Source organism: Alexandromys fortis, unplaced genomic scaffold (assembly GCF_014885135.2).
Source record: "Alexandromys fortis isolate MF-2015 unplaced genomic scaffold, M_Fortis_MF-2015_v1.1 scaffold_3, whole genome shotgun sequence".
Taxonomy (NCBI): domain Eukaryota; kingdom Metazoa; phylum Chordata; class Mammalia; order Rodentia; family Cricetidae; genus Alexandromys; species Alexandromys fortis.
In genome coordinates, this window is record NW_026067909.1 from 14,292,213 (window position 1) to 14,356,833 (window position 64,621).

The 64,621-nt window shown below is 53.7% G+C and overlaps 8 protein-coding genes across 14 annotated transcripts; 4 read left to right on the plus strand and 4 right to left on the minus strand.

Annotated features, from left to right (window-relative positions):
* Positions 1 to 2,054: 2,054 nt before the first annotated feature.
* Positions 2,055 to 3,614, plus strand: Gpr152 (G protein-coupled receptor 152). Its single transcript, XM_050137225.1, has 3 exons — positions 2,055 to 3,230; positions 3,303 to 3,326; positions 3,399 to 3,614. Exons 1-3 carry the CDS (start codon positions 2,055 to 2,057, stop codon positions 3,612 to 3,614), a joined length of 1,416 nt encoding a protein of 471 aa, XP_049993182.1.
* A 5,128-nt stretch (positions 3,615 to 8,742) lies between these two features.
* On the plus strand, positions 8,743 to 14,376 carry Coro1b (coronin 1B). 2 transcript variants are annotated; one of them, XM_050137229.1, is made up of 11 exons: positions 8,743 to 8,892; positions 9,533 to 9,735; positions 10,067 to 10,189; positions 10,293 to 10,422; positions 10,626 to 10,807; positions 10,892 to 11,011; positions 11,555 to 11,659; positions 11,742 to 11,887; positions 12,676 to 12,733; positions 13,569 to 13,832; positions 13,937 to 14,376. In XM_050137229.1, exons 2-11 carry the CDS (start codon positions 9,535 to 9,537, stop codon positions 14,060 to 14,062), a joined length of 1,455 nt encoding a protein of 484 aa, XP_049993186.1. In that variant the 5' UTR covers positions 8,743 to 8,892; positions 9,533 to 9,534; the 3' UTR covers positions 14,063 to 14,376. The 2 variants fall into 2 exon arrangements, with proteins under 2 accessions (XP_049993186.1, XP_049993187.1); XM_050137230.1 differs by having other exon boundaries at positions 8,781 to 8,885.
* A 150-nt stretch (positions 14,377 to 14,526) lies between these two features.
* Ptprcap (protein tyrosine phosphatase receptor type C associated protein) lies at positions 14,527 to 16,991 on the plus strand. Its single transcript, XM_050137241.1, has 2 exons — positions 14,527 to 15,138; positions 16,215 to 16,991. The coding sequence occupies exons 1-2, from the start codon at positions 15,136 to 15,138 to the stop codon at positions 16,818 to 16,820; spliced, it is 609 nt and encodes a 202-aa protein (XP_049993198.1). The 5' UTR covers positions 14,527 to 15,135; the 3' UTR covers positions 16,821 to 16,991.
* A 113-nt stretch (positions 16,992 to 17,104) lies between these two features.
* Positions 17,105 to 23,973, minus strand: Rps6kb2 (ribosomal protein S6 kinase B2). 2 transcript variants are annotated; one of them, XM_050137228.1, is made up of 15 exons: positions 23,796 to 23,973; positions 23,487 to 23,527; positions 23,271 to 23,391; positions 22,921 to 22,989; positions 20,991 to 21,138; positions 19,659 to 19,716; positions 19,481 to 19,581; positions 19,265 to 19,355; positions 19,092 to 19,182; positions 18,872 to 18,979; positions 18,332 to 18,394; positions 18,144 to 18,221; positions 17,946 to 18,050; positions 17,741 to 17,853; positions 17,105 to 17,515 (listed from the first exon to the last, which is right to left on the minus strand). In XM_050137228.1, exons 1-15 carry the CDS (start codon positions 23,871 to 23,873, stop codon positions 17,326 to 17,328), a joined length of 1,455 nt encoding a protein of 484 aa, XP_049993185.1. In that variant the 5' UTR covers positions 23,874 to 23,973; the 3' UTR covers positions 17,105 to 17,325. The 2 variants fall into 2 exon arrangements, with proteins under 2 accessions (XP_049993185.1, XP_049993184.1); XM_050137227.1 differs by having other exon boundaries at positions 17,946 to 18,053.
* Positions 23,974 to 25,220: 1,247 nt separating this feature from the next.
* Positions 25,221 to 36,001, minus strand: Carns1 (carnosine synthase 1). 2 transcript variants are annotated; one of them, XM_050137218.1, is made up of 10 exons: positions 35,910 to 36,001; positions 35,528 to 35,554; positions 33,548 to 33,821; positions 32,792 to 32,881; positions 32,061 to 32,548; positions 31,651 to 31,825; positions 31,479 to 31,564; positions 30,620 to 30,851; positions 30,246 to 30,526; positions 25,221 to 28,026 (listed from the first exon to the last, which is right to left on the minus strand). In XM_050137218.1, exons 2-10 carry the CDS (start codon positions 35,528 to 35,530, stop codon positions 26,800 to 26,802), a joined length of 2,856 nt encoding a protein of 951 aa, XP_049993175.1. In that variant the 5' UTR covers positions 35,531 to 35,554; positions 35,910 to 36,001; the 3' UTR covers positions 25,221 to 26,799. The 2 variants fall into 2 exon arrangements, with proteins under 2 accessions (XP_049993175.1, XP_049993176.1); XM_050137219.1 differs by lacking the exons at positions 35,528 to 35,554; positions 35,910 to 36,001 and having other exon boundaries at positions 33,219 to 33,690.
* A 6,680-nt stretch (positions 36,002 to 42,681) lies between these two features.
* On the minus strand, positions 42,682 to 50,309 carry Tbc1d10c (TBC1 domain family member 10C). 4 transcript variants are annotated; one of them, XM_050137233.1, is made up of 10 exons: positions 49,921 to 50,309; positions 48,997 to 49,174; positions 48,254 to 48,353; positions 48,022 to 48,129; positions 47,819 to 47,925; positions 47,536 to 47,650; positions 46,839 to 46,904; positions 46,520 to 46,709; positions 43,620 to 43,774; positions 42,682 to 43,342 (listed from the first exon to the last, which is right to left on the minus strand). In XM_050137233.1, the coding sequence occupies exons 2-10, from the start codon at positions 49,146 to 49,148 to the stop codon at positions 42,995 to 42,997; spliced, it is 1,341 nt and encodes a 446-aa protein (XP_049993190.1). In that variant the 5' UTR covers positions 49,149 to 49,174; positions 49,921 to 50,309; the 3' UTR covers positions 42,682 to 42,994. The 4 variants fall into 4 exon arrangements, with proteins under 4 accessions (XP_049993190.1, XP_049993189.1, XP_049993191.1 ...); XM_050137232.1 differs by having other exon boundaries at positions 49,672 to 50,309; XM_050137234.1 differs by lacking the exon at positions 49,921 to 50,309 and adding an exon at positions 49,332 to 49,364.
* A 140-nt stretch (positions 50,310 to 50,449) lies between these two features.
* Ppp1ca (protein phosphatase 1 catalytic subunit alpha) lies at positions 50,450 to 53,665 on the plus strand. The gene is made up of 7 exons (XM_050137237.1): positions 50,450 to 50,608; positions 51,069 to 51,200; positions 51,348 to 51,578; positions 52,203 to 52,307; positions 52,712 to 52,935; positions 53,015 to 53,149; positions 53,223 to 53,665. Exons 1-7 carry the CDS (start codon positions 50,554 to 50,556, stop codon positions 53,331 to 53,333), a joined length of 993 nt encoding a protein of 330 aa, XP_049993194.1. The 5' UTR covers positions 50,450 to 50,553; the 3' UTR covers positions 53,334 to 53,665.
* Rad9a (RAD9 checkpoint clamp component A) lies at positions 53,449 to 60,104 on the minus strand. Its single transcript, XM_050137235.1, has 11 exons — positions 59,941 to 60,104; positions 59,787 to 59,857; positions 59,243 to 59,371; positions 58,762 to 58,876; positions 58,576 to 58,675; positions 55,884 to 55,993; positions 55,687 to 55,796; positions 55,549 to 55,613; positions 55,317 to 55,454; positions 54,396 to 54,603; positions 53,449 to 54,307 (listed from the first exon to the last, which is right to left on the minus strand). Exons 1-11 carry the CDS (start codon positions 59,972 to 59,974, stop codon positions 54,212 to 54,214), a joined length of 1,176 nt encoding a protein of 391 aa, XP_049993192.1. The 5' UTR covers positions 59,975 to 60,104; the 3' UTR covers positions 53,449 to 54,211.
* Between the last annotated feature and the right edge of the window lie 4,517 nt (positions 60,105 to 64,621).

The window sequence follows — 64,621 nt, forward strand, 5'->3', positions numbered from 1 at the left end:
CTGAGCCCACTGCCTCCTCTCCATAGTAGCTCCAGGGACAAACACGGGAGCAGCACAGGTGGCAATGCAAGACACTGAAGAATCCTAAGCTGCTCTCAGGACACTCCGGGCCAGCCTGCCAGGGTCTGGAGGCACAGACCTCACCTGGCGTCCTGAGGAGGGCACTAACGGCACTGTCCCTCCAGGAATTCTAAGCATTTGAAACCCCATATCAGGATCATGTGAAAGGATAATCCAATAGTTTTCTTTCTTCCTGTTTTGAGATAATTTCTCACGTATCCCAGGCTGCCTTCAAAACCCCAACTATCAAAGGCTAGCCTTGAACTCCTGATCCTCTTGCTCCACTCTCCAATGCTTCGGGTGTGCACCAGTTGCTGCTTTTGTTTGAGAGGTTTTAAAACCCTGTTGTCTAGGCTGACCTTGAACTCATCGCAATTCTCCTGCCTCCGCCTCCCGTGTACTGAGGTTACCAGCATTGCTACCTTTAAACGGTTTTCAAACCCTGTCTTCGCGCACACTAGGGGGTTGCTCCTGCCCCTTTAATCGGAGCACCCCTTCTCCATCCATGGAGATGGTCCACTCCAGCGCTTTACCTTAGAACAAGACTTGGAGCTGCAGGAAAAGAGCTAGGCTGGGCCTGATGGTACACTCCTTAGAATTCCAACACTCAACAAGCAGAGGCAGGAGGATCATTTAAACTTTGAGAGGAGCCTGCTCTACATAGTGACAACTTGTCTCAAAGAAACAAGAGGCAGGGTCAGGGGATGTGAGTCAGTTGGCAGAAGGCGTGCCAGGCACACACGAGGCCTTCGGTCCAATCCTCTCAAGCCTGCATAAGGTGGACACAGTGGTGCATGGCTGTAATCCGAGCACCGGGTAGCCAATACAGGAGGACCAGGAGTTCAAGGCTACCCTCAGCTCTGTAATGAATCTGAGGCCATTTTGGACTATGTGGGATCTTGTCTCATGCCACTGTCCCCCGGCTTGTCTCAAAAATTGAAAAACTGAAGCCGGGCGATGGTGGCACACGCCTTTAATCCCAGCACTCGGGAGGCAGAGGCAGACGGATCTCTGTGAGTTCGAGACCAGCCTGGTCTACAGAGCTAGTTCCAAGACAGGCTCCAAAGCCACAGAGAAACCCTGTCTCGAAAAAAAAAAAATTGAAAAACTGGGCTGAAGAGATGAGATGGCTCGGCTGTTAAGGCATTTGCTGCTCTTGCAGGGGAACCAGGTTCAGTTCCCAGCATTTGCATGATAGCTCCCAACTGTCACGTAACTCCAGTTCTAGGGGACCCGATGCCCCTTTTTGGGCTCCACAGGCACCATCACACACAAAGTGCATATATATATACATTCAGGTAAACACTTCATACCCATAAAATAATAAATAATTCTTTTCCTTTTTGAGACAGAGTCTCACTATGTAGCCCATAGCTGGCCTGGAACTTGCTATGCAGACCAGGCTAGCCTTGAATTCAGTCCCCTATGTCTGTGCTTCCCAAGTGCCAGAATTAAAGGCATTTGTCACCATGCCTGGCCCCAAAAAATAAATTAAAAAAAAAAAGTCAAAGCTGGCATGGTAGTACATGTTAGTAACCCCAGCATTTAAAAGGCTAAGACAAAGATGGTCTCAAGTTTGAGGCAGTCCTGATCTACACAGAAAGTGCCAGGCCAGCCAGGGTTCCACAGCAAGACCTTATTTCCAGACAGTATTTATCAGCCTCCTTAATAAACTTGAAAACCTCTGGTTTAGTCCACTTCGGCATGTGGATTCTATATGGCAAGATGGTTAAGTCTAGTCTGAGTTGCTGACCATATCTGGAACCTTCACCAAGTCACAGAGTTAGTGGACAATCCTCTCCTCACTGGTAACATTGATTATAGGGGGACCACATGAGATTATGTATGTGAGTGCCAGGCACGGGCTAACCGCTGGCCCAGAGAGGAGCAGTGCCTGGTCGGGTGGCCAGCACCACCTCTCTCACACCCAGCCATCACATTTGTTGATTCAGCAGACTGGCAATCCATGTCCAGCGCTACCCTGAGGACCCGGAATGGACAGTGCTATGGAAGCCAACCTGGGAGCTGCTGGCCACGGTCCCCGCACAGAGCTCAATGACGAGGACTACTACCCCCAGGGCAGCTGGGACACTGTCTTTCTGGTAGCCTTACTGCTCCTGGGACTACCAGCCAATGGGCTGATGGCATGGCTGGCTGGCTCGCAGGCCCGACACGGGGCTGGCACGAGACTAGCCCTGCTCCTGCTCAGCCTGGCCCTCTCTGACTTCTTATTCCTGGCAGCAGCGACTTTCCAAATCCTGGAGATCCAGCACGGAGGGCACTGGCCACTGGGCACTGCTGCCTGCCGTCTCTACTACTTCCTATGGGGTGTGTCCTACTCCTCCGGCCTCTTCCTATTGACAGCCCTCAGCCTGGACCGCTGCTTGCTGGCGCTATGCCCACGCTGGTACCCAGGGCACCGCCCAGCCCGCCTGCCCCTCTGGGTGTGCGCTGGGGTCTGGGTGCTGGCCACACTCTTCAGTGTGCCCTGGTTGGTTTTCCCTGAGGCTGCTGTCTGGTGGTATGACTTGGTCATCTGCCTGGACTTCTGGGATAGCGAGGAGCTGCCTCTGCGGATGCTTGAGATCTTGGGGGGCTTCCTGCCCTTCCTCTTGTTGCTGGTCTGCCACGTGCTTACCCAAGCCACCACTTGCAGGACCTGTTGTGGGCACCAGCCTAGGCCTATGGTCTGCCATGGCTTTGCCCGTGTGGCCAAGACTATTCTGTCCGCCTATGTGATTCTGAGGCTACCCTACCAGCTGGCACAGCTGCTCTATCTGGCTTTCTTATGGGATGTCTACCCTGGATACCTGCTCTGGGAAGCCCTGGTCTATTCTGACTACCTGATCCTGCTCAACAGCTGCCTGAGCCCCTTCCTGTGCCTAGCAGCCAGTGCTGACCTCCGCGCCCTGCTGCGCGCTGTACTTTCCTCCTTCGCAGCTGCTGCCTGTGAGGAACAGCCTGGCAGCTTCACACCTACTGAGCCACAGACCCAGGTGGTCTCTGTGAGCCTGACTCCGCCAGGACAGACAGCTGAAGGCCAGCCACGGTTGGATCCTGTGGGCCAGCCTCAGGAGAATCCCTCTGTTCAGCCACAGTCCGATTCTGTGGTCCAGCCTGAGGTGAGCCCCTCAGTACAGCCACAGTCAGACTCTGTGGTCCAGCCTGAGGTGGACTCCCTAATCCAGCCACCATTGGATCCTGTAGTTCAACCTGAGGTGAACCCTTTAACCCAGTCACAGTTGGAACCCATGGATCAACCTCAAGTGACTCCTTCAGCCCAACCACAGTCAAATTCTGTGGTCCAGACTCAAGTGGACTCCCTGACCCAGGCACAGTTGGATCCTGTGGCCCAGCCACAAACAAACATGGAGGCCCAGACCCCTGCCTATGGGGCTGAGTCAGCCTCTAACCCTGGTGAGGAAAGCTCCCCCAGTCCATCCCCAGATCCCAAGCTTGGGGCCCCTGAGAACCTAGATGAGCCGGCTGTTCTTGAGGGAGAAGGCCCGAGTAGTGTCCCACCACAAGTGGCCCCCAGCGCCGGTCCTACTTGAGTGACCTGGAAGCCCAGGCTTGCCAAGGCGGAGAGAGTCAGAGAGAGCCAGCTGGGCGAGAGGGGGAACATGAAGAAACAGTGAAAAACCCCATTGATTCCCTTGAGCCTGCCAGGGGGGCTGAGGAGAAGTGAAACCTGTTAGTCAAAGGTCCAATATAGGGTGTTGTATCCACACCCTGGCCTCACCAGGCTTTCCCGTTACGACCCCCCCACACTCACAGCCACCCCACATCCTTGTCCTGCTGGGTTCCAGTGCCCCCGGATCCATGCTTCCCCTTCTTGCCTCCAATCTGGTGGAGGAAGACTTCCTCTGATGGCCCTCTAACCTTTCCCTCACTTTCCCCATCCCTGTCCGGTTCTCTAGCTTGGGCATCAAACAGAAAAGTCCCTGTAGAGAGGGGAGGCTTCTAGGAGCCCACAGCCCAAAGTAGGAACCAGTTGGCCAAGCCCAGCCAAGCATACTGAGACATTCTCCTGCCCCTAATACACAGAGCCTGGGACATGATTTCCCTAGCAAGGTGCAGCCAAGAATGGGGAGCAACCAGACAAAAGTGAGGAGCGGCCAAGCCTGGATTCAAATCCAGCTCTGCCACACCCTGGCCTGGTAACTGGGCAAGCTTTGGGGCTGTTTGAGGGTTAACTGAGAGAGTGAATGGGGCATCTGCAGGAGCCTGGCACACAGCGAAGCTCTGGGCCAGATGACCTTTTCCTTCACTGACATACAAACATGGCTCTTCAGGGGCTGGGACTGGATAGCAGAAGGACAATGCCACTCTCTGCCCGGAGCACCCAGGATCCTCTGATTGCTTAGGTTGACAAATTTAGAGGGAGACTCACAAATCTTCAAAGTCTGACTCCATCCAAGAGCCTAACTAATGTCACCTGCCTCCAGCCTTCAGGGATGGCCGGACAGGATCGGGGTGGGGGTGGGGGGAGCTGCAGGGAGCAGAGTGTGCTGGAATTTGAACCCAGGACACACACAGGCAGAGATCCCTGGGCAGTATGGTCCCAGGAAGGGCAGAAGCTCCCAGAGTCATAAGGCTGAGCCAGTTCTTCCTCTCTAGCTGCAGATGCTGCAAGGGAAAACTGAAACAGGAAGTGCAGCAAATTGTTTGCCACCCACCCCCCTCCCATCAGCCCCTCTTCGCCCAGATGAGTGGTTCTCCTCCCCAACTCTCCCAGACCAGGTCTCCCTCTCCGCCCCCTTTGCATTTGTGAGTGGATGAGAGAATGACCTCAGCAGCAGGTGTCCCTGATGATGGGGTTGATGGGAATTTTTTTTCTGGGAAACTTGCATCTTAAAAAGGCAAGGTGGCAGGCTGTGCAGGCAGCGGGGAGGGGTGCAGTCAGATCTGCATGTCTGTCGATTTTCTGATCTGTAAGATGGGGGTAATGTGCCGGGCATGGCTCACTCCTGCAATCCTAGCACTCAGGATGCCAAAGCAGGAGTCTCATAAGTTTAAGGTCAGCCTGGGCTACATAGTGAGATTCTGGGTCAAAGAAAACAAGGGTTAGTGAGACTGGAGAGATGGCTTAGCAGCTAAGAGCATATAATATTCTTGTAAAGGACCAAAGTTGGTTCTCAAACCCCACATGTGGCAACTTACGCACATGAAACTCCAGCTCCAGGAACTCTAGTGCCCCCTTCTGATCTCCATGGGACCTGCACACACGTGTGTACATATACACATGCAGACAGATACACATATAAATTGGATTAAATAAATCTAAAGAAAAGAAAAAAAGGAGAGACTGGGGATATAACTCAATAGTAGGAGGCTTGCCTAAAACATTCAAGGCCTGGGCTCAGTCAGTTGCATTGCAAAATGACGGTATGTTCTCTTGCTGGTGATCACAAATATGGGGTACACACATGAGAAGGCACAGAGTGGCTGTGACAGTTTCAAAACGTAATGGTAGCCTGATGGGATGACAGGCACTGTCTTAGTCACTGTTCTGTTGCTGCAAAGAGACACCATGGCCAAGGCAATTCTCATTAAAAGAAAGTAATTGGGAGGCTTGCTTGCAGTTTCAGAGGCTTAGTCCATGATCATCATGGCAGGAAGTAGTGTGGCAGACATGGTCCTGGAGAAGTAGTCAAGAGCTACATCCTGGTCTTCAGGCAGAAAGAATGAAATGGGCCTAGCATGGGCTATTTACTTATTTATTATGTATATAGTGTTCTGGGAACCAGATCTCATTATACATGGGTGTGTATCATCATGTGGTTGCTGGGAATTGAACTCAGGACCTCTGGAACAGCAGTCAGTTCTTTTAACCTCTGAGCCATCTCTCCAGCCCCATGGGCTTTTTAAACTTCAAAGTCCACCTCTGTGACACACTTTTTCCAACAAGGCCGCACCTCCGGATCCTTCTATCAATGAATCCTACTCCCTGGTGACTAAGCATTCAAATATATGAGCCTATAGGGGTCACTCTTATTCAAACCACCACAGGCAACAAAGTCAGTGGGAGAGAAAGATTTCTGAAGTATTTGTTGAATTAACTCCTCTAATGAATATATATATTTGTTTTTTTAAGACAGGGTTTCTCTGTGTGTAGTTCTGGCTATCCTGGAACTCACTTTGTAGACCAGGCTAGCTTCAAACTCAGATCCTGAATGCTGGGATTGAAGGCATGCGCCACCACTGCCTGACTCTAACAAATATTTAATGACCATTTACCTACCAGATAGTTTTCTGACCAGCCTTGCACTTTAGAGATTCATGTTAAAAAAAAAAAAAAAAAAAAAGAGAGAGAGAGATTCATGTTTACAGTTCAGGGTGTTGCTAAAGGTTGCTGGGCCCTGGCTTCACCATTCATTCATTGTGTGGCCTTCAGCAAAGCTCTTAGGCTTTTTGGAACTTGTTTTGCCCATTTGTAAAATGGGTATTATAATGATTGACCTATCTGTCACGTGTGGCTCTTTGATAGAGAGTAAGCCTTCAATCACGGCCAGTCATTAAATTTGATTTGATAATGGGCACCCTGAAACCAAATGAGGCCTAGGCCAGCGCCCTCCTGGCAGGTAGCTTGGGCACCAATTACACATCTCCTTACACTACCATGGTGCCTCCTCCTCAGGAAAGGTTCACCTTCCCCCTGTCCCTGTCCATTTGCTGGAGTTCACAGTCTCTGAGGGCAGAGCCTAGATTTTGGTCTCCTTTGGGGCACTCTTCAGGGATCCTATGCCTTCTCCTGACAGGGGTCCCAATGCCTCCTCAACATCAGATCAGAAAATAAAATTTCCCTGCCTTCAGCTGTGGCCCACCCCACAAGTTCTACCCCTTAAGGAGTGAGCCAGCCCTACCTCCAAGGTCCCCAGGGGGAGTCTCACCGGTATGGGAGAATTGCTACCCAGAAGAAAGAGCTGCACCCTGGGAAGTTTACAGGATAAAGAGGAGTTTTCCAAGTGGTCCACAGAACAGGTTTGTGTTGAAGAAGATGGAGCCAGAAAAGGAGAGCACAGCCCCCAGCTCAGGGAACACACCACACCCCAGGGGACTTGCTGCCTCCTGGGGGACTCCTTCCTCCAGGTAAGATCCCTGTGTCCCCCGAAAGGAACCAGATGTTGGTTCTGAGGACTGTGAATATTAATATTTTGCAATTCTATCTTCAGGCCTGCTGCTCATTTATTCTCCAGCATGAAGTGGTTTGACACTGGGTGCTGGGCGGGGTCTTCTTCTTCTGGGTACCAGAAGGACAAGGCGGGGGCGGGGGGGGGGGGACACATGACAAAGTCCCTGTCTTTTGTTTGCTGGCAGGAATCTTAGCAGGGTGCCAAACAATTACACAGTGTGGTATTTGGGACTACGAATAGCAAATGGGGATGAGGAAAAGCCAGGCAGTGACTGGGTGAGGGGAGCCCAAAAGGGCCCTCAGTGGAGGCCTGGCGTCATTGAAGTTCCTCCAGGCCAGGAAGAGCTTCCAGAAGGAGGAAGGGAACAGGATGTGCTGGCCTGAGGAGGCAGTGAGGGTTTGGATCACCAGATGCACGCTGAGAGGACTGTGGTAGGTGTCCCGGATGGTCGGCAGGAGTCAGGCAGGAATTCTGGGAGAGGAACATGGGGACTATGGATTCTATTTGCAGTGGGGTGATGTGGGGGAGGGGGATATTTGGAACTGTGGCACCTGACCTGATGTGGGCTTCCCACAGAACCCCTCAATGCCTGTCCTGCCACATCCTGCCTGCATGGCTCCAGGGTTTGTGAACAGTGAGAAAACCAAAGTCTTTGGGAATAACAGAACAAGATGGAATCCCAGCTGGGAGGCCTCAATCAAGCATCTGTCCCTCCCGGCCTGTTTCTTCACAGAGTGTGGTGACCACTGAAAAGGGTCACAAGTCCACCCCCCCACACACACACAGGGGCGGGCTGGGGGGCTTCATGCAGGCTAAACAAAGCACTTCTTACCTCCCTGCTCTTGCTCCTCCCATGTACCTGTTTACTTTCTGGGAAAGACACCCATTATCACCACCGGTCACCCAGGGAGGTGGCCGCAGAGGAAGGAATGTTATCTTGTGGGTCCTAAGGGGGCCCCTAAGTTCTCCAGGACGAGACAAGATAGGCGAATCTGAGGAGGCAAACAGGCAAATTTAGGCTCCTATGAAATGGAGGAAAGGAAGGTGCACAGGAGCCACAATCAAATCACCTTCTTCGATTTTTACTAAGCCCAAGGAGGAACCACACGTGTCCATCAGGATGTATGATGGACTTCCACTTCTTCAGGTTACATAGTTAACCGACATCATGAACTCCCAACCTTGAAACTGGCACCTATGGCTGGGTGTGGTGGCACATGCGTTTATTTGCAGCACTTGGGAGGCAAACGCAGGCAGGCAGATCTCTGTGCGTTCTGTGCCAGTTCCAAGCCAGCCAAGTGTGCATATTAATAGGGTCCTGTCTCAAACACAAAAAACACGTGAAAAGGGTGAAGGCGGAGCGAGAGGATCCTGGCCGGTAGCACCGGGTAGGGAAATCGGAGGGCAAGTTTCACCCTTCTCCAGGAGACTCCAGGAGACTCGCACAGTACCTGTGCGGTAGTATCAACCAGGCCCAGCCCGGTGCAAATCTACTGGTCGAGTGAGGGCCTAGCGACCAGGCCTCGCCCCGTGGGCGGGTCATTACAAAGCCCCGCCTTCTGCGCGTGACCTGCCCCGCCCCCGCTCCACTCCTCTGTCACTTCCTGATTCCCGCTTCCTGCTTCCCAGAGGCCGGGATCCGGAGCCGCCCGAGGTTGCAGCCGCAGTCCCGGGCGCCCCTGGCGAGCGGTGAGCGGTGAGAGCGGCAGGGCCGGAGTAGAGGCGCAGGCGTGGGCTGGGGCGGGGGGGGGGGCATGAGTCAGAAGAGCGCATCCCCTCCGCGGCGCCCCACCCTCAATCCCAATCCCCCTCCCCCAGCGGCCCATCTTTCCTTTCCTGGGCAGGGATCTTTGGAAGTTGGGTCTCTGGTGTTCTTTGGACGATGCTCTGAGGCCACTTTGAGGACCTGGCAGCATCCTCGAGACCCCTGTTCTGCCAGGGTCTCTATGCCGGACTTCCTGCACCTCTTTGCACATTCCCTGGGACTCAGCTGCGGCCTAGTTGGAAAACCCTTTTGCTGCCTTGTCTCCTCATCACCCAGCCTCCAAACTCTGGCCGTGTAAAGCTGCTTGGAATCATTTGGGAGCTATAGATCGAAGCTCTGTGTTCCTTGCAGCAGCATCCGTACACACATGCGTGTGCGCGTGCACACACACACACAGATAACAGAGCTACGGAAGGCCTTGGGGGGAAGAGTCTGTTGGTCTTCACCTATGAACCCATTCTCTAAGTGGGGAAACTGGAATTCCCAATGTCATCATGACCACTTCCCTGGTAACATGGCTCTGTGTGTCTCTTTGGAGGCCAGTGCTGATCCAGGTGTCTCTGCCCTGTAGATATGTCCTTCCGAAAAGTGGTGCGACAGAGCAAATTCCGGCATGTGTTCGGACAGCCGGTCAAGAATGACCAGTGCTATGAGGATATTCGAGTGTCCCGGGTCACCTGGGACAGTACCTTCTGCGCCGTCAACCCCAAGTTCCTGGCAGTGATTGTGGAAGCCAGTGGCGGGGGAGCCTTTATGGTGCTCCCTCTAAGCAAGGTGGGCCCCAGGGGTCAGGGTGGAGAGGAGGAATGAGAGCATGCTGGCCACACCTGTGGACAGGTAGTTTGTGTCATTTCTTGGCCCATGGCTCCTGCTGGACAAGTTATAGTCCAGATTTATTGCCCAGGAGGTGTTGTGCAAATAAAAAGTGTTTATTGCCACCAGGTTTGGATGGTAGGCTGCAGGCATTTCCTGCACAGAGTCATATCTGGGCCACCAGGAACGAGGGTAGTCACCTCATTCTTTCATCATGAAAGGGCCACAGATGCTGGGAGGAATGGGGACTAGGGCTGTTGGTTCCCCTCTGACTGCACCTTAATGCCTACAGACAGGCCGCATTGACAAGGCCTACCCAACAGTGTGTGGGCACACAGGACCTGTTCTGGACATTGACTGGTGTCCCCACAATGATGAAGTCATTGCCAGTGGCTCAGAGGACTGCACAGTCATGGTGAGCATAGGACTGTTCAGATGAGGGTCTCGGGGTGTAGCCGGAGGTTGCTGTCAGTGGGGCCAACACAGGCCTGCACCCATCCTCCCTCTCCCTACCACAGGTATGGCAGATTCCAGAGAATGGGCTGACCTCACCTCTGACTGAGCCAGTAGTGGTGCTTGAGGGGCACACCAAGCGTGTGGGCATCATCACCTGGCACCCCACAGCCCGGAATGTGCTTCTCAGTGCAGGTCTGCCCACTCCCTGCCCCTTCATACCCTTCTCCAGGGTGGCCGTGGAATGTTCAGCAGCCTCTCACAGGCCAATCCGGAAACTGATGCCTACAGAGAGGGAAACCTAATTTAGTACCAGTGGGCAGAGTGGGTCTAGCGGGCTGACGGCCCCACAGCTGCAGCCCCAAGCCTGATAGAGCTGCTGATCGTTTGCCTCCCAGGTTGTGACAATGTGGTGCTTATCTGGAATGTGGGCACTGCAGAAGAGCTGTACCGCCTCGACAGCTTGCACCCTGACCTCATCTACAACGTGAGCTGGAACCACAATGGCAGCCTCTTCTGCTCAGCTTGCAAGGACAAGAGTGTCCGCATCATCGATCCCAGGCGGGGCACCCTGGTGGCAGTAGGTATCCCAGAGGGCAAGAATGGCAATATAGAGACTCAGGGCCCTGACCTGCACTGCACTGACCACCTGTCCATCCCACAGGAGCGGGAGAAGGCTCACGAGGGGGCCCGGCCCATGCGGGCCATCTTTCTGGCCGATGGCAAGGTGTTCACCACCGGTTTCAGCCGCATGAGTGAACGTCAGCTGGCACTCTGGGACCCAGTGAGTGATTTGCCAGCCTAAGGCGGGCAGGCTTGAGACCTGGGCCTCACCCTAGGATACTCCTCCCTGGGCCAGGCAGACAGAGATCAGCATGGAGGAGAATCCTGCACTGCTTAGATCCTCAGCCTGGCCCTTGAGACTTCCCTCCCTTCCCTGACTCCAGCTCTCTGGCTCTCCCTGGCTCTCCTCCAGTGCCTCCTACACTCTTCTTTCTGCTTGCACAAACCATAAAGGTACCCTCCTCCTGGGAGCCCCCAGGCCCTGCCCTGCTACACTCTGTCTCTCAGCAAAGTGAACTTGAGGGCCCCTTTGAGGCCTGGGCTGGTACCATCTGGCTCTTCAGCCTTCCTGTAACCAGACTTTCTCAGCCCTTGCCTGTCGGTTTGGGAATAGGATTATGGCCCAGAGAAGGCTGGGAATGGAGAAAACCATTAGCATGTTGGGGAGTGTTGCTATCTGTTGTGTGAGACTGGCTGACGCCAGTCCTGAAGGGTTCAGAATGAGAAGATTCTGACTTGGCCCCATTTTCCCCCATGTACTTAGGACAACTTTGAGGAGCCTAAGGCCATGCAGGAGTTGGATTCAAGCAATGGGGCCCTGCTGCCCTTCTATGACCCAGATACCAGTGTGGTCTATGTCTGTGGCAAGGTGAGGCTCGGTGGGGCAACAGACTGGGGCTGAGAGGCCGGGAAAGGGTCTGGTCAAGTGCTCAACTTCTTTACCCCCACAGGGCGACTCCAGCATCCGGTACTTTGAGATCACAGACGAGCCTCCCTATATCCACTTCCTGAACACATTCACGAGCAAAGAACCCCAGAGGGGTATGGGTAGCATGCCTAAGAGGGGCTTGGAGGTCAGCAAGTGTGAAATTGCCCGGTAAGAAGGTTCTCTGAGGCAGCTCTCTATAGGCAGAGTTTATTTGAGGACCCAGTCAGGATTGGGAGGGGCGGGGTGGCTCAGACTGAGCATGACCAGGTCATCAGCATCCACAGTAAGAGTTCAGATGATGGAGGCTAAGTTAGGCATGGTGCCATACACCTGTCATCCCAGCATTTGGGAGTTCAGAGGACTGCAAGTACAGAGAGGCTAGCCTGAGCTACATAGTAAGTTCAAGGTCAGTCTGAACTGTGTAGCAAGACCTTATTTCAAGCAGAAAGCAAAGGAAAGGGCTGGCAGTGTAACTCAGTTGGTGGCGTGCCTGCCTCGCACAAAGCCCAGGGTCCCGCCGCCACAGCACTGTAATGCGAAAGAAGCGGTTCAGGAGGCAGAGCTGGGAGAATCAAAAGTTCAAAGTCACCCTTGCCTCTACAGGATATCCAAGGCCAGCCAGGGATATAGGAAACCATGCTTCAAAAAATAAAAGGAATAGCATAGGCCTTTAATCCCAGTTTCCTGCAGAGGTAGGCTGATCTCCATGAGTTTGAAGAAAGGATGGTCTACATAGTGAGTTTCAGACTTCAACAGCTGTACAATGAGACCCTGTCTCAAAAAAGAAAGAAAGAAAGAAAGAAAGAAAGAAAGAAAGAAAGAAAGAAAGATCACAACCACAAAGTTGCCTAGGATCACTCTAGAGGCACCCTTAAGAGAGGGAGGCCATAAGCAGAAGTCACCAGGCAGCCTGTAGAAATGTCCAGGTTCCACCGTGGCTCCCCTCTCTTTTCCAGGTTCTACAAACTGCATGAGCGCAAGTGCGAGCCTATAGTCATGACTGTGCCAAGAAAGGTGAGGCTGCTGACCCCGCCCCCCACGCCCTTCCCAGCAGAGGGGCCACGCCAGGGCAATGGGCAAGGTTGGGAGATGAGCTGGAGGGATGACACAGGGTGCGCTGAGGCCCTGCAGTGACAGAGGCCAGGCACTAAAGAGCAGGGTAGCAGGGATAGAGGGCCTTCATAGGAGGAAGGACCAACAGTAGGATTGGGTGGTGCTCTGTTGGGAGGGGGCTAGAAGGACAGGGGCTCTGGCCTTGAATCCCATTGGGGAGGGGCCTGGCTACAGTGACTTGTCCTCAGATGCGGAGCCTGGAGCCTATAACACATTCCCGCTATTCTCCATTTGGTATTCACAGGCTCAGTGTGCCAGGCACGTCCTGGAGCAAAGCCCACAATCCTTCTATGGGGCTTGCAGGACTCACAGAGCCATACAGCTGGCCCTTGTGGTCTGCCGGAGAGGGTGCCAGCAAGGGCTGTGCCCAGGAGGAACTGACAAGACTTGAATGGGAACATTGGAAAAGAAAGTGAAAGGGGAGATTGGCGCTCTCAAGGTCCCTGGGGATCAGATCTTTGGAGGATGGGTTGATAAGAGTCCACTGAGTCAGAATGGGCGGTGGTGGCACACACCTTTAATCCCAGCGCTCAGGGAGGCAGAGGCAAGTGGATCTCTGAGTTTGAGGCCAGTCTGGTGACTTCCAGGTCAGCCAGGGCTACACAGAAACCGTCTTGAAAAAGAAAAAAAGAAAAAAAAGTCAGGAGGGTGTTGAGGATGCAGCTACTCAGAGACCAGATGTGAGAGCCCTGGTAGGGCCCCCAACTGATTCTGACCTCTCCTGCCTGGTGCGCAGTCTGACCTCTTCCAGGATGATCTGTACCCTGACACAGCCGGACCTGAGGCTGCTCTTGAGGCAGAGGATTGGGTGAGCGGGCAGGATGCAGACCCGATCCTGATCTCACTACGGGAAGCCTATGTGCCCAGTAAACAACGGGACCTGAAGGTCAGCCGGCGAAATGTGCTATCGGACAGCCGGCCTGCCAGTTCCAGCCGTCCCGGAGCCGCCACCGCCACCACAATTACGGATGTTCCCATTGGCGCCCTTGCTGGGGCTGGTGTATGTGTCCTACATTTGGGGATCCTTTCCAATTGGCTGGGCCTTGGGCCTTTACTGTAGGGGTAGGTTATGGCTGGTGCCCTCTGACTTCCATGTTTTTGCAGGAATCTGGGAAACTGGAAGAGGTGATGCAAGAGCTTCGGGCACTCCGGGTGCTGGTCAAGGAACAGGGGGAGCGCATCAGCCGCCTGGAGGAACAGCTGGGCCGCATGGAGAATGGGGATACATAGGACCACCAGGGACCTGCTCCCGACACTGCCTCCTCCGCACCCCCTCTCACCTAGCTTCTGTGGCCAGGTCACAGCAGGCACTTTGCTGCTTAGTGCCTCTGGGGCAGGTCAGGGCCAGTTTGCACCTCTCCACAGCCTGGGGCCCAGGTTGGAAGCACCATCTGGCTTTTGGAAGATTTTTGTACCAAGGCAAACTCCCAAGTACTTCAAGGGACCATCTTCTCAACCTGCCCAGCCCACTGCCCCCTCCCCAGAGAAAGCAGCAGAGATGGTTCTATATTTTCATTTTAAATAAAATGCTCTTTCTAAAGCCAGGTTTGACCTGCTGCTGTGGAGGGTTGGGGCGCACTAGGAAGGGAAACTGCAAACTTTATGTGGAAAGTAGCTCCTGCGTACTTGAATTCCACCATGCAGAGAAACTGAGGCAAAAAGGGTGTGAGAGATGGGTTAGTGGATAAAATCACTTGCTAAGCAAGCCTGATGACCTGAACTTGATCCCTGCAACCCATGATAGAGAGAGATCTAACTTCCGTATATACCCACATGTGCAGGCATGTGCAGAGTTGATTTGTTTTCCTGAGACAGGGTTTCTCTGTAGTCCTGGCCATCGTGGTACTCTGTAGATCAAGGTGGCCTGGAACTCAAGAGGTCTGCCTGCCTTTGCCTCTTGTTTTGATTTCTAAAGGCTAGTCCGGTACACACCTTTAGTCCAAGAACACTCCAGGGGTAGAAGCAGGAGGATCACCTTGAGTTCCTGGCCAGCCAGAGCCACACAGTGGATGTCCTGTTTCAGTTAGATGCACACTTCCTCCCTTTGGAGTTCTGGTCTTAGATCCTGTAGCCACAACCTCACCTAGAGAGGCCTGGGAAGATTTGGTATGTGTCTGGGGATCCCGAGAGGCTGAGACCCCATGAGGGTCCTATGATAGGCTAGAGTGGGTGGGGTGTTTCAGGCAGGAAACGGAAGTGTCAGTAACTCCTACTAGCTACTATACTTGAGCGCGCTCTGGAGCTCACTTCTCACTAAACACAGCCAGTCAGAGGTGGGTGCCCGTGCAAAGGCCATCGGATCAATGGTGAGCTATGGAGCCCTCTGGGTTCTTGGGGCACAGGGGGCTAGGGATGGGTTTTCGGGATTTCAGAGCTAAAGGGTCCCCTCACAAGAGACCTGGGGTAGAAAAGCCCAGGACTAACATGGGGTGGAACCTGGCCTTCACCTCAGAGCTAGGCTCCCTGGAATTCAGGGTAGGTCCTGTAGTACCCATTCTAGTTGTGGCCTTATTCCAAAACCCTTGGAATAGTCCCTCATCTGATCCCCTCACGAGCTGAGTTTGGGTGTGACTCCTACCCTGGAGCCTGGTGTGCTAAGGGAGGCTTGCACCCAGCACCCCTCCCCCACCACTACCACACCCCCCACCTGCTTTGTTCCAACCGCAGGCTTCCTTTAGCTATACATACTGCCCCAAACTGAGTCTTGGCCCTGCACAGCCTGAGGCCCTCCAGGGCAGAACGGGGAGCTGAACGGAAACCCTGCAGCTGGGGCAGCCCCATGGTTGAGAGGAGGGGCTTCAAAGATCCCCCCCATCCTAGGACCAGTCGACCTCTGAGTTGTTCTAGATACCTCCATCAAGGCCTCCAGAGAGCCACCTGCTCCCTCCACTGCCCAGGCAGGCCATTTTAACACATCCAGCTAATGGCCACTAAACATCTAGGTGCCACCATGGCTTTAAGTGGTGTCCCCTCCCAATTCTATCATCTAGGAGCTTATTCTGATGGGAAAGGGAATAATCCATTTCTCTCTGGTGTGGGATCTGATGGGAGAAGAGTAATTAAGGGGCCAGTTAGCTGTAGAGGTCTGGTGGGTCTCATCGGCCATGGCAAGCAGGCAGGCTTGAGGCTGCGGAAGTCCAGCGTCTGAGCAGAGGGCCAGCCAGTGCACAGGCCTCAGGCAATGGCAGACCAGGGGCAGTGAGAAGCGACTGCAGGGTTAAGTTGAAGGCAGTCACACTAGGGCAAGGCCTTAACCAAATAAGGGCTGGGGATTTTCTGCTTGACTGTCCCTGTTTTGCCTGAGGCAACTAAGAACTGTGTCAGAAGAGATCAGAGATGGATGGTTTCATCAGTAACAACTTCTTCCTGCTGTCTCCCACAGGCTCTGCCTGGTACCCTCAGATTTAGGGTGCTGTTAGCCCTGCCCGGGGCCCTGGCCTCCGGGGTAGGCACGGAGGATGGTGCAGGCTCCAGTGCTGTCACCATCATCCTGCTGTTCCTGCTCCTGCTGCTACTTGTCACCGCCCTGGCCTTCGCCTGGCATCGCCTCAGCCGTGCCTCGGGGGGCTACTACCACCCAGCTCGCCTGGGTGCTGCGTTGTGGGGCCACACCCGCCGCCTGCTCTGGGCCAGCCCTGCAGGCCGCTGGCTTCGGGCCCGCACTGACCTGGGATCCCCAGAGGAACCAGGGCAGCAAGAGGATGAGCAGGATGCAGAAGAGGATTGCATGATGGATGGTGGCCCTGAGGAAGCTGGTCCCCAGGAAGAGGAGCAGCGGTGTGAAGCCGGAGATCAAGCAAAGCAGGCCCCAGCAGCATATGACACAGACAGTGAAGGGGGCCTGGGCCTCAGCTCACAAGGTCCCGTGGGCTCAGGCAGCAGTGCTGAGGCCCTTCTGAGTGACCTGCACGCCTTTTCAGGTAGTGCGGCCTGGGATGACAGTGCTGGAAAAGCGGGGGGCCAGCGCCTTCATGTCACCGCACTGTAGGATCCAGCCTGCTGTCCTGTCCCTGCCCCAGCCTCTGACTGTCTCTTTCCATGCTGTCCTGATGAAACAAAAACCAGCCTGGACCATCATCATCCCACGCAGCTTCTCAGACTGCCACCCCGACCAGTTTCCCAGTGTCCCCCTCCCCTCCCCAGGCACTGGGCAGATACTGAAAATAAAACTCCTTAAGTCCTGAGGTCTGGAGTCCTTCAGCAACCCTCCTCTCCCTCCTCTCCCTCAATGGGCCATTCTGGGGTCCTGGGGTCCAGAGAAAGCTACTCTGCCATGATTCAGTCCTTTAATTCTCTAAGGGCACAGGTGAGCTCCCTTCTGGCGGGATGGGCGTTAGACCCGTGGTGAGTCGCTGCCAGGGCTGCACGCTGCAGCCCTCCATGTGCATGATTACAGGGCTCAGCCACCCAAGAGAAAAACACCCAGGTGGGAGGCGGCCGGGTCCTCACAGCCGACAGGGAACAGGCCTCAGGGCTGCCCTCTTCCTCTGTTCTCAGCGTCCTGGGCGCCCACGGCCCTTCTTGGATTTCTTGGTCCCTGAGGGGGGACGGATGGGAAGAGGGGCAGTGCTTGTGGGTGGTGGTGGTGATGGTGGTGGCAGGAGTGGAGGTAGAGATGGCTCCATGGGCTCTGGTGGGCCAGGGCTGGGCCGGAACCCCTCAAAGGGAGAGAACTTGAGGGGGCTGCAGGAAAAACCAAGGCAGAGTCAGAGCCTCCTAAGCTTAGGCAGGAATACTGGCAGTAGGCCCACAAACTGCCATTTTAGCAGCCCGTTGCAGATGTACAGGGACTGAGGTCCTGTGGTGGGCAGGAGACTAAGGCTAGCCCTAAAGAAGAGCTTGGCCAGCAAAGGTAGTCTATGCTAGAGAGACCCACCCCAGTCACACGCTTGCCCTGTCCCTGGGTACCTGATGGGGGTGCGGGGGCTGCTATTAAGGCGCCTGGGGGAACGCAGCTTGGGCTGGAAAGAGAAGCCCTCCTTGATGCTGTCCAGGACAGAAGGTGCCACGTACGTGAAGCCCTGTGGGGAAAGGCCAGGTCAGCCGATGCTTGGCACTTCCAGTCTCTGGCTACAATCCCTGCTCTGGTCCCCATACCCCCCCACGCCCTTACCAGGAAGGCTTGATTGGCACTCTCACTGAGGGCTGTGTCATCTGGACTATCTACTGGAGTCTGCCGTGTAAAACGGGTATCAAACTGGCTCACGTCCTCTTCTGACTGCTGTGGGAAGATCCATGTTGAAAATTAGGGGGATCTAAAGGGCAGGGTCTCCACCTGCCATGGGGGCTAAAAGGATCCCCAGATACTCACCAGACTTGGCCTAAAGGGAGGGTCCACCCGGCGGGCCAAGAGGTCATCCCAATTGATGTGCCGGAAGAAAGGGTGCCTCTGAGGGTGGAGGGTGCCCAGGAACATGTCAGAGATTCACCTTGCCTAGCTCCCTGCTTTAGCCCACTTCATCCTCTGGCCCCAACTCCTTATGCTATCCCCAGACTCACCTGCACCTCAGCAGCATCTCCTGGGCCACCCCCAACTCGCTGAACGGGATTCCGCTTCAGAAACTGCAGAAGCAGAGAAGGGGCGACGGTGGATGCCTAGTCTCCAGAACGGGGAGATGGCAAGCAGAAACAAGGTATAGGCTCTGGAACATGGCTTCTGTCCACTGAACCCCTCAATACTTCCAGAGCTGGGTTGAGTGCCCTCTTCATGAAGCCTTGGAAAGCTCTTGCTCAAGGCCACCTCAGAGGGCTTAGGAGCTATGTGACACTCCCCCGCTTAACAGGATGATAATGGCGGTTCTGATGGAATACGGCTAGCTCACAAGAATACCCTGCTGCTGAAGACAGACCCAGGACTGCTCGGGGCAGTGGTGAGGCTCTCAGAACCCAGGCCTGAACTCAATGCTCCTATCATTTCCAGAGGCAAACTGCACAAATGGGCCTGGCTTCCCCAGGGCCTAAGGACACTCAAGCCTATGTACAGGATTACTGACAGGGCTTAGGGGAAGAGATGGGAGCCTGGACAGGAGGGAGCCCCACCTTTTTGACAAGGTCCCGGGCATCCGGGGTGAGGTAGGGGGGCAGCACCAGCTTCCCTTTCATGATTTTATCCATAGTTTTCTTTCGGTTCTCTGCGGTGAAGGGCGGCTGGAGGAGGCAGAAGGTGAGAGCAGCCTAGGGGGTCTTCCCACCCAGTCCTGCCCCAGCCTGGAAGGGGGTCTCCCCAACACCCACCCTCCTCCCAAGGAGCTGGACTTGCCGATCCAGTGAGCATGTCGTACATCAGGGCCCCCAGGCTCCACCAGTCCACTGCCCGGTTGTGGCCACTGCGCACTAGAATCTCTGGGGCCCTGGGAGGCAGGTGAACTGTCAGTAAGGGCAAGCCCTCTCTGGTTATTCTCTCAGACCCAGGGCCAGTCAGGTGCCACTTACATGTACTCGATGGTGCCACAGAAGGTGTGTGTGATGGCACCATCATGAATGGACTCTTTGCAGAGTCCAAAGTCTGTCAATTTGATGTGGCCTGAGAAAGAACATTAAAAGGGATAACATGGGGTGAAATATGGCCCAGGCCTATGGGTGGGTTCCTCAGCCCTGCCTTGCAGACCACCAAGACGGGGTGTGAGCATGCGCCTGCAACAAGCTCACCCTGGCTGTTGAGCATGATGTTCTCCGGCTTGAGATCCCGGTAGATGATACCTTGGGAATGGAGATGGCCCAGGGCCAGTGTGATCTCAGCCAGGTAGAAGCTGCAGAGACAGGACAAGGTGAAGGCAGGGCAAAGGTGGAGAGAGGCAAGGACAAGCACCCCCCCCCCGAGACCCACCAGGCTGTGTCTTCCAGGAAGATGCCTTCTCGCTCAAGATGTGTGAAGAGTTCACCACCTGTGACGCAAGCACAACAGCGGCTGTGTACTCAGGCCCAGCCCTGCTGCTGCCTGTCAGTTTCTTCTAGAGAAAAATGGGGTGTGTAGATCCCACCCTACCTGCCTCCCAGAGCTGCGGTGGGGACTCAATTCAATCAGCAAACATCTACCGTCGCCTACTCACTCGGTGCCTGGCCCTGTGCTGGGTGAAGCTGGGGCAGAGTTGAGGAGACCCAGCCATTGCCCTCAGGATGCTCAGTCTGATGGGGAGACAGACATGCGCACAGCGCTCTAGGATGCCAGGCACAGGTAACAGCTCTGAGAACTTCACCACGGAAGCTAATCTCAACACAAAGATGGAGAAAGGGCAGCGCAGGCGTGGCTTTCGGGGTGTCGATATAGTGAAGAAGGATGCCGAGCATGCATAGAAGCTCATGGGGCTCAGCTGGTACTAGAGAAGCAGGTAGAAAGAGTGGGCCTCGGTCACCCTTGGTAAGCAGTGGTGTGACCGAAAAGGCCAAGGCTTTGTTTGGGTAGATGCGTGCTCTAGGAAGATGGCCTTTGCAATTAGTGGAGGATATACAAGAACCCAAGTGGGCTAGACCCTCAAAGCCAGTTTAGAAACAGACTTGCTGGGTATGGTGGCACATGCCTTAATCCAAGACAGGGACAAGGAGTATCTTTGAGTTCTTTGTGGTAAGTTCCAGGTCAGTCAATGCTATACAATGAGACCGTGTCTCAAAAGGTCAAAACAAGTAGGTGTAGTGGCACACGCCTTAAGCCCAGCGCTCAGTATGTAGACACAACACAGTCAGATCTCCTGAGTTTGAGGATCTGAATTCAAGATGGATCTCCTGAGTTCAGGGCCAGCAAGGTCTACATAGTAAGTTCCAGGCAAGCCAAGGCTACACATAAGCAGACCTTGTCTCAAAACAAAAACAAAACCTTATAGAAACAGTAACTATCCATGAGACTTCCAAGATGAAGGATGCAGCTATATGGGGACCTGGCACATGGGGGACAGGCAGGAAAGGTAGCAAAACTGGATGGAATTCCCTCCGGACATCTAGACAAACTCCCACCAGACCCACACACCCCACAAACACTAGGCACTGGATGGATGTTTGCTGAATGAATGAACAAATGGAGGACAGACAGATGGACATATGGCCAGGCATGGTGTTAGAGCCTCCCAGCCATCCTCCACCACACGTCTCTCAGGATTCCCTAAGTCTTCAAGCTCCCCATGCTCGTCCCCTGCTCCCCACTACTCAGCCTTGCCCACACACCTACCACTGAGGCACTCCAGGATGAGGTAGAGTTTGCCACCTGTCTGGAAAGCATAGGCCAGCTCCACAATGAAGGGATGCTTCACAGATTCTAGAATGTTCCGCTCAGCCCGGGTATGTGCTGTATCTTTGGCATTACGTACAATCTTGGCCTAGAGACACAGGACTGGGTTAGAAGGTGAAGTACCAGAGTGATTTCCTTTTGGCTCTGCTGTTTTACTGTTTTGTAGAACGTTCAACCCCAGTATTCAACCATGTTGGTGTTCTAGTAAGTACAAGGAAAGTCAGGTTTCAAATATATATTAAAATACAACTTGGGGCCGGGTGGTGGTGATGCACACCTTTAATCCCAGCACTCGGAAGGCAGAGGCAGGCGGATCTCTGTGAGTTCGAGGCCAGCCTGGTCTACAAGAGCTAGTTCCAGGACAGGCTCCAAAACCACAGAAAAACCCTGAGTCAAAAAAAAAAAAAAAAAATACAACTTGGTTATATAAGCGTCTAGACTCTAGGTCTGTGTAGACATGGACATGCAGTGATGTCATGATCATCTAGATCATCAGGACAAGATGACTAGAGGACTGGGAACAAGGCTCAGATGTTAAAAGTACATGCTATGTAATCATGGAGATCTGAGTTCAAATCCCCAAGTATCCACAAAAAAAACTCAATGGCGGAGGGGGGGGCTGGAGAGATGGCTCAGAGGTTAAGAGCACTGATTGCTCTTCCAGAGGACCCGGGTTCAATTCCCAGCACCCACATGGCAGCTCACAACTGTCTGAAGATCTGGTTCCAGGGAAAACTGACACCTTCACACCAATGCACATAAGATAAAGTTAAATAAACGATAAAAAAAATGTTAAAAAAAAAAGTCAAGGGTGAAGCTGGGTGAAGCCTGGCGGCAGGCGGACCTCTGTGAATTCAAGGCCAGCCTGATCTACAAGAGCTAGTTCCAGGCTCTAAAACTACAGAGGAACCCTGTCTCGAGAGAAAAAAAAAAAAAAAAAAAAAAGCCAAGGATGGCTGTGTGTGCCTGTAACCTCAGCACTGTGGGAGGTGAGACAGACGGATCACTGGGGCTTGCTGGCCACAGGCCCAGCTCCAGGTCACATGAGAACAAGAAAGTGATAGAGCAGGGGATCCTATGTTCCCCTCTGGCCTCTATCATGTAGAAATCATACATTAGTTTAAGATGATTAGGATTTGCGAAAGATCGTTAGTCAGTTGCAGTTAAAGGCTGCCCCACTACCACACCTGTCTTCTTGCTTCTCAGCCACAGCCCTTCTGCTATCTTTTTTTTTTTTTTTCCCCTCCGAGATAGGGTTTCTCTGTAGCTTTGGAACCTGTCCTGGAGCTCGCTCTATCGACCAGGCTGGCCTCGAACCACTGCCCGGGCCTTCTGCCATGTTTTGCCACTCAAATTTCTGTGTAATTCTACTGCTATGAGTAGTAAACCTTTTCAAGAACTGGTTTATCCTCTCAGTTTCTCAACCTTGACACTCTGTTTGTTGTTCAAGACAAGGTATCATTATGTAGCCCAGGCTGTCCTAGACCAACTCAGAGCCTCCTCCTGCTTCATCCCTTGAAGTCCTGAGACTACAGGGTGTATCCTACCAAATTCAGCTGAACTACTGACACACTGAGCCAGACAAGTCTTTGTTGTGGGTTCCTATTTATCTGCCTCTCTACCTTCTAGTCACTGAATGTCAACTGCACTTCCCCTACTAGTCCTGGCCATCAAAACTTGCCAGTGTGCCCCAGCAGGCAGGTTGCTCCCATTCAAGAATGACTGAAAATCAGTATGTGAAACAGCTACTAAGCCAGCAAGTGACAAGATAGACTTTGTCTTCATCATGTTCACAGCTGTCCTCCCAAAGCCTGGAACAGGTTGTGGGGTGGTAGCGACTCAGCTTTTGCTGGCTGGGCAAATGGCTCACCTTTCTCAAGACTTTCATGGCGTATATTTTCCCCAAGTTGGTGCCTTGCACTTTTCTCACCTGGAACACCTGTAGGACAGGGGAGACAGGATCAACCTTCCTCACACGTCCTATTTTCAAGGAGCCCCACCCTAAAGCTCTAGGACTGGGACCAAAAGCACTAAACTCAGCTCAAGGGTGGAGCACTTAAGATCTCTATCAGATTTAGAGGACCTGCCCTTCCCTCCCTCAGGTTTCCAGCTCTAAATCCCATCCCTTCAGAGGCCCCACACAGAAGCCTATTGGGTGTGAAGGATGGTCTGCTGCCCCAGGCTAGAGCTGAGTTCACCATGAGGGGAAGGGGTGCGTACCTTCCCATAGCCCCCCTTGCCCAGCACACTCAGAAGCTCAAAGCAATGGGGCCCGATGCGTTCAGGGCCCAGGTTCACGCTGCTCTCTGTCAGCTCCACTTCTTCATAGTGTCCCACCGTCCTAAAGACACAAAGTTAATGAGAGCAAGGCTCGGGTGTACCCCAAGTCCCATCCCCTACTCCGAGCCCCCGGCCCCCAGAAAGACCCTCACTCACTCCAGGCCAGCAGCCCTCAACTCGCCAACGGGACACACCTCCTGTGAGAAAGCGAGGGGTAAGAGCCATGGGGATGCAAGAACATCTCCCAATCCAGGGGGAACTGCTTGACCCAGGGGAAAGGACCAAGAATGGGAGACAGGAATGGGGAAAGGGTAGGGAAGAGCGACCAAGGGCAGAAAGGGAAGACTGGGTCAAGGGGCTGGGGCTGGATCTGGGAAGGATGGGGCAGTCACAGTAGGGAGTGCCGTGCCTTTGGTTAACCGGCTGGACTCCCGGGTCCAGTCGTGCCCGGCGGGAAACACTCACCGCAGGGCTGAACTCCGGCTCGCCCTCGCCCTCGCTGCCTTCCTCGGTTTCCAAGTCTAGGTCGAACACGGCGGCCATGGCTCCGCCGGCCCCGCCGGCCCCGCCGGCCCCTTGGCCCGGACCAGGTGGAGTTCTGACTGACAGCCCCAGGCTTGGGCGCTGCGTTATCTCTCCGCGACGGCAGCCGCGCGCGCTGATGACGCAAGGTAGCTTCGCCCACTCTCTCGCAAGCCCTTTAGCCAGGCGGGGAGGGAAGATGGTGGCTGTCGCAAAGTCTCTCGGGAGTTGTAGTTCCCGAGAACTGGACATGCCATCCTGCAGCCTTCTGAACAGGCTTTACTAGACTGTCTCTTCCTAATCCTGCCCTCCCGGGTCCGCACCCGACGCAAACAACGCAGAGCCTCTGGGGCAAGTTCGAGATTGAATGGGCAGAATCACAGGCGCATGCAGGTTTGAGTTAAAATGGCAAATCGTCAGCTGTTCTTGGAGCTGAGTTGCCAGGCAAGTAGTGACTGCCAGGAACCAGTTGACTGTATTAGGGACACTCCCCACAATCTCCCTAAAGCTCACAGACCCTGCAGGTCTGACATTTGCTGGGTGACTGCCTGGGCTTTGTTACCAGGCTCCCGTTCTGAAGGACTCAGCAGACCAAAATAAATATGGCCTTTTATGAACTTAAGCATAGTAAGTGTTCCTGCTTCCTGGTTCAGAATAGGTACTTAAATAGAATGTGTTTGAAAGGCCAGGCGGTGGTGGCCTTTAATCCCAGCACTCGGGAGGAAGAGGCAGGCGAATCTCTGATCTACGGAGTGAGTTCCAGGACAGACAGTCTACACAGTGCAACCCTGTCTCAAAAACCCAAACCAAACCAAACCAAAGCAAAAGAATATGGTTGAAAAGATGAAGGAGAGCTGGTGAGATGGTTGGGCTGGGGGGGATGGGAGGGTGGGGAGGTTGGAGGGTAGCGGGGTGAGGGGGTGGGGTGGGGTAAAATCACTTGTCACACACGCCTAACTACTTGGGTTCTATTTCAGACCACATCTGTGATTTTGGATATGAGTCTGTCTGGATGGACTGTCCCACTGCACAGGGGAGGCCCCTTGTGATGCAGGGTGTGAACTCAGATGTACAGAACTTATGGTGTCCAGGCCAGCAGAGTGTTTACTATCTGGATGTGACATAGGACTGTAGTTCAAGCAAAAGAAAACCTCAAATTTAGGCCTAGATGTTAAGTATAAGGGAGGCCCCTGCCAAAGGTCAGCCCAGGGGCTCAGACAACGGGGTGTTTTTCCTACCTCTCCCTCCCTCTCCCCAGCTCCACACCTATTGAACCTGGGTGGGGCACTGTTGGAAACAAACCTAGCCCAGAAACTTCACTAGTTGACAAGTCTTTATTGGGTAGGCATGACTCGGGAGCTGTCCACAGTTCCCGTGCTGGGCAGAAGCAGGCGCTTTCAGAGTAGCTTCCCAGAATGCAGAAGGTGGTGCAGACAGAAGTCCTGGAGCCAGGCTACTTAGGTACCCAGAGGGCAAAGCAGCGGAGCTGGCAGAGAACGTGTGGGGTTCATCAGAGGAAGGTGTCAGGAGCCCGAGTGCTGCTTCTGAGTGGGTAGGACCTGGAAGCTGAATGAGTGTGTAAAATAGTAAACAGGCCAGGGTGGTGGTGCTACACGCCTTTAATCCCAGCACTCAGGGGCAGAGACTGGCAGATATCTGTGAGTTCAAGGCCAGCTCCAGGACAGGCGCCAAAGCTACCGGAGCAAGACTGTCTCAAAAGCAAAACAAAACCCAAAAAGCAAAACAGTAAACAGAAAAGGCTGGTCTGTGCATCCTGTGTACATCCGCTGAGGTAGGACCTTGGAGGCAGAGTCGACTCTCTGAGTCGGCTTCCTCATCCGTGACACGGGGACAGCAGGCTTTACAACTATCCTAGACTTTAGACAGGAACGCTAATCTCAAGTTTCGTGGGCTTTGACCATGGACAGAGATCCACGTAGGTTCCCTCCTCCTATAGGTGACATGAAGAGACAGACCTGAAGGGGTGGTGGGGAGGACCTGGGTTTGGACCCACTGCCATCTGGGCTGGGCACGACAGTGTGGACATGAAGCTGCTGTTTGTTAGCTACTTAAAGGCTAGAGTGTCCCAGGCTTTATCTTTTAGGCCACCAGTTAGCTCTCATTTTATGACACAGAGAATTCTTATTAGTTATGAAAGCTTGGCCATAGTTTAGGCTTCTTTCTTGTTAGCTCTTATAACCTGTTTCTCTTCTGTTTTGCCTCAGGGATTTTTAGCTTTTTACCTTTCTTTCTCTCTCTTTCTTTCTTTCTTTCTTTCTTTCTTTCTTTCTTTCTTTCTTTCTTTCTTTCTTTCTCTGCTTCTTGTGTCTGGCTGGCTGGCAGTTGCCTGGCTTCTGGCCCCAGGTGTGTCCCTCTCTTTCTCCCTCATTCTCTCCCTCGTCTTCTCTCTCAAGCTTAGAAGTTTCCTTGTACTTATTCTGTCTGCCCACCAGCCCTGCATACCCCTCTCCTGCCTAAGTATTGGCCATTCAGCTTTCTATTAGACCAATCAAGGCAGACAAGGCAAAATAACAACACATCTTTACATAATTAAACAAATGCAACATAAACAAATGTAACACATCTTTACACCATTAACAAAGGCAGCAGAAACAAATGTAACTCACTTTTACATAGTTAAAGTAATATTCCACAGCATAAACGAATGTAACACATCTTCGCCTAGCTAAAATAATATTCCACAACACTAGAGTTCTGGGGATACCTAGGACTAGATGGAGGCTTTGGGGAAGTCAAGAAGATCCAGAAACGTCCAGATACTTGTTTTATGGTCCTTGAGTCCAGAAGACTATGATGTCAAAATGGCTCTACTGCTCTGGAATAGACCTGAGGCAGAGGAGTATGCTGAACTAGGTTTGGGCAAGGTTTGGAAGGAGGGGCAGGGAAACAGAGCATCACAACCCCTCCCCCTAGCACTTCATCCCTGCTATTTGAAATGAGACAGAAAATGGGCAACTGGGTAGTTGGGTCTGTCAATGCCCAAGCCCTGACAGATGCCCAGCAGGCGGAGACGGGCCTCAGCAGGGCTGGACCCAGCACAGGCCACATTGCAGTAAGGCTCCTCATACTGGCCAGGTATCAGGGCCTCCTCCAGCAGGTTGAGTCGCAATAGACCCTGGTCATGGAGGGCTTGCAGAGTCTCTCGACTGCTAGGGGAACTCAGCATCTCGATGTGCTGGGACACCAGGCACATGATGCCCACCAGGTAGCCACGGGCACGAGGGTGGGCAGGCAGGGCCGGCTGCAGGCCACAGGCCACCATGGCAGAAGCCAGCAGCAAATCCACACCATAGATCTCCAGGATCCAGTCTCGAAGGTAGAACCCTCCCATGCGTGGGTTGATCTCGATGAGCTTTGGCCCGGCCCCAGTCATCTTGAGCTCCACATTGAAAACTCCATCTAGCAGCCCACAGCCCAGGCAGCAGCGAAAAGCTGCCTGTACCAGCTGGGCCTCCTGCTCTGGTGCTAGCCCAGTGGGCATGCAGGCTGCAGTCTCCGTGAAGCCAGGCAGCCTTGTGGGCCCATTATCAGAGACAAAAGCAGCCAGCAGCCGTCCACCAAACACCACCAGGTCCACATCGTGTTCTGTACCCTCGACAAATTCCATCAGCAGCATGGCATTGCCCCAGCCCAGCCCGATGCCTGGGTGGTCAGCTTCACCCTGCAAGTCATGGAGGATCCGGGAAAAGTGCTCGTGGCACTGGGGCCCATCCTTCACCAGCTGCACACCCACTGCTCCTGAGCCAAACTCCAGTTTCATCACACCTGGCAGGGGTACCTGGTCGATGGCTCTCTCCACATCAGCCTCACTCTCCAATGGGCAGCAGGCCACCGCATGGAGGGAGGTCGCAGGCCAGGGTGGGCCTGGGCATCGCAATAGGTGTAGCTGGGTACGGCTCTTCTGCTTTGCCAGACACATGGCAGCTGGGGGGCTGCAGGGCAGACCCAGCTCACGGCAGAGCAGAGCGGTGAGCACCAAGCAGTCGTCCCAGAAGGAGAAGCAGCCATCTAGCTTCAGGTTGCGTGCCCGTACCAGCTCAGCCAGCTGCTGTGCGTTCTCCTCATCTCTCCGGTGCTCCGTCACATCGAAGTGGATGAAGGTCTGCACCAGCTGGGAGGCAAAGTGGTTAGGGTCCGATTCCACCAGGTGCAGCTGCAGAAACAGAAGCGAGCAGGAGGGACCTCCGTGTCAGCAGGTGTTGGGTCATGGAGGAGACAGGATGGTGTCCCACAGGGGAGGCTGAATCATAAACACCAGGAGCTCGGAATATGTTTATTGATGACGTGTTGAATAAATGGGAAGTGCAGAGGTGGGACACCTGCTTCAGACTGGAGGGGCAGGAAGTCAGAAGGAAAAACTTCGGGAGGAAAGAGCAGTCTGGGCTTAAGGGGCCAGGAGCAAGGAGAGAACACCAGAGGGCTCACTAGGACACGCTCACAAGCAGCTCCCCCCTCCCCCGCCCTCCCCACACCTGCCGCAGGGCTTGGAGACCAGCCATCAGGGCTGAGGCTGGAGACAGGTGGCTTGGTTATCACTCATTTTGCATGTTCTAACACTGTAATGTGATGTGCAGGACTCCTGAGGGGCCGTGTCTCCAAAGCTTGTGGTTTGCTGGGGGAAACACAGACACAAGGCAGCTGATACTCAGAGCAGAAGCAGCCACTGATGAGGGGAAGGGGCTGTTTGCAAGGTAACTTGGCATCAGGAGTCTTTCAGTACTTCAACTGGCATACACACTATCAGGTAGGAACTGTGATGACAAGGCTGTTTGGGAATTCCTCAAGGACCATGCATGGTGGGAAAAAAGGCGAGGAGGCCACTGTGGTGGACTAGGGCCAGCCTGAAAGAGCCTCAGCTTTCCTGTTTCAATAGGAATGAGGATGTCTGTTGCCTGGTTAACTCCATATCCTACAATGTGAGTCCCTGCTCCTCCCAACAGTAGAGTTGACTTGAGATCTGCAAACTACTCTTTCGCCCCCCACAGGACACTATGGGCCAAGCTGCAGGAATTCCACTCCAAAGACCTTTTCCCCAAGGCAGAGCTAGACTCCTTACCCAGTTGTTCCAGACCTAGGAGCTACAAGGTTTGGCAGTACACACTTGTAATTCCAGCATTCAGGAAGCTGAAGCAGGAGGATTGTGTTTTGAGAGCCAAGTCTACACAGTGAAACCCTGGCTAAAAAAGAAAGCATGGAGGGGCAACTCCAGAGAGTAATCCCAGCCCTTAGGAGACAGAGGAAAGAGACTCTCCGAAAGTTCAAGGCCAGCCTGATTTTCCTATTAAGTTTCAAGCCACCCGGGGCTGCAGAGTTAGACCCTGTCTGACATAAATAATCACTGAATAAACAAAAATAAAATAACATGTCTGAAATCCCAGAATCTGGAGATGGAAGTAGGAAGACCAATTCAAAGGCAGCTGCAGCTATATGAGGAAGCTGAGACCACCAAGAGCTATGTAAGAACCTGTCTCAAAGATCCCAAACTACTGAGGGCTGGAGAAATGGCTTAGCCACTAAGAGCGCTTGCTGTTTTGCAGAAGACCAGAATTCAGCACCCACATTAGGTGACCTGGATCCGATGACACCCTTCTCTGGACTCCACCGACACCGGCACACACTTGTGCACACACATACATCAGGCCCCCACACATACAACATACATTTGAAAAAGTAAAATAAATCAGGGCTGGAGGGATGGCTCAGCAGTGAAGAGCACTAGCTGTGCTTCCATAGACCAGATTTGATTCTCAACATCCACACGGCAGCTAACAATTGTCTGTAACTCCGGTTCACTCGGGTTCTAGGGGATCGATGCTCTTTTCTGGCCTCGGTGAGCACCAAGCACCACTTTGGTGCACAGACATGCACGCAGGCAAAACACCCATATACATAAAATAAAAGAAAATAAAATAAGAAATGAAAACTGGGGCTCTAGTTCAGTGACACAGTGCTTGCTCGCACAGAATACACAACACCCTAAACTCAATCCCTAAAACAGCAAGGGAAAACAAAAACAAAACAATTAACAAGGTGGTGCACTTGTTAGTGTACCAGCACTAGGGTGGAAGAGGCAGGAGGATCTCTGGGAGTCTGATGCTTGATTACATAACGAATCCCAGACCTCTGCCTTCCAAGTGCTGGGATTAAAGGCGTGCGCCACCACAGCCCGGCAGACCCTTTTCAAAAATAAAGAAAATAGAGATCTGAGCTCTGAGGCTGACCTGGAGTACCACCTGCTTCTGGCACATTCCAGCCAGTCTAACTCTCTTCCTTCTTTGCCTTTTGAGGGACCTTTCACAGCAACCGGTCCCGCCCCGGCGAGGAGGCCCCGCCCCCACCTTCACCAATCAGACCGCGACCGGCCCCGCCCACCTTCAGTCCGTAGTCGCGCGCCGCTTCCCACACGAACTTCTTGCTGACGCCGCCGGCGCCGATCACCAGCAGTTGCTTTCCTTCCATCAGGTGGCGCCCCGAGCGCCGCACCATGGTCTCCACCAGCGGTGCTGCCGCCGCCTCCTTCACCGAGCGTCCCAGGCGCGGCGCGGCCCACAGCCCCTCTAGCGCGCCGCAGGCCTCCAGGCACAGGCCACTGTTCAGCTTAAGGACCGCGGGGGTCAGCGTGCGGCCGGCCACTGTGAGAACGAAGTCCACGCCTGGGCCGGGCGAGGATGCGCGGACTGAGCATCCCCTTCCCCCCCAACCCGGTCCCCACGCCACCCAGACCGAGCCGCGCCTCCAGTTCTCACCGAGGAAGTCGATGTGCACTTGGCGCCCACCGCGCTGCTCAACACTCAATCCGGCCTCCAGGGCCAGCACTGCGGCCAGCGCGGCTTCTGCTGCTTCTTTGATGCGCTGCCCCAGGAGCGCCACCTGCGCCGCCTCTTCCAGGCCGCACTGGGCCAGCGCCACCTCCAGTGTTCTCGGCAGGGTATTGTGATGCCGCACGAGCTGGTCCCCACGGCCCACACCGCACACCACCTGACCACAGTGCAGCTCAGAAGGGGCTGGCCAAGACTCACCTTTTAAGTACCCCTTTCACCCTTGAGCATCTTCCCTGCACCAAAATACAGGCCCCACCTTCTCTGCACTTCAAGAACTCCTTTCTTCCATCAAGACTTAAACTGTATAAATCACTCTTGGCTTCACACTGGCCATCTGGTCCCCAGATCCTTCGGGGTTATGCTGGCTTCCAGGCCCAGCTCGAAGATTCCAAGCATGCTTGCTCCTACCTGCTATGGCACTCTGGTTTTTCCTAGTCTTAGGGAGGGTCTTGAAGACCCTTCTCATCTCCCCTGGAGTTCTGCTGAGTACCCAGGCCCCCCCAGTTTGGAGCCCTTCCTGTGGGACTGACCCTAAATAGGTTTCTTCTGTAAGGAGGAACATACTGGAAAAGGAATCAGGCCCCTGGGTCCTGAATGGGGGTTGAGCACAGGAGCCGCGGGCTCCTGATAAAGAAGGGATCAGGAGAGTTGAACAGGAAGAAGTGTCAACCTCGGGAGTCCCCTCCCCCACAAAGATCATGTCCTCTCTGCACCAGGCCCTCATTAGATCAGTGGGATTGGACAGAGCTGGGGAGGACAGGGCCACGTCCTATGCAATTCTCACCTTGCTCAGTAGGGGCCTATCACCCTGAATCCGACACACCACTGCGCAAATGCGCACAGCCAGCTCGGGGCCAGGTGCGGGACTGCCTGAGGGAACAGGGAGAAGTTAACCGGGAGACGGGGTCTAGGAGGCCAATCTCTGCTCCCAGTTCCCGGCTAGCACAGGCGAGAACCTGGCAAGGGCAGGCGGGCAGGTGGGCACATGGCCTCCACAAGGACACTCTCCTCCTCCTCCAGCTTCTCCAGCAATGCCAGCACCGTGTTCACCACTGCAGACGGCTCCACCCGCAGGTGCAGGCTCAATGCTTGCTGTCCCCGCCAGCGCCAGCCGCTAAGCCTCACAGCCACCTGCAGCAGAAAAGGGAGGACCCTCCTCACCACCACCTCATGGGCCTGAAATGTAGGGTGCTCATGCCACTATTCAGTATGCAAACTGAGGCACAGGGCACTGCTGTGGAGAAATGGGACAGTGGCAGAGCTGAGGGTTTGGGATTGTTTCCCAGTAGGACTTGGTAATTGTCACATGGGTTCCCTCCTCTGGGTACCCACAAAGACCTCAGTGCAGAGAGGGACCTCCTATTACCTGTGATGCTTCACCCAAGGCCTCGGAGTGCACAAAGGCCTCTATTTCCTCTTTCACCAGTGTTTCCTGGCCCTCCTTCCCACTCAGCTCCACCAGCCGTAGTCCAGGGCTGGCATCCCCTCCCCGAAGCAGCCCTGGAGGCCTATAAGTGAAAGCCAGGGTAGCTGGCACCGCCACACCAGTCTGCTGGGACAGCAACCACCTCGTCAACAGCCGGTCCTCCAGCAGTCGTGCCAGCTCCGCTGAGGCTCCTGTGGGGCAAGTGAGGTTCCGAGCCAGCTCTGCCGCCTCCCTGCCATGGCCAGATTCTGGCCCCAGGCCTGCCAGGAAGTAGGTGGCATGCCGAGGGGGAACAAAATCATCCAGGAATGTCAGGCCCCCTGGATAGAAGCTCACGGCCTTGGAGACCAGCAGGGACGCCTCACCCTCTTGGCCTGGAGCTGCCACCTTCATCAGCCATGCAGGGGACAGGCAAAGGAGCATGTTTCCTGTGGGCAAAGGGAAGAAAGTGCTGGCCAGGGAATGCTAAACGGTGCCAACACCCTCCATCTCCTGCCCAGGCTTCAGTGTCATGGGGGTCAGTGACTCCCAGAACCCACCCCTGCTCAGAGCAGCTGGTCCTGTGGAATGCAGGCAATTGCCAAGGTTGGTGGGTATTTTGGGATATGGCCGGGCTAGGGCGGGGCTGCCCTTTCTGTAGGAGAGAGTAGGGACCTTGGGCACATACTCACCAGGGCTCTGGACCCCACCCTCCAGCAACAGAGACAGAAAGGTGCTGGGGGAACCCAGAATGCACAAGGTCACCTCTGCTCCAGGGCGGCCTGAGGGAAGAGAATATCGCCATGTCCACCAGGAGTCCTCCTCTTGGCTGCCCTTCTGCCCATTTTCTGTGACCTCCCCATTCCCACCCTCTCAGAGGACAGAGGGAGCGCAGCATGAAGTGGGAGGGATCTGCCATCCTGCCTTGAGACTGACTGTTTTATCTGCATCTGATCCAGAAGACTCATCCTCCAGAGTCTAACCTGAGTTTGGATTTTGCATGTGACCTCAGAAGGGTCACTGTTTCTCTAAGCCACAGTTTTCCAGTCTGTATGATGGGAACAAGTTTGTGTTCTAGCTGCAGATCATTTGGTCCACACAAAATTATTCATGACCCACCTGATCTATGAAACAAGGAGGCATCTTGGGATCGCAACTGCTCAGCTGCCTCCATAGCATCTCCTAAGACATCATTCTAGACGTTTCCGCTCCACAGAATATGCAAATGGTACCGTGGAATTCCAGGGAGCAGGGTGGGGTAGGGTGGGACGTGGTGGGGAGCCCTGACCGGATGTCCTTGGAGACAATACCTGCCTGCCTTAGGCCCTCTGATTTTGCCTTTAGACAGAACCAGAGCCTGGGGGAGACAGCCTGAACAGACAGGGAAGCAACTGGACTGAAGGTCCCTCCCTGTCTCTGGGAGACCCCCTTGTGGAGCCCGGAGGCACCTGTACGAGGTGCCTGGCTGCGGTCCTGGGTCTCAGGAAGGCCAGCTTGCTGCAGACAGCTCTGAAGGAGACCATAGTAGTACACAGTCCAGGCCCGAGCCTCAGCCTCTTCTGGGGACCCCTTGCAGTCCAGGCTAACATCCTGGCGCCAGGGCCCAGGGAAGCAGCCTGTGGGTGGCAGGGGAGCGCCTCCTTTCCATGGTCCTTCCTTTCCATCCAGGTCCTTGGAGCCCAGGGGACAGTCCCACTCCGTACTCAGTGGATCCTGGCAGAGCTGAGTGGGGGCAGAAACGGTACATCTTGGGCAGGATTGGCAAGGGAGCACTTGAAGTCACTTAATAGTATAAACCTGCCTCCCAGTCTTCCTACCTGGCTCCCTTTCAAAGGACCAGAAGAGGGTGGGGGGAAGGCGTACAAGGCTAGACGTGGGGTCCTGAGGCGAGTCCCCTGATGGGACTGCCGAGCCCCACCCACACTAACTGGCTTTCCAGGGGCCCAGGGTTTGTTCTTTGCGTCACTGCCGTCCTAGTTCCACACAGTGCGGACACACAGTAACTGCTCCTCAGGTGGTTACTCACTAAATACCTAACCATTGTCCAGCTCTGGTCTCTCTGGGCCTCAGTGACTCATCTACTATCATGGACCTTGCTGTCACCTATTACCCATTAGGTGTATTTATTTTCTATTCACCACCCCTATGCAGGGCCTCTGGGTGAGGACTGGAATCCTTTTCTTTTTCTTTCTTTCTTTCTTTTTTTTTTTTTTTTTTTTTGAGACAAGGTGTCACATAGTTCAGGCTGGCCTCAAGCTTGTGTGGAGCACGGCCTTGAACTTCTGATGTTCTGTCTCTCCTTCCAAGTACTGAGATTACAGGCATGCGCCACCATGGCAGGTTTACACGCGAGTGTTGGGGCTGGAACCCTGCCTCCTGTAAACTGAGCCAGCCCTCTGCCAACTGCCTTCAACCTCAGTCCCTCCATTCAATCCTTGTTCTTTTTCATTTTTCCTTTTCTTTTTTTGAGAGGGGGTTTTGCTCTTTCGACAAGGCTGAGCTCTCAAGGCATTCCATTTCCCAAGTGGAGAGATTACAGGTGTACCCCACTACATCTGCTCTCATGGGGAGGGGGGATTAAGCCAGAGCCCACCCACTACAGGCTAGGCCGGCATTCCTCTAAACAAATTATAGCCTCAGCTCTGTTTTGCTTTTGTTGTTTTGCTACGTGGCTCATGCTGGCCTTGAGCTGGCAATCCCACCACACCTGGCTAAACACCTCTATAGGCGTGTGGTGTCCTGGCACTGTCTTCTTTCCAGGAAGTCTGACACCCCGTCCCCTCTCTGAGGCTGGGAGTCTCAGCATGATAGAAATGGGGACATCACTCCTTGCAGTGTCTGGGCCTATACAAGCCTGGAAGCTGGGCCTATCTTTCAGGAGATAGACCGAGCCACCTTGGACAGGTTGTTTCTTTCTCTGGCTTGGTTAGCTCTCACCTGGATGCCTGGTGCATGACTTATTCCCACCCCATTGGTCCAAAGAAATATCTGGCCTGGTGGGGGGGGGGGGGATCATCTATTGGTTCAGAAACTGTAAGCTATGCCTCAGACATCCAAGGTCTGGGTCTCAGACCTTCCATGCATCTCAGGACACCAGGGCTGAATTCTTTGTGTCCTTTCCTAGAAAAGTACTCTGATGTCACAGACTGTAGGTTCATCGCTGTGTCCCCAAACCCAAACCAGTCCTGGGCACACAGGTGGTAGTTAATAGGTGCTATAGGAATGAGGAACTGTCGTTGGGCTGACAGCACCTACCTCCTGGAAATAATGTGGCCCAGGAGTGTGCCATGTGCACTGGGTAGGGGTCAAGGAATGGAGCTGGTTTTGAGGTGGGAGCTGTCAAAAGCAGGACTCTTTGGGTGCCAGTTCTTGCCCTCCCTCTATCCAGGGACTTGGGCCTTTGTGGGAAGGGACCACAAGAGACTCACCATCTTGGAGGTGGAGAGGCTGAGAGACTAAGGGACAGAGAGACAAAGCAGGGATCAGGGCAGCCAGGTCCCTAACAGACCTTTCAGCCCTGAAGACTTTAAGGAACTCAGATACCCTCTGTCCTATCCCTGCCCCACCCCCACCTCAAGGAAAAAAGAGACTCTGCTCCATGGACCCCAAGAGCCATGCACCTCTGAGTCCTCCACCCCCTCCCCCTGTGTTACTCCAGCTATACTGGGTGTTGGCTCAGCCCCTGCACCCAGGGTCCCTGTGAGTATGTAAGGTTAGTGTCCAGCTCTACAGGTTCTACAGGGTCCTCAACCTGCATTCCCACTTATCCCTGCTCCCTGCTTCCCCTGGGGTAGGACAGGAACGGGGTACCTGCTGGTAGCAGCAACTGAGCCAAGCTGGGCAGTCGAGCTAGCGGGTAGGCAGAGTCGGAGGGAGTGCGGCAGTGGTGGCGGCACTATTGCGAGTGGTGTGCCCTTATATAGTGAGCCTGGCCATGCTGGGGCGGGGCAGCCTGCATTCATGCCAGGGCCCCGCCTCCCCCTTTCCCTTGTGGCTCCCCCTCTCTGCACCTCAGGCTTAGGACAAGGGATTTGTGGGCCCGAGGGTGTTGGGATCCGACGACTGACAGAGGTAGTTCACAGGACTGAGGGGTATCCTTGGACACAGCCCTGATCCCAGGCAAAGACTGTCCAGACACAGACAGATCTACAGTGAGATCCACAGGGAGAAGGGAGGAAAGGCCGAGGGTGATCGCGGTGAGGAGAGGCAGTGTGGGGAGGACTGAGTCCAGCCTATCACTGGCACTGACTGCCTGGTGTCGGGCGCAGGCTGAAGCCTATCTTTAGTTGGAGCAGAGCGCCTGGTGCTCCCAGCCAGGCAGCTGTCAATCCTAATCAGGAGCCCCTGACTACCGGGGACACTCTCTCACAGTGCCCCCTGAGTCAGGGTCTCTGCCTATTAGGTAGCATGAAGGCAGCCCAATAAAATGCTGGTGTGAAGCCAGTAATACACTGGTTTCCATGGCAGGGCCACCAGCCAGGAACAGAGCTTCCAGAGGCCCGCACACCTGATCCCTGCACCTGCAGGTACACGCACAGTCTTCCTGAGAACCACACAGTCCTACTCAGAGCTCGTGCCATCTGCTGTGTGTATCATTTACCTGAGCTCTGGGCTCAGGATCTGGACATCTGCCCTTCACTTTCCTTCTGCCTCAGATGGGGCCAGATCCACTGTAGGGTCTAGCCCCATATGGCCTCTACCTTCCCCCAAGCACTCTGATCCCCCCCCCCCTTAGCTTCCCAGAACTGTATTGTTCTCAAGAGCAGCTTTGCAAGGAGAGCATTAAGGAGGCCCAGCACGCCTTGGGGACAGAGGTAGCAGCTTTTGTAGTTTCCCAGTGAGGGCCAACACAGTAGCCTGTGAGGGCCCCCTGTCTACCTCTCAGGAAGGAAGGTGGCTTATCCAGGGCTCCCTAGTCCTGCACGTCAACCGCTGGACTTTTCCTGCTCCAGGTCCACACCCTAATTGTCACCATTCTGATTCCTACAATAAGGGGAGCCACCCCAGGAACCCCACCCACTTCCTTGCTGTATGTATGGCCTGAGCACCAGAGGAGTCCTACTGTGGGGACAAAGTGGAGTACAGATGGGTCATGCAAGCCTCTGGAGACTCAGTTTCTCACTTTCAAATGGGGGTTACTGTGCATTCTTACAGGTCTGGCGGAGTAGGGGTTCTGGATACTAGGTGAGCTTGTGATTCCAGCAAATTCTTTTTTCCTTCCTTTTCTTTCTTTTTTTCCTAATTTATTTACTTTTATTTTATTTGCATGTATGTCTGTGTGAAGGTGTCAGATCTTGGAGTTACAGTTATTAGCTGTCATGTGGGTGCTGGGAATTGAACCCAGGTCCTCTGGGAAAGCAGACAGTGTTCTTAACCACCAAGTCATCTCTTCAGTCCTTCCCCCCTCCCCAAGACAGGGTTTCTCCATGTAGTCCTGGCCATCCTGGAGCTCCCTCTGTAGACCAGGCTGACTTCAAACTCAGAGATCCACCTGCCTCTGCCTCCACAGTGCTGGGTTAAAGGTGTGCTCAACCACCACTGCCCAGCCTGCAAGTGCTTATTGCTATAACAGGCCTGCATGAGAGCATGCAGTAGCTCAGCTCCTAACACTGCGAAAGCTGCTAGGGCTCTGCCAGTACGCATAGGGAAGCGGGAAGCGGGGCTCAGAGAGGTAGTACGGTCAGTCCAAGGTCACACAGCTGGTAAGATGTCAGCTAGCTGGAGTCCTTCCTGTGCTCCACTGTGTGTGTGCTGTTCAGCGAACAGCATGGTGCTGTCCCACCCCCGGCAAGCCTGGAGAGGCGGCAGGCCACTTGTGTTTGTCCAGCAGGTGAAAAAGAAAATTCTGAAATGTCTTAAATGTACCTACAAGTGGTGGAGGGGAGGGGAGGGGAGGTAACAGAAATAAACAGCTAGCAGCTTCTAAACTGTTGAAAGGTTGGGCCACACTCCAGGAGTTGAACCATGAGTTTTTACATGTGCCATTGTTTTTACAATCCAACCACTTAAGAAGCAATATTGCAGCCCAGCAATGGTGGTGCACACCTTTAATCCCAGCAGTCAGAAGGCAGAGGCATGTGGATCTCTGTGAGCTCGAGGCCAGCCTGGTCTACAGGGCAAAGAATGAGTTCCAGGACAGCCAGTACTACACAGAGAAACCCTGTCTGGAAAAGCCTTAAAAAAATAGCAATATTGCTGTAAATCTCAGCACTAGGCAGGAAGGAAAATTGCCTCAAAGTCCAGGCTAACCTTGGCTACTTAGTGAGACACTATCTCAAAAAAAAAAAAAATCCCACCACTAGACAGGAAGGAAAATTGCTGCAAATTTCAGGCTAACCTTGGCTACTTAGTTGGCTTACTAAGTTTACTATCTCAAAAAAATTAAAGTAATTCTAAGTTGGGCCTGCTCTCACAGGCCTTCGTTCCGGATATTGGAAAGTCTGAAGCAGTCAGGTGAAAAGTTCATACCTGGCTGGGCTACAGAGCAAGCACAAGGCCAGCATGGGTCACTTTATAAGACCTTGTCTCAAAATGAAAAATCACAGGGAAGACTGGGGGTGTGACTCAGTAACAACAGGCTTTGCTTGGCACAAGTGAGAATCTGGGCTCAACTCCATTACCTCAAACAAAACAAGACAACTAGGTGGTAGTGGCTCACACCTTTAATTACAGCATTTGGGAAGCAGAGACAGGTAGATCTCTGAGTTTGTGGCCAACCTGGTCTACATAGTGAGTTCCAGGACAGCCGGGGCTACACAGAGAAACCAACTCGAAAACACAACCAAACAATAACAAAACCCAACAAGACAAAGACACGATAACTGGGTGTGGCGATCCCAGCAATCAGGAGGCTGAGGAAATATGGTGTGTTGAAGGCTAGCCTGGGCTACACAGAAAGACCCTGGCTTGAGGGAGGCATGGTAACCCACATCTGTAATCCAAGCATTCCAGAGGCAGGTAGGAGGATTAGGAGGAGTTCAAAATCATTTTAGGTTACTTATGGAGTTTGAGACCAGTCTGGGCAATATGAGATTTTGTTTCGAAACACAAGCAAATAAGGCCCTGTCTCAATAAGAGAGAACCAGCCAGGCATGGTGGCATTCGCCTGTAATCCTAAAGTAGGAGCACCATGTCATTTTGGTTTGCTTTTTTTTTTTTTATTTACATGAAAGGACAATATTTATTTAAACAGCGCTCAAATGGGGTAACCATTGTATCATCAGAGTGCATCCAGAGGAAAAAAAGGGAGGAAGAACCAAATAAGACTCAATCAACTGCACCCCCACACCTTTCCTGTTTGATCTGCACTGCCAGTAACCACATAGGGTGCCGTCTTGTGGGAATCCAAGGAGGTATCAAGTGTTCAGGCGCATTGAGGGTCTTCATGCATCACTTGTTCTTGTAATCCCATACACGGAGAGTTTTGTCAGCAGCACAACTCAAAATAAACTTCCCCCCAGAATGGAACAGAGCTCCACGTACCCAATTATCATGACCCACTTAGTTTTGGTTGGTCCTATCCTGTTCCTGTCCCATCTTTCTTCTAGCCTTTCTCCATTGTGCTCCTTCCTCTGCTTTCAATATTGATTTTGGTTTTTCGAGACTGGGTTTCTCTGTAGCTTTGGAGCCTGTCCTGGAACTCACTCTGTAGACCAGGTTGGCCTCGAACTCACAGAGATCCGCCTGTTTCTGCCTCCTGAGTGTTGGGATTAAAGGTGTGCGCCACTACTGCCTGGCATATCACCATGTTTTGTAGCCAGCTTTGTCTACAGCAAGTTTCAGCCCAACTTAGGCTACCTATCAATAGCCTTTCTAAAAGAGAGAGAGAGAGAGAGAGAGAGAGAGAGAGAGAGAGAGAGAGAGAGAGAGAGAGAGAGAGAAGGAAAATAGCCAAGTATAGTGTACACACCTGTAATCTCAGTACTTGAAAAATGGAGGCAGGAACAGAAGTTAAAAGTTCAAGGCCAGCCTTGGCTACATTAGCAAGTTAAAGGTTAGATGTTGAAGAGATGGCTCAGTGTATGGCTTAGTAGTTAAGAGCACCCACTTTTCTTCCTGAGGGCCCGGGTTCAAATCTCTGCACCTACATAGTAGCTTATAACTGTCTGGAACTCCAGTTCCAGGGAATTCAACATCCTTTTTTCACCTCCTTGGACATCAATCAAGCAATGGTACATATATATACATACAGGTAAAACATTCATATACATAAACAAAAATACCTGATAAGATGATTCAGTGGATAAACACACTTGCTGTCAAGCCTGATAATCTGACTGCAATCCTGGAAGCCATAGACCCAACCCCTGCATACACACACACACTCTTAACATCAAAAATGTGAGCCTAGCCAGGCAGTGTGGCACATGCCTTTAATCCCAGCACTCAGGAGGCAGAGGCAGGCGGATCTCTGTGAGTTCGAGGCTCCAGCCTGATCTACAAAAGCTAGTTCCAGAACAGGCCCCATAGCTACAGAGAAACCCTGTCTAAGAAAAGAAAAAGTGAGCCAGTGCTCCTCCACTAAGCTGTTTGCAGCCCTCTATCTACTTTCTTGTTTTGAGATGCAGTCTCTCTAAGTTACACAGGCTGACCTTGAACTCACTTAGTAGGCTGGGCAAGACTTGAACTTGTGACTCTCCTGCCTCGGTCTCCCATGTAGCTGGGAATACAGGCCTGCCCCACCAAGCCTAGCTTTTTTTTTTTTTTTTTTTTTGGTTTTTTGAGGAGTGGGTNCAAGACAGGGTTTCTCTGTGGTTTTGGAGCCTGTCCTGGAACTAGCTCTTGTAGACCAGGCTGGTCTCGAACTCACAGAGATCCGCCTGCCTCTGCCTCCCAAGTGCTGGGATTAAAGGCGAGCACCACCACTGCCCGGCAGGCCTAGCTTTTTGAGATGTTTAACACAGGCCATCCTGGAGAGTAGGCCAAAGTGGATGTCCAGGGTTGGGGGAGGGGGACTGCTGGTTCATGGGATGCCAAGAGTGGAGGTTGATTTTGGGACTGACATGGTAGTAAGGATTCAGTCAAGTTCACTCTACTTCTAAGCCTCCGCCTCCCTAGGGAAAGCACGGATGAGGCTCTGGCCTTCTGTAACTATTTCCTCCATAGCAGGCTTCATGTGAGGGAGACAGGTCTGCCTGGCCCTGGCAGGTACCACAGAAATGTATATGGGGTGCTTTGCTTTTCTTCCTTTTTTGGGCAGGGGATAAGGGAGGGGCGGTTTAAAAAGGGTCTCACTAGGTAGCCCAAGCTGGCCTTGAACTCCTGATCCTCTTACCTCCACTTCCTAGGTGCTGGGGTTCCAGGTGTGCAACCTCTGGTTTGGCTCCCAGGGTACATTCCTATAGCCCCATCACTAGAACATTCCAGGTTCTGATGGGACCATGCCAGAGTCCCAGCATGGCTGATAGGGAACCTCCCACCCGAACCAGGGACCCACACCTTTACCCCCAAGTGTGTAAAGCAGGGAACCTCCCACCCTAACCAGGGACCCACACCTTTTTATATACCAGTGTGTAAAGCTGGTATGTGGTTTCCTATTTGCACACTTGTTCTTTCTCCAACACTGTATCACAAAGACTGATACCAGGGACTTTGTCACGACCAGGATAGTGCCACCATACCTCCAAGGACACACTGACCTCTAATCCAAATCTTACACTGGAGAAAAACTCAATTAAAGAAACAAAGCAAAGAAACAAACCAACCCACTCCTGAGCCATGGAAGAGTACCAGGTCTTAATCCATTGCCTCATAAGGTCTCTCCCTTTGTGTGGGCTGGGGTGGATTGCTAACACTGTCTGTCCCTCCCTCCTCGAGTGGACATCTCCTTCTTCCCTTCACTCTGCGCAGTCTCATTTCTGTTGCCTCCACCACAGCCATTGGATGGTTTCCCTCAGAAAGGAAGGTCACCAAGCCCTTCTCCCCAACTCCTGCCTGGCTCCCACCTCAGGGTGCTAGGAAGCTACCCAGGGGGCCAGGGCAGCCAGGACTGGGCTCTGTGGAGAAGAGGCAGCATCAGAACCAGCTCTATTGTCTTGACAATGGCTCATGTCCCAGGCACCCTAGGCACCCACAGGAGCAATTACTGAGTGTAGGAGAGGGTTTCCATGGTGGCGGTCCCAAGGGGTACACCAGGCTTAGGGAAGAACAAGGGCTGGCAGGACCTTTCTCCTTTGTCCTGAGCACACTAGGTCTTTGTTCTTGTCTCGCTCTCTTTGACAGATGGGACCAGGAGCATGGCTGGGGAGGTCAACATGGCTTAGAGTCCCCTGCCCAAGAGAGGCCTGAGTCATCTGGGGGAGGTCAAGAGAGGCTGGAGTCCCCCTCTGGGGGCCCAGCTCTCATTGGGGAGCCTTCCTCTGGCTTGTAGAGAAGCCTGACCTGTACCCTGGAGGCTGCCACTCATGGGCTTGCTGCTCGCTCCTTTCCCGTAAACACCTTACCCAGCAACCAATGGATAGCTTTGGCATGTCCCCATATGGGACTATGACAGGAAGTGAGGATGTGGGCGGGGGGGGGGGGGACATGGCAATAAGTCCAGGGTAGAGAGTGGAGGAATATTTGATCCAGCTCTATCCAAGCATCTTCTCAGTCAGGTTTTATTTGAGGTTCCCCAACAAGAAGCCCATGGGGGTACCATATCCCAGCCAGAAGCTTCACCCCTACGCTCCTTCAGTGTTGGCTTTGATGCTGGCAGGCACCAGGTCGCTCCCCACAATCTCCACTTGGTGACCTTCCTTTATCTTTGTGCCTGACACAGTCCTTCAGGTGGGGAGATGCTCCCCTCCTCTAGGTGCTCCCTGCTGGGAACAGAGCAGTCACACAGCTCCAAAGTAAAGTGCAATACACATTTCTGGGACTGGCATGGCTCTTCAGATGATTAAGATATGGTATGCTCAGAAGCGGGTGTCCAGGAAAGAGGTGGAGCCTCGGTGGGACCTGGAGGGACCCTCAATAGGGGGTCCCCGGGCCCTTGTCAGAAGCCCATGGAAAGTCTTGCCACGAGTCTGTGGTTTGCGCCGTGGTGGCCTGGGCTCCTCTGGGGGCTGCACCACTATTCGGGGTATCTCAGGTTTGGTGCTTCCTCGAATCCTTGCCAGTTGCTGGGACTCAAAGATGGCTTGGGCTCCAGGAAGGCGGGCCTGTGGCAGAGGTACTGGCCCAGGAGATGACTTGGGCAGCTGGGCCAACTGGATCTTGATTTCCCGTTGGAGATCTCGCTCAGACAGGGCTACACTGTGCACCTGTGAGGAACAGTTGACGCTGCCTTTGCCTGGACTGGGGTGGCAGGGAGCAGGAAGCCTTGAGGTCCCCATGGGCAGGCAGTACACCACCCCAGGAAGTGGCTGAGGGCTGAGACACAGCTTGGCTGGGACCCGAAGAAAGACAGCTGAGGCCTGGGGTTCTCACATTCTCTGCAGCTCAGAGTGCAGGAGCTGCACAGGCCTCACCTGGGCTGTGTTCCCAGCTGTGCAGCATGGGCAAGGCCACTGAGCCTGACTAGCTGAGAGAGATACCCACCTGGGACATGAAGGCCTCTTCCTGCAGCTGGGTCGGGGGGATGGCTCGAAGGGCCCCCAGTGTCTCCAAGAGCCCCGGGCATGCTGCACGCTGTTCTACAGTGCCCAGTGCCAGACGCATGAGTGTCAGCCCCACACGGAACAGTACCTTGGCACCTGCAGGGAGGGGAGTTAATCACTCCCAAGAAACCAGTCTGCCTGCTCAGTTCTTCAGCTGAGTCAGCCCTCAGACTTGCTCCTCGTACCTCACTCCCCTCAGCTCAGGTCAGGAAAAACAACCAAAGACTGCAATTTGTTAATTTTTGGAGACAGGGTCTCATGTAGCCAGGCCTCGGTCTGCCTATGTAGCTGAGATGACCATGACCTTCATCTGAGTCCCCGTCTCTTCCTTGCTAGATTACAGGCACTCTACACCAAAGTGCCTAGTTTTGTTTTTTTTTTTTTTTTTTTGAGACAGTCTTAATCTGTATCCCTGTCTGGCTGGAATTTAACGCGTAGCCAAGGTTGGCCTTCAATTCACGGTGATCCATTAGCCTCTGCTTTTGAAGGCTCCGATTAGAGGTGTGTGCTACCAAGCTCCATTTGTTTTGTTTGTTTGAGACAGGGTCTCACTGTAGCCCACGCTGGCCTGGAATTCATTATGTAGCCCATGCTGGCCTTGAACTTGCAACAATTCTCCCCTCTGCCTCCTGAATACTGGAATTACAGGTGTGTGTCACCACACCTGGTTATCTATTTAGTATGTGTGTGCATGTGCGTGCGTGCGTGCATACGTGTCCTTGTGTGTATGAACTGTACTGTACTGCCACATCACATGTGTGTGAAGGTCAAATAACCTCTTCTAGAGGTTAAGGGCACACCTTTAATTCCAGCACTGGGGAGGCAGAGGCAGGCGGATCTCTGTGAGTTTGAGGCCAGCCTGGTCTACAGAGTGAGTTCCAGGACAGCAAGGGCTGTTACATAGAGAAAGAAACCTGTCTCAAAAAAAAATAAGTCAATTCTTTTCTTCTACTGTGTGAGACCTGGAGGTCAAACTCAAGTCATCAGACATTACCTGCTGAGCCATCTCATCAGCTCATGCATCTGGCTTTTTGTTTTCTTGAGATAAAACTCACTCTGTAGGCCATGCTGGCCTGGAACTACGTGACCCAGCCTTGCCTTGAATTCAGAGCAATCCTCCTGCCTTGGTCTCTGAGCTGGGATTAGACACGTGGATTATGATGCCTAAGGAAGACTAGAATTTGAGGACACAGGACCTGCAGGGGGTAAGCCAGTCTCAGGACACTAGACACTCACAGGCAGGGCAGCCAGCCAGGAGCCAGGGACTGCTAATAATCTTATGCCGAGCCTTCTCAGAGTCTTGGTATCCTGTCTCCTCAAGGAGCAGTTGGATTGGTGCCTATTAAGGACTTTCCATCTTGAATCTGCCACCTTCTAATTCTAGGAAGGTTCTTGGCAGAACTTCATTTCTTCCTAAACCAAGAACATAAAACTCATAGCACTTGTGCGCATGTGTGCATGCGTGTGTGTGTGTGTGTGTGTGTGCATGCATGCGCACGTGTTCACACACACACACACGCACACAAAGAGAGAAAGAGAGAGAGAGAGAGAGAGAAGAAAGAGAGAGAGAGTAACCTTGACCAGTCCTAGGGCCTCATAATCCCTTTCTGGCATCTTCTGAACCATTAAGAGCAGATAGGATGTCAGGGAGACCTAGAGACAACCGTGATTTAGAAAGGAACAATTGCCGCCGACAATGTCATCAATGCTATTAAAGGGACCTGTGTAGTGCTTGTTCCCAGACAGAGGGGATAGGGATCAGTTGGACCATGATCAGCCCTACCTCTTTGGGATTAGAGGCTAGAGGAGAGGGGATATGTATGCTTTGGGTACCTAGGCCAGGATTTTTGTTCGTTTGTTTTTAAGATTTGGAGAGAGTTTCATGTAACTCAAGTTGGCCTTGAACTCAGTGTGTAAGCAAAGAGGATCTTGAACTTCTGATTCTTTTGCTACTGCCTCCCAAGTGCTGTGATGACAGCCATATGACACCATGCCTAGTTTTACACAATGCTGGGAATTGGGTTAGGGACTTATTGCATACTGGGCAAGCAAGCTATATCACCAGCCCAAACTCGAACCTGACTGTAGGAGCAATCTCTAGACATATGGAGCAGCAGAAAGCAGAGCCCTAAAGACCCATAGTCCAGCTTGGCTCTGCTCTGATGCCCCTTCCACTCTCTTTTCTACCCTTACTTCTCCATGCCCTTCCTCCCAAGAGTCACCTGAGTTGGCTGCGACCTGATCTCCCCGCCTGTGGTGGCCTTCCTGGCCTCTAACCTCCACCTGCATGCCTTCCAGTTTACCGCAGTTGACAGTTCACAGAGAAGCCAGAGCCATCTTTAAAAACAGCCACCACCTCCTGCTGCTCTCCTGACACCCTGTCACATCCCTTGATTTATTTTTTTCATGGCACTTATGACATTCTATAAATATCTTCTTAATTCGGGTACTGTCACCTCCTAGCCCCACCCCCACCAGAATGAAAGTTTCACAAGTTAGCTGTCAGCGTCAGCTTGCAGGGCCACTCAGGAAGAGCCATGCCACAAGGCCCTGAGGAGCATCTCCTACCGCTGTGGACCACGCCTCAGGCCTGCACATCCTGAGCCTCTGACATCCCACGTGTGTCTCAGCCAGCCTGGCTGCTGCCAACAGACCCCTGGCCCCCATCCCCATTCTTGCACTCAGCCGCCCACTGTGGTCCTTGGGACAAAGCAGAGGCTCTCGCACGTTACTCTGGGATTGAGTCAATGAGGTGGACACACTCAGGTCCATGTGACGCAAGGCTCCAAAAGGGCCCAGCAAATTCAGAAAAGTGAGCTAGCCCCCCAAGGCCCCACTCACCCTCGCTAAGGAAGGCATCCCAGATGCGCAGCACTGTGGGGAAGGGCAGCGAGCGGGTGAAGAGGCACAGGAACCACTCGGGCAGGTAGAGCAGTGGCCCGACGCCTACCTGCTGCAGATGCTGGTACACACGTGGGAGCAGCCGCCGCAGAAGAGCCATGAACACCTCAGCATCCAGCTGCACTGCCTCCTACAGCCAGGCTCCTCATCAGTCTGGCTTGTCAGTGCTGCAAACCTCCACTCCCCAAACCCAGGCTTCTGATCCCTCACTCCCCCCAGCCCTCACTTCCCATTTTCATATCCCTACCCAGCCTCTCACCATGTGGGGCCCATAGTAGCCAGGGAGGTAGACCTCGCAGATCTGCACCAAGCACCAGAAGGCTTCCTGGGGGCAGGGTGCATGCCTGTGAGCCCTCATGAAGGGAGGGTTCAGAGTGGGGGAAGAGGTAGGGAACAGGCACAGGGGCATGGACTCAGGCCACTCCCACCCCACTCAGAGCCTGCCCTGTCTTGGGGTTGAGGGGTTGGAAATCACAGAGCCTGAGGTTCTGTATTTGGGGGCCATAAGGCCCTCTGGGGAAAAGTTGGGAAGCTTTCAGAGTTTATATCCCAGAATCCTAAGGTCACTGGCATCCCACCCTGGGCCAAGGCCATGGTGCTCCAGACTCCCAGCTCAGTGTCATAAACCATAAGCTAGGGAAAGCCAGTGTGAGAAGATGCTCCTGGCCAGCCTGGGCACAGAACAGAATTCAAAATGCCAAAGTGAAATTTTCTTCACTGGGGTAAAGGTCAGGGTCAAAGGTCCCAGGTTTAGAAGTCAAGGAGGATAGACTTAAATGTTACTGAGACTGATGAACTCATGTCTTTGGTCACTAGAATAGGGCTCGGAAGTAAAGGACCACAGTTCCTGAGGTCCGAATACCTGGGGTTGGAGGCTGGTGGTCTAAGAGCTCAGGACCCTGGGGGCACAGGTGAACAGGGACTGAGGATTTCGGAGCAGGGTCAAAGTCACTCACCTCTGGGGGCAGATGCATGAGCAGCACAGCAGCTACAGGGCCTTGAGCCTGGCAATAGCCCTGTTCCGGCCGGTACAGAGTGTAGGCCTTGAGAATCTGCAGCAGCCCCTGCTGCCTGTACCAGAAGATCTCATCAGGGCTAGCCTAGGCACCCTGCCCTGCCCTTCGGGTCCTCTTGCCCGGGCCATCGTCTCCCTCAGTCAAGGGTGTAACTCTGGACTAGGGAACTGGCTGAAGCATCTAGCATGAGGACTTGGGGTCAGTGGGTATTCCCGGCCCATACCCGTGTCCCTGGGGTGACACAAACATCTCATGCAGAGGGAACTGGCGGTGCAAGTCCCTGCCAATGGTCTCCATCCACTGCGGGTCTCCAGGGGCCGCTGCCAGCTCCTATGGGTGGTAGGAAGGTGGATGTGAGGACTTAGGGTAGCAAGGAGTTCTGAGAGGGGAGGAAAAGACAAAGCCGGCCACTGCCAACTTCTTCACCTGATAGGTGCCAGGGTTGTTGTTCCGGCACATCTGGGCCCCACACAGCAGTGGCCAGCACCGGGCCCGCAGGGCAGACGGGATGCCCTTCCGGCACTGCATCTTTACCTGCGGGTGAGGTCCAGTCGTTATGTTAGGGCAGCCTCTCTTATAGCTTTCCATTGGCCAAGGCGTCAGAGGCAGCGGGGATTAAGAGCTACAGGGATGTAGACACAGACCCCTCTTCCCTCACCTTCTTGTATCGTCGAGACATGGTCTTCTCCCAGTGTGAGGTCATCTCCACCCACTTCATCTCCCGCTGGCGGATGAGGTCTGCAGAGGGTTGACCAGGCCTGGAGGCACATGGCACAGCATTCCTTGGAACATATACCTTCCCGTCCCAGGCCATCAGAGAAACCCCAGCTCCTGGCTTGGGGATCGCTGAGGAGTCCTGGATGGGCATCTGTGGCCCAGAAGCTGCCAATGGTTGTCACGGTTAAAGGAAGAGAATTTGGCTTCAATGGGGAACAGGAACTGGAGACTGAGGGGGTGAGGAGGTATGCATTGAGGGAGGGTCTGTTTGGCTGTCACCCACAACAGAGACAGTTCACAGGGATGCTGGCTGGACAGTGCCCTGGCCTGGAAGCCAGAAGTCCTGGGTGTGAATCTGCTCCTGTTTCTGATCTGCTGTGTGATGTGGGGCAGTTTCTATCTGTCTCTGGACTGTCTAAGGGAAACCTGAAGAAGAGAATGAGAAGAGGTACGGACTTCCATCTGGTGCTCTTGGGCCAGAGATTAAACGGGGGAAGATGTGCAGCTACAGGGGAGCGTTCAGACCCTCGGAGGATAAAAGAGCCATAAAGGGATATTGCCTCCACTACCCTTCTTACCTGAGCTCCGGGTTAGTCTCTACAGCCAGCCCCCTGAGGCCGGGCCTAACTTCAGAACTCAGTCCTCAGTCTCTGTACCCTGTCTCCCTACCCATGACTCACTTACCCCAGTTCTGCTGAGTTGCCACCAATGAAGCCATAGCGGTCAGCCTGGCGATATGGACCGGGACCACTCAGCTCCGAGTCAGACCCTAGAGAGCTAGAATCATCCTGTAGCTCTGATGACAGCACCAGGTCCTCCCCCAGGGTCTGGGCCATTGTGCCCTAGACCCCAGTGTCACAGGCTGCAAGACATACAGAGAGCCAGCATGAGCAGCCAGGAGCTGTCAGGCTGAGGCCTGGGATTCCAGTCACCAGTACTCAGCCACAGGAGACTAAGCCTCCTCACTGGGGAGCGGACCAAGCCCCAGGTGCAGCCCCAGCCCCAGCAGCCCACCTCACCTCCTCGCTGCACCTCACCTCCTCCTCTCACTTCCTCCTCAGTCTCAACTTCAGCAGCCTGTTGGGGGCCCCTCCCAGGTGGGGGGGACTCCCCCCTTCCTCTATGAGGCTCTTCCTGCTTGCCCTAGTGCCCTAGCCTTGAGCTCCTCCCATCCACAGGATGCTGGTGTGCTGAGTCCCTTAGCTCGCCAGAGATAAAGATGACAGGCCACAAGCAGGTAAAACCCAATTCACGGTTCCAATAAGAATTATGCTTTAATGTTTTGGCTCCTCCCTCCTCCGTTTTCTTTCTTTTTGGGGAGTGAAGGGGTTACTTCTGGGAATGAGGGTCTCATGTCACCTGGGAAGAAGATGAACTCTATATACTTGAGCATGACCTTGACGTTCTAATCCTCCTGCCTCCAGGATCCTGATGCTGGGGTTTCAGGCACTGGAATTTCAGGTTTATGACACCATGCCTACTTTAATGTTTTAATGTTTAAAAACAATATCTTTTTCTTTCTTTCTTTTTTTTTTCTTCCAGAACTGGAGATGGAACTTAAGGTCTTGCACACGCTAGGCAAGTCCGAATACTCCACAAAGTACTTACAACATGAACGCCGTGCAATACTATTACATCACTCACAGAAGAAAAAAAAAAAGATGCAGCAGGCACCAAGGCAACCTGGACCAAAACACGCTCAGAGTTCAGTAGCAGGTGTCCATGGGTTTGGCCACAAAGCCCGAGGTGAACGTAAGGCCTGGGTCTGGAGTCCACTGTCAACATCACTAAGCATTAGTAATATCATTAAGCCTTGGCTTGAGAAGTCAGCGATTAGCATGCTCACACCACAACCTCACGGAGGGCTGGGGTGAGAAGAGACCTTTGAGAGAGAAAAACAATTTCCACAGTACTTCCGGCCCTAAGGCCTCGGAACGCGGCAGGGCGAGTCCTCCGGGGTGGAGCCAACTCAACCCCGCCCTACCAGCCCCGCCAGCCACCCAGCTAGGCTCCGCCGGCTCCCCCGAGGCCCTCCGAGCTGCGGCGCTTGCCGTCCAGCCGGGGCGCCAGAGAGCGGAGGACGGCGGGCGCGGTGGGGCGGGGCGGCCAGCCGAGGAGGCGGGGCGGAGGGCTGGGGGCGGGCTGGGGCGGGCGGAAGGAGAGCCAGGCCGGAAGGAGGCTGCGAGAGGGCGGGAGGCAGGAGAGGGCCCGGAGCTGCTGGGCAGGAGCGGCGCCGCCGCCATGTCCGACAGCGAGAAGCTCAACCTGGACTCCATCATCGGGCGCCTGCTGGAAGGTGGGCAGGGGTAGGGAAGGGGCGCGCGCGCCATCCCCGGGCCCGTCGCCGTCCGGAAGTGGCGCGCGGGCGGGCCTGCGGCTCCCGGGGGCCAGCGTCGCTTGGGCGGGGACAGGCCGTGAGGTTCCGTGGACACGGCCACCTCCCCGTCCGCGCGCCGCGGCTTTGGAGTGGGCCCCGGGGTCGGGGCCGCACGCGTGGCCCGGACTCAGGGTGAGAGGCCGGCGAAGCTAGCTGGGAAAAGGGCCCGGAGCGGGGAGGCCTCGCTTGACAGAGTACTGAAAACAGCCGTCTCTCTCAGGCCTCCTGGGTGGCTGAGAGGGTCGGATCAGCCTGCGGAGGCCTGAGGCAGAGGTTTCGGGGCGGCTCCCTGGCAACAGTTGTCCATGATAGGAGGGTATGACGCCTACCCCGATCCTGTCTGCGAGGTTAGGGTCCTAAGACCCCATTCCGTACCCAGTGCAGGGCTCACGGCCTGGAAAGAATGTGCAACTAACAGAGAACGAGATCCGTGGTCTGTGCCTCAAATCCCGGGAGATTTTCCTGAGCCAGCCTATTCTTCTGGAGCTTGAGGCGCCTCTCAAGATCTGCGGTGAGCCCTTGCTCAGAACCCCCTAGCTTCCTGGAAATAGCCCCCACTCCCGCCCCACTGCCTGGTTTTCTTCTCGCCTTATGGCCTATTGCTGGCCCTGGGTTCAAGTTTAGATCTTGCTCCTATCTAGCCTCCTCTGGTTCCTAGGTGACATCCATGGCCAGTACTATGACCTTCTACGGCTGTTTGAGTATGGTGGCTTCCCCCCAGAGAGCAACTACCTTTTCTTGGGGGACTATGTGGACCGTGGCAAGCAGTCTTTGGAGACCATCTGCCTGCTGCTGGCCTATAAGATCAAATACCCTGAGAATTTCTTTCTGCTCCGTGGGAACCACGAGTGTGCCAGCATCAACCGCATCTATGGCTTCTATGATGAATGTGAGCTACCCAGAACTACATTCCCTGCTCTTCATAGGACCCTTACATTGGTCTGGTGCCCAGAGACCCCTTATGTACCATGGCATGCTGTCATCACTGACACTTAGGAAGGGCCTGGTGAACGGAGATGCGTGGAGGACTGCCCATTTGCTAAAGCTCCCCCCACAGTCCTGCCTGATGACTCCTCTATTAAATCCCTTACCTAAGCATCTAAGGTATCTATCTGTAGGGTGCCCGTATGAATAAACCAGATCTGCTTTTTAGTTTGGCCCGGTTCGTAGGAGTGGGTGCCAACATCGACCTTGGGCCAGACTGGAGTTCAGGCCTTTAATCCCAGCACTTGAGAGACAGAGGCAGGCAGATCTCTCTGAGTTCGAGGCCAGCCTGGTCTACAAGAGCTAGTGCCAGGACAGGAACCAAAAAGCTGCGGAGAAACCCTGTCTCGAAAAAAAATAAAAAAAAAAAAATTCTGGGAGGCAGGATTAGGAGGACTGTGGATAGTGCAGGGAGGGGGGCTCAAGCCCAGAGTAACCAACACAGTACCCTGGGGTGCGCAGAAAGCTAGCCCAAGGGTTGCGTGGGGTGGGTGGTCTTCCCTGTGAGCCATCTCCTTCTCCTGTGCAGGCAAGAGACGCTACAACATCAAACTGTGGAAAACGTTCACCGACTGCTTCAACTGCTTGCCCATTGCAGCCATTGTAGACGAGAAGATCTTCTGCTGCCACGGAGGTGAGTGGCAATGGGGCCTATGCTTGGGGTTCCGGGGCCACATCCTTAGGGGCCTTGGAAAGTTGTTGGTAGAACTCTCCTCAGTTTCCTGGAATAGCTCTCCTTGAATCTCATCTTGGATGTCACTTATTGTAGGAAGTCACTCACCACCCCCCAGTTTGGCTGCACTCTTTCCTGTTGTGGCATTTGGCATCCTGTAGGCAACTCACTCATCTCCTTTCCCCCATGGAGGTCTGCTCCTTGCTCTTTTAAAAGCTGAGGGATAATGAATTCTACCTGCCTGGACTTTAGGAGATCAAAAGAGGAGCCCGTTGGTGGTGGGGAGGGAGAGACTGATTCCCCAAGAGCTTCTGGGCATGGGAGAGCCCTTGCTTTTCGGTTTAAGGAAAACCTCCTTCCTCCAGGCCTGTCTCCAGACTTGCAGTCCATGGAGCAGATCAGGCGTATTATGCGGCCCACAGACGTGCCTGACCAGGGCCTCCTGTGTGATCTGCTGTGGTCTGACCCTGACAAGGATGTTCAAGGCTGGGGCGAGAATGACCGTGGTGTCTCCTTCACCTTTGGGGCTGAGGTGGTGGCCAAGTTCCTGCACAAGCATGATTTGGACCTCATCTGCCGGGCGCACCAGGTGGGCAGGTGGTCCTATGCCAGGCTGGGGATGGCCAGCTGCCTAACTTGTAGACCAAACATTTCCTGTCCTTGCCCAGGTTGTAGAAGATGGCTATGAGTTCTTTGCCAAGAGGCAGTTGGTGACACTCTTCTCTGCTCCCAACTACTGTGGCGAGTTTGACAATGCTGGTGCCATGATGAGCGTGGATGAGACTCTCATGTGCTCCTTCCAGGTGGGTGTGGGAAAGAGGCTGTCAAGACTACCTGACTTAGTGCCAGGAACCTGACCCGCCTTTTCTCTTTCAGATCCTCAAGCCCGCTGACAAGAACAAGGGGAAGTATGGGCAGTTCAGTGGCCTGAACCCTGGAGGCCGTCCCATCACCCCACCCCGCAATTCTGCCAAAGCCAAGAAATAGCCTCCATGTGTTGCCCTTTTGCCCCAGACGATGGATTACTTGTACAGAAATCATGCTGCCATGGGTCACGGTCCCCTCAGGCCCACCCATCATGGGGAACACACAGCGTTAAGTGTCTTTTCCTTTCTTTTTTTAATGAATCAATAGCAGCGTCTAGTCCCCAGGGCTCCCACCCACCAGCACCTGTGGTGGCTGCAGTGGAAGCCTGGGGCCAAGGCTGCAGCTCAGGGCAATGGCAGACCAGATTGTGGGTCTCCAGCCTTGCATGGCTGGCAGCTGGATCCTGGGGCAACCCATCTGGTCTCTTGAATAAAGGTCAAAGCTGGATTCTCGCCATGGCCTCTGTCTCACTCATCCCAGACAGTGGGCCAGCAGCCCTTTGGTACGAAGCCACCTGGGGAGGCAGACTGACTGGCTGGACATGGGCCCAGCCAGGGCAACCCCACTGGCATGCTCAGGTTCAGAGGCTATTAGGATGCCAAGCCAAGTATTGGGAAAGCAAGAGAAATCGTTCCTACCAACCACAGAAGGTCCCAGAGGTTTGATAGGAAGTTCATGATGGGCAGAGGGTAATCAGCACTTTTTAAAGAGGCAGGCAAGCCTGAGGAAGGTATGGCCTGTGGCTCTACAGTAAGAAAGAGGCGAGGAACCTATCTGGTGGCAGCTGGGCACCAGAAAGAGACATGATTGACACAGTTGAGTGAATAATATAGAACACAGACCAAACGTGGTAGCCTAGGCAGCTCTGAGATAGCTAAGTGGGGCCTACCCTAAGCATAGCCCCTTTTCCATGCCCAGGGACTGAGGACCAGCCCTGCCACTGGCTGGGCCTGCTTCTGGTCCATGGGCCATTGGATATAGGCTTCAGTTTCTCAAGTTCAGCCTTCACCATCACTATCTTCAGCCAGCACAGGGTTGGGACCCTGTGGGGAGTGCACAGGGGCCAGGATGGAACCAAAGAAGAGTGAACGAAACTGGAAAGAGAATAGAGAAAGCCCAGTTAGTTCTAGGAGCGGCTTCCTTCCTCACCTCACAGTTCCTACCCCAACTTCCAGCTCCTACCTTCTTGGGTGGGGGAGTCCCAGGCACTGTACTGGGCTCAGCTTCCTCCTCTTCCTCTGAGGAGGGTGCAAGGTCATGGGAGGGCTGGGAGACGTGTGGGAGGGAAGTGGAAGGCTGCGCCCCGGAGCCCTCGCTGCCCACGGTGGTTTCCATGGCAATCATGTAACAGTCGATGTCATCATTGGTAAAGTCATCTAAGGGGGGTGTGCTGTAGGCAGAGACAGTATCAGCAAGGAACAGGGAAAGAAGAGGGATCCAGAGCAGGCCCCACTTTGGGAGGGCTTGAGGCCTCAAGACTGCTGGTGAGCTTTTGGTTTTATTACTTCCTGATTTGGCTGGGAGGAAAGGATGCAGGGGTTAAGTGGGAGCTTCCTGCAGAGGGTGGAACTGGAACCCCTTTGATCAGAGTTCAGGTAGAGGCCTGAGGGAGGCATCCTGGGGGCCAATTTAGCTCAGCTGGGGGAGGGAAGCAACAGTCCTGTGAAGAGGGCCACATGGGGCCCAATCCCTCACCTTCCCAAGGGAGAGGAGCTGGAGAGCACCAGAGCCTGGGGATATGCTGGGCCTCAAGCCAGACCAAACTTCCTCTGCTTCCACTGCACTGATCCCAGCCTCCCCAACCCACCTGCCCTTCCAGCCACCTGCTTCCCTGCACCAGGCAGCTCCCTGCCTCCCAGCAGCCCTTTCCCTCCTATCCTGGGAAGAGGCTCAGAGGGGTGGCCTCAGCCAGAGAAGGAAGCTAGCTGGACCTTGGGGATGCCTCTTTGGATGGGAGGGGTCTCAGTACAGCTGACCATGAAGGCTGGGAGTCCTGTAGAGGCTGGGGCCTGACAGGAAGTCTGTACTGAGGGAGGTACAGAAGGTAGCAGTAGCAGGCTCAGCCTGAGGGGTAGAGAGGGAGAGCAGGGTGGGTGTCTTTACCTGTGAGCCTCCTTCTGAGGCACTGGCTGGCAGGGCTTTGGGGGGCACAGGTCCTGGGAACATGGGTCTTGTTCTAAGAGTGTGGCCAAGACAAAGTGGCCGTCCAGCAAAGAATCCTCAATGGTAAAGATGACTGGCCTGGGTCAAGGAATGGGGGTGAGCTAGGCCAGCCTGCTCTGCTCTAGACATCCCAGAGCCCTCTCTCCTCCCCGGTCTCCAAGCCTAGAATTACCTTCCTGGAACATCAAAGTGGACGCTAAGAGACAAGTTTGCTGACTCTGCAAAGCTCAGGAGCCCCTGGGATGGAAGAAGCAGGCAGTGAGAGCCCATGTTGGGTAGGAAGACCAGCTGGCGGTGCTAGTGAACTCACCCGAAATTCCTTGAGGCAGAAGGTGACAGCTATCCCTTCTGGGGCCTGCAGCTGCTGGAAGTCCTCCTCCCCAATGCTGGTCTCAGTCACCATGGCTTTGTTGGCGTTATCTACAGGGCAGGCACAGGGGGAGCTAAAGGTCTTGAGCTCTGGCTCAGCCCAGCTGTTCCCTCTTGGGGGAGGTCTAATGCCCTCACCTGCCTCCTCCTCCTGGTAGCTGCGCAGGATGACCCGCTGGCCATGGCCAATGCCCAGTGTGACCTCAGTCAGCGCAGGGGGAAAGGACAGAACAGCCTCTGCCAGAACCCTGTGACAAAGGACACAGCAGATGTACGTGAGGTGCTTTGTCCACTCGAGGACTGGGGAGGTATGAGTCAAGTATGTACAGCCTCAACAAAGCCGGGGCACGCAGGATGGGCCGGCAGCACTGCACGGTGTGGAACAAAGGACTGTTTGCTAAAACAAAGCCTGGGCACGCAGGATGAGCCGCAGCGCTGCATGCTGCACGGTGTGGAACAAAGGGCTGTTTGCTAAAGGACCCAGAAACACGACTACAGGGCAAAGGCCCAGCACATCCCTAGTACAAAAGGGGGAAAATGGAAAGCTGGGTGCAGGGCACACTGCTCTTCGTCACAGCTACTTTGAGGGGTGGGTGGGGTCGTTTAAAAACATGTTCTCTTTATGTAGTCCTGGCTGACCTCAAACATGGAGAATCCACCTGCCCTCTTCTTCTTAAATAGCTGGGACCACAGGTGTGCGCCACCATACCCAACCCAGCTACTGAACCCAGGAGCTCACGGTCAACTTGTATAAAATAGCAACACCTTGCACCCACACACAAAAATGGAAAAGGGGTAGATCCTTTCTGTTTTGTTTTTGAGACAGGGTTTCTCTGTGTAACAGCCCTAGCTGTCCTGGAACTAGCTCTGTAGACCAGGCTTGGCCTAGAACTCAAGTGATCTGCCTGCCTTTGCCTTCAGAGTGCTGGGATTAAAGGCTTGTGCCACTACTGCCTGGCCTGGTTCTGGTGATTTGTGAGACAGGGTTTATATAGAGCTCTGGTTGGCCTGGAACTCAGAGTTCTGCCTGCCTCTGCCTCCCAGGTAATAAGATTAAAGGTGTGTGTCACCACGCGAGGCCTTGGCTCCCACCTTCTAATGATACGTGTTACTGAATGTGTGCAGAAAGGTAACACCTAGATTTGCTTCAGGACAACTTCAGGAGCTGGAACTATAGCTCAGTGGAATGTGCAGTCTTTGGGTTGCAGCCGAGCACTGGGGACAGGGGAAGAGCACCTGGTATCTATATTTGGATTTTTTTTTAATTTATTTATTATGTAGACAATATTCTGTCTGTGTGTATGCCTGCAGGCCAGAAGAGGGCACCAGACCCCATTACAGATGGTTGTGAGCCACCATGTGGTTGCTGAGAATTGAACTCAGGACCTTTGGAAGAGCAGGCAATGCTCTTAACCTCTGAGCCATCTCTCCAGCCCCCTATATTTGGATTTTTAAAAATCATTTTTGTGGGCGTGCATGTGCTGCGGAGGGAAGGGGCGCGCAGATGCCCTGGCACACAGGTGCCCTGGTGCACAGGTGGTGATCTGGGACAACCCACAGGAGTCAGTCCTCCTTCTGCCGTGTGGGTTCTGGGATTTTAAACCTGACAGCTCAGCCTAACTGCTGAGCCAACTTACTGACTTCTGTATTTGAAATTAAGTTAGAAAGAGAAGCAGCTGGGGCTGGGAATTTAGCTGAGTGGTAGAGTACCTAGCAAGCACAAGGACCTAGGTTCTGGTGCCAGTACTGAGGGGGGAAAATATGACAAAATTGCAATGCTAATTTTTAGTAAGAAACAACCCTAGTGCAAATTTCTCTCCATCACTATTAACAGACCCTCGGGAAGCTGATATTGGGACCTGAGGGGACTTTTAGTCACTCAATGAAAAGTGTCCAGCATGGGCAGGGGAGAGTCTAACTGTGCTCTGGAGCATGGGCAGGGGAGAGTCTAACTGCGCTCTGGACTGGTCTTCAGGGACCTTCACCTCTGCTGGAGCCCATTCTCCTTGCCCTGCAGTCTCTTGATGCCGGCTGGTGAACCAGGCTATTCCTTTAACTCAGAGTCTAGACCCTGGCAGTTAGGAAGCAGCTGCTCTAAGGACACCTCAGAAGAACGAGATCAGAGGGCTTTGAAGCTGTGACACAGGTCAAGGACAGACTTAAAGGATACTGAGGTCATACAAGAGATCCTTTCTAGAAAAGTAGTCAAAGCATGCCTGAGCAGCAGAGAGCCAAGCCAGGCCCCTGGGATACAGAAGGCAGAACCCCATGTCAATGGGCATGGTGGTGGGCAGTAGCCTGTGTGTTTGAAGAGCCAGGTAAGGGCCCAAATGTGCACTGAGCTGGGAGGTCTTGACACAGAAACCTCGTTTCCCTCATAGAGAAAGCAGTGCCTTGCCTTTATGTATGTTCTGTCTGAATGTCCACGAGCAGAGTCAGACTTCCTTGGGCAGTGGGCCTTCTCAAGTCTGTCCACCTTGTTTATTTGAGACAGAGTCTTTCACTGGCCTGGGGTTGTGAATCCTAGGAATCTTGTTTCTACCCCTGCCCCCCAAGACTAGAATTACAAGAGGACAGCACATATTTTTATAGGGGCTCTGGGGCTCAAAACCAGGCCCTCAGGCTTGCACATCGGACTTGCTGAGTTGTCTCCCCGGTACACAACAAGGTATCTGGGTTAGTCTGGAAACTCGCTGGCCTTGAAACTCCTGATCCTCCCACGTCCACCCCAGAACTTCTGGGTAAGTTAACCAAGCCTAGTGAAAACGGCGCATTCCCAGAATGACACTTAAAAGCCCCAAAGACAAAGCCTGAAGCAGCGCATACTCACCGTGCTGGGGCACGGAGCAGGTGGGGGCACAAGGCTGGGTTGAAGACAGCTTGTAGGGACTCACAGTCCTGGAAGGAGAGGTTGTGTGTCTTCTTGACCCCTGGGAAAGGAGAAAGGGTGTCAGTGGGCTTGACAACCTTCCCTTCCCCCACACCCATGGAGGGAACTGGCCAGCTGCTTGCTCACCATACTTGCAGTGGAGCTGGACCACCAGGTGGCTGTTGCTGCCACTGAGAGAGATGCAGCACTTCTCCACAGACTTCTCCACCATCGCCAGGGAGCGGAAGACGGACAGGAAGGACTGGGCAGGGTAGGACAAGAGCCTGGCACTGTGCCTCCATGAACCAGATCTACATCCCGTGTAGGTCCTGGTCCATCGCTGGCCCAACAAAGCTTTAAATGGGGCTCCCACTGAATGCAGGATGTCTGCACACTTCCAGGCCACGTCCATGCTGTTTCCTTTGCAGGGAAGGGCTGCTAACCTTTTCTTGACCAACTCGAGTGTCACCACCCTCTCCACAGCTCTTACAACCTTCTAATGTCTAGACATCTTTACCTCCCTGCACTTTGCATGGAATTGCTCCCACACGAGGCTAACTCCCCAGTAATTATTTACTGGGCGCCCTGGCAGAGGCACAGCTGTGAAGATGCTTCGGCTGGTTCTCACCTTCATCAGGATCTTACAGCGCAGCAGGTCCTGACCAGGGGAAGCTGCCTGGTACTGCTGGAAGAAGAGTGGAGCGAAGAGAAAGCAGGCATAGGCAGAACGGGAAGAGTTCACAGTCCGCAACGAGAGCTGAGACACAAAAAGCCGGGAAGATACAGTCAGGGGCAACGGCAGGCCCACCCCAATGGGCTGCTTTTTCACCATCGCTTACTGAAACTCTCCTTCCCTCCTGCCCTATAGCAAGACCTTCTGCACGTGGACCTCCCAGTGTTCCGTGGCCCAGGGTCTGCCATGCTTGCTTTCCCCCTGTTACTTCAGCCCCACCCTGCCTACCACTTGGCGCTTTAGGGGGGGCAAGTGCCCCCTGTACACACATGCAACCTCAGAAGTCAGGGCCCAAGCTGATGCCCCACCAACCCAAGAGGAAAATAACTGCGCCGAAATACCTGCCCACACCATCATATTATGCAAGGCCGAGAGTGAGGGCCAGTCTAGGCTTCCCATTCCCCATCGAACCCGCCCCCACCCGAGTCCCACCTCTTACCCCGTCCTTCAAGGGTTCCAGATAGAGCTCGTCCCCGATTCGGGATAGCGAATGGACAGCCTTGCCCAGCACTGCAGGGAGGAGAGCAGAAAGAGATTAGGGGGACTCCTAGGGCTTGTTCACGTGTCCCGCCGCCAGGCGCATCCAAACTCACCCTTCACGTTGCCGCCGGTGATCAGGCACTTCATGGTTCACCAGCACTGAACTTGAACCTAATTTGCAACCATATCCGCACCGGACCTCACCTACAGCGAATCCCAGTCACTACGAACGAACTACTTGAGTTCCCTTCCCGCGCACCGTCTCCTTCCTTCCCTCCGCCCCCCGCCAGTCCGGCCTCCGCACTCTTATTGGTCCACCCGAGGCACCTCCGTCACGTGAGAAAAACGTTCCTTGGCCCTGGTGTCACGTGATTCAGTCAGTTCCCGGGGGTGTGTGGCCTTTGTCACGTGACTCCAGAGTGCGAGCTCCTGAGTCATTCATCAGGTGTGGGTCCCCCTGCCCAACTCTAACCTTCCACGCCTTGTAGAGCCCTGCAGCTCCACTGGGTCCCTCTGGGCACATAGGACGGAGCTCCGAAGAGCAAGGTGCCTGCCCCAAGGATCAAGCCCTGGACCAGAGTCCAAACCTGGAACGAGTAGACATTCCCCGGTCGTTAACTTACAGTGAAAGGGGTTACAGGGTCAAAGCAAGACAGCTCGTGGACTGGGAACTGAAGTGGCTGCAATCACCAGCTCCTCCGAAAAGTTAATGTAACTTGCTTCAAGAGCCAGGAGAAGGAAGGGCTGTTGATCCTGGTTTCAAGATCCTTCATTGGTCTTCATAAGTACACGGATTTATGGGTTCTGGGGCAGAAAAAAGGTACAAGGATGGACCTGACAGGAGGAGCAGAGGTGCAATGGGAGCATATCGGTAGGTGGAAGGTCCTGAGCCTTGGTTGGGGCTGAAGCCATGAACTGGGAAGCCTTGCAAAGGCTAAAGCACTACACTATGGTTTGTGTGCATCTTACCCGTTACCCGAGACTGTGAAAGGATGAGGGTTGTCTGCTGGAAGACCTTCGCCTTGCCCTGGGTTAGTTTCTTCAAGTGTTGAAGGGACATTACCCCTGTAGTCCTGTGGATTACGGGAGGCTCTATTTGTTACCCAGCCCCTCTTTGTTCTCCTGGGCTCTTCTTGCTTTCCCTTTCCACATCCAAGGCACCCAGCAGTGTAAATGTAGAAGCCAACCTTCAGCTGTTAGCCCGAGCAGTCCTGCCCACTCCATTGTTCAGTAGCCCCTGACTGTCATCTCCAGGACAGATGGCAATATGGCCTCTCTTCCCTGTCCACTGTGCTCCTTTCAGACACACAGTTCCCAATGATCTGCCTCCACCATTAGTTCTCCTGGCCAGAGTTCAGTCTCAAGATCTTGAATCTTCAGGATCCAGGTCCCACCCAGGTCGCCCACCTGGGATCACCTAGCTCTAAAGCCCTGTTAGGCCCTTCGGTTGTCACTTCAGTTGCTTCCAAGGTTGTGGCCTTCTGCCTCTCTCATGCTGGCATCTTCTCCTGGGCTCAGCAGCAATGGTTCCCTTTGTCGCCATGGTGCTTATCGGTTTTCCTTTGTGTTTAATATTTGTGTTCCCTGCTATTGTGGCAGCTGCATGTAGGCAGGGACTGCTTCTGTTTTGTTTGTTGCTCTGTGTTCCTCAGACACAGCCTAGGATTCATAGGTGTTAAGCCAGGTATGATGGCTCATATTAATCCCTGCGATTAATATGACCGCGAGTTTGAGAGGCCAACCTGGGCTACATAGCAAGACACTGTCAAAAAGAAAAAAAAAAAGAAGTTGCCAGGCAGTGGTGGCATGCCTTTAATTCCAGCACTGTATTTGGGAGCCAGAGACAGGTGGATCTCTGTGAGTTCTGTCTACAGACTGAGCTCTAGGGCAGATTCCAAAGTTACACAGAAATCCTGTCTCGAAAAACCAAATAAATAAATAAATAAATAAATCACTCTAAGTGGTAAGAAAAAGGGATCCAGCTTGCACCCTCTGCCCATAGCACCCCCTTTCCTTATAACCACCCCCCCATACTCAGCATACCCCCAAACATAACTGCAGAGCCAGGCATGGTGGCATGTATTTGTAATCTCAGCTTCTTGGGTGGCTGAGGCAGAAAAATCACAAATTCAAAGCCCATTGAGATTACATAGGGAGTTCAAAGCCAGCCAGCCTTGGCAGCTTAGGGAGAAAGGTGGCTTAGGCAGCTTAGGTGGGCCAGGGTGACACGGGCTAAAAGTGCTTGCTGTGCAGGTCTGACAAGACCAACCCCCGGAAGCCACAGTGGACGGAGAGGGCTGATTTCTGAAAGTTGTCCTCTGCCACAACTGCTCTGTGTCATGTATGTACCAACACTCTCAACACACTGATAGAGGAAAGAGAAACTAAAGCACTGGAATGTATCTCTGAGTAGAGCACTTGCCTAACATTTAAAAAAGCCTTGGTTTAAGCCAGGTGTGGTGGTGGAGCACGCCCTTAACACCAGCAACTGGGAGGCAGAAGCAGCTGGAAGCCAGTTTGATCTACAGAGTGAGTTCCTGGGCAGCCAGAGCTATACAGAGAAACACTGTCTCGAAAACAAAAGCCCTGGGTTCAATCCCTAGTCCTACACTGACACAGATTTGGCTGTTGATTTCCTGTTTCTTCCTCCCAAAATATCCTCCCACCCTAGCCAGGACTGGGTAAGTGTGGGCCTCCGACATTCTCTGCTTCCTCCCCTGACTCCTGCCTGAGCAACCAGACTCAACAGGAGGCAGACCCCAAGACTCAGTGGAGGCGAAGAATAAGGCTGTTGACCGGTATACTTCTGCCTGACACATGGAGCCCAGGCACTGTCCGCCCGAGGTCATATGCACAGGCAAAAGGAGATGGGGATGCTTTGGTCACCCTCCCACTCACCTGCTCAATGCTGGAAACCATCTGAACCTTCTGCTGTACACTGGGCTGTGGGGATGGGATGGGGACACAGGGAACACAGGATGCTCACCCTGACCCCTTCCAACCTGACACTTAGATCCTGCAGGGCTTCCCTGTGCTGTAACCCATGCCTCGGCGGTGATCTAGTGGGAGGCGTTCTAATCCACCTCTCTGCCTTGCGGTCAGCACATCCAGCCGTGCACTTTTGCCCCAGGAGCACAGTGGGAGAGGAGGAGCTGGGACCCACAGAGACCTTGTCATATTGGGTGAGAGATGAATTACCCAAAAAGTACTTGGGTCCATCCTAAAAGGAGAGCAAGGTGTGGTTCCAACTCTACACATAGATGGCCTGGAGCAAGTCAAGACCCATCTCTGTATCTCTTTTTCTCCCTCAAATGCAGTTGGATGTGATGCTCTCTTGGAATTCAACTCCCAAACTTAAAGTGCCCACCTTCCCCACGTTAGAGGCAGCTTCCTACAAGTAGGTACATCTGTGTAAACGGAAGTGTATCTGGAGATGGCAATGCAGAGCGGTCACCATTTCAAACCTTGTGAATCTTTGTCTTCAGGTATCCCTTCCCTTCAATGGCTTCTCCTCACCTAGCTGCTTAGGGCTGAATCACAGGAATCCCAAAACTAGGCCTTGGTGCTCAGGTCAACCCATCCTGGGTGTGATTTCCCAAGTTTGGGGCAGAGACAAGATAAAGCTCCCTGCTCTTGGACGACAGGCGCTGTGAGGGAAGGACAGAGGGATGCTGGTGAGGGAGAGGAGAGCCTCCTCTAGAAGAGTGTGGCCAGGTTAGATGTTTGCCTGATCCCTGAGGGAGGGAGCGAGCTGCACCAGTGAGGGTCAAAGCTCTGGCCAGCGGTGGAGCTGAAATGAAGGGGACACAGCCGACAACAGAGGCTCACCAAAGTCCCTGTGAAGCTGCACCTGGGAGAAGGCCAGGAGTCTGTGGCTCTGGGAACATGTTGTCAGTCAGTCAGATCGGCGCATCAAGAAGGCTCTGTCCCTCCAGGGTATGTCCTGTGCAGTCCTACTTATAGGCGGCCTGGGTGGCGTTGCTCTGGGAGTTCTGCTAGACCGAAGTCATTGAAAAGCAGAAGGGCAAAGGAGTTTGGGGGGTTGGGGTTCACTTGAGTTTGTCTTGAGCTAGGCTGTACATACAAGATATGGCCTTTGTGTACTTACTCTGGGATAGCCAACTGGACAGGGTAGCTCTGACTGTTGGGGCACTAGGAAGGGAGAACCCCACTTGGCCTGTTTGTGATGCATGTGTGCTGCCAACCCCACTGCCAAGTCCTGCCCAGGCTTTCTTGTTTCCTGGCCTTTGTCCCAGCTATCAGAACAATGTTTGGCAGGTGGCATTGGTTTGGTACATTTATGCTGAATAACTGAAGAGCAAAGATTCAGAACCTTTGCAAGCCTTAAAGGTTGTCTGCTGAGAGACCCACATTGGAGCACCGGACTGAAATCTCAAGGTCCAAATCAGGAGCAGAAGGAGAGAGAGCAAGAGCAAGGAACTCAGGACCGCGAGAGGTGCACACTGAGACAATGGGGATGTTCTGTCGGGAACTCACCAAGGCCAGCTGGCCTGGGTCTGAAAAAGCATGGGATAAAACCGGACTCGCTGAACATAGCGGACAATGAGGACTACTGAGAACTCAAGAACAATGGCAATGGGTTTTTGATCCTACTGCACGTACTTGCACGTACTGGCTTTGTGTGAGCCTAGGCAGTTTGGATACTTACCTTACTAGACCTGGATGGAGGTGGGTGGTCCTTGGACTTCCCACAGGGCAGGGAACCCTGATTGCTCTTCGGGCTGACAGGGAGGGGGACTTGATGGGGGAAAGGGAAGGAAATGGGAGGCGGGG

Coding starts and splice junctions, on each gene's coding strand:
- Ppp1ca (XM_050137237.1), top strand. CDS start 50,554: ATGTCCGACAGCGAGAAGCTCAACCTGGACTCCATCATCGGGCGCCTG. Junction 52,308..52,711: donor GATCTTCTGCTGCCACGGAG/GTGAGTGGCAAT, acceptor TCCTTCCTCCAG/GCCTGTCTCCAGACTTGCAG. Junction 53,150..53,222: donor CTCTCATGTGCTCCTTCCAG/GTGGGTGTGGGA, acceptor TTTCTCTTTCAG/ATCCTCAAGCCCGCTGACAA.
- Rps6kb2 (XM_050137227.1), bottom strand. CDS start 23,873: ATGGCCGCCGTGTTCGACCTAGACTTGGAAACCGAGGAAGGCAGCGAG. Junction 22,990..23,270: donor GCAAGGGGGGCTATGGGAAG/GTACGCACCCCT, acceptor CCTGTCCTACAG/GTGTTCCAGGTGAGAAAAGT. Junction 18,395..18,871: donor CCCGGGACCTTGTCAAAAAG/GTGGGGCTCCCT, acceptor CTGCTTCTGCAG/TTTCTGAAGCGGAATCCCGT.
- Tbc1d10c (XM_050137231.1), bottom strand. CDS start 49,030: ATGGCTTCATTGGTGGCAACTCAGCAGAACTGGG. Junction 46,905..47,535: donor TCATGCATCTGCCCCCAGAG/GTGAGTGACTTT, acceptor CCCTGCCCCCAG/GAAGCCTTCTGGTGCTTGGT. Junction 43,343..43,619: donor AAGAGGCCTTCATGTCCCAG/GTGGGTATCTCT, acceptor TGTTCCTCACAG/GTGCACAGTGTAGCCCTGTC.
- Carns1 (XM_050137218.1), bottom strand. Junction 32,549..32,791: donor GGGTGGGGTCCAGAGCCCTG/GTGAGTATGTGC, acceptor CTTTGCCCACAG/GAAACATGCTCCTTTGCCTG. Junction 31,565..31,650: donor TGCCCGCCTGCCCTTGCCAG/GTTCTCGCCTGT, acceptor CTGTTCCCTCAG/GCAGTCCCGCACCTGGCCCC.
- Coro1b (XM_050137229.1), top strand. CDS start 9,535: ATGTCCTTCCGAAAAGTGGTGCGACAGAGCAAATTCCGGCATGTGTTC. Junction 10,808..10,891: donor GGCGGGGCACCCTGGTGGCA/GTAGGTATCCCA, acceptor TCCATCCCACAG/GAGCGGGAGAAGGCTCACGA. Junction 11,888..12,675: donor AGCAAGTGTGAAATTGCCCG/GTAAGAAGGTTC, acceptor TCTCTTTTCCAG/GTTCTACAAACTGCATGAGC.
- Gpr152 (XM_050137225.1), top strand. CDS start 2,055: ATGGACAGTGCTATGGAAGCCAACCTGGGAGCTGCTGGCCACGGTCCC. Junction 3,231..3,302: donor ACTCTGTGGTCCAGCCTGAG/GTGGACTCCCTA, acceptor ACCCAGTCACAG/TTGGAACCCATGGATCAACC. Junction 3,327..3,398: donor AACCCATGGATCAACCTCAA/GTGACTCCTTCA, acceptor ACCCAGGCACAG/TTGGATCCTGTGGCCCAGCC.
- Rad9a (XM_050137235.1), bottom strand. CDS start 59,974: ATGAAGTGCCTGATCACCGGCGGCAACGTGAAGG. Junction 55,614..55,686: donor TCTGCCTCAAGGAATTTCGG/GTGAGTTCACTA, acceptor CTTCCATCCCAG/GGGCTCCTGAGCTTTGCAGA. Junction 54,604..55,316: donor CCTCAGAAGGAGGCTCACAG/GTAAAGACACCC, acceptor CTCTGCCTACAG/CACACCCCCCTTAGATGACT.